Source organism: Pyxicephalus adspersus, chromosome 9, assembly GCF_032062135.1.
Source record: "Pyxicephalus adspersus chromosome 9, UCB_Pads_2.0, whole genome shotgun sequence".
In the NCBI taxonomy this organism is placed as follows: domain Eukaryota; kingdom Metazoa; phylum Chordata; class Amphibia; order Anura; family Pyxicephalidae; genus Pyxicephalus; species Pyxicephalus adspersus.
The window spans coordinates 17580922-17653010 of record NC_092866.1 but is presented as its reverse complement, the minus strand read 5'-3'; the positions used below and the strand labels follow the sequence as shown (position 1 = coordinate 17653010).

General features: G+C 37.2%; 1 protein-coding gene across 1 annotated transcript; it reads left to right on the top strand.

Moving 5' to 3' along the window:
* Nucleotides 1-40898: 40898 nt before the first annotated feature.
* Nucleotides 40899-46972, top strand: MAF (MAF bZIP transcription factor). The gene is made up of 2 exons (XM_072422788.1): nt 40899-42273; nt 45208-46972. The coding sequence occupies exons 1-2, from the start codon at nt 41237-41239 to the stop codon at nt 45212-45214; spliced, it is 1044 nt and encodes a 347-aa protein (XP_072278889.1). The 5' UTR covers nt 40899-41236; the 3' UTR covers nt 45215-46972.
* Nucleotides 46973-72089: the final 25117 nt, after the last annotated feature.

The window sequence follows — 72089 nt, the reverse complement described above, 5'->3', positions numbered from 1 at the left end:
GCAGGGCTCACCCGTTCCATCTCCAGAAATACCTGGGGTAGCAATATAAAAAAAATATATATATATATTACAAGTTACCAGTCCTTGGATGAAGTCGCATCATTTATTTCCCTTTATTTTCACCTAGTGATTCTACCAATAACTTCCTATCCTAGGGTGGCAACATTCCATAACTTTCAATAATAGGAGTCAAAAGGGAGTCAATCGCCCTGATTTATTAAAGCTCCCCCAGACTGGAGAAAATAAAGTATCATGGAAGAACCTGAGTGATCCAGCAAATCTGGAATGGATCTGGTCCGGGATTGAAAACATTTTCCAGCTATTAGCAAATGATTTAAGAATTCCATTCCAGGTTTGCTGGATCACCAAGATTCATTGGTAACAGTCTATCCTCCCCAGTCTGGGAGCGCTATAATAAATTAGGAGAAGCTCATCTTTAGGGTTTACATACGTTTTAAATGGTAAGTAATTACAGCGATCGAAGTGTAAAGATCAGATCAATTAGGAGTTGCATAGAAGGATATAAATAACAGTGGAGTCGGTTCAGATATAACTAAAGCTCACATTATGACAGTAAGTATGTGTTTCACTCATCGGTGACATTGCTTACATAGCTCTCCACCCCGTCACTTACTGGTCTCCTTCTGTAGGCTATGATGTATTGTAAACCAAACACAGAGGTCACAAAGAGGGAAAGCTAGTATTAGAGTCTATTAAAAGAAGTGCAGAAGGTAACCCACATAAAGGGGCTCAAATCTAAGGTCAGAGAAGCTTGGGTTACATATAAAATCCCTAGTTCCAAGATAATAAACTCCATTTTATCAAAACTCAATCGCCAATGGAATCAGTTTTCTATATATACCCGCTCCTTTTGTGTGCTACTTCCCCCTCCTCTTAGATTGTAAGCTCTTCCTCCTGTGTCATTATTTGTAACTCTCTGTCACTTGGAACCCCTATTTAATGTACAGCACTGCGTAATATGTTGGCACTATAAAAACACAATTTATAATAAAATATAACATAAATAATATAATTATAATAAAATAAAATAAAATATAACATAAATTCTCTGTATTGCGTATTTAGAAATTCATAAAGACAGATTAGAAAAAAGAATCCATGCAGTGCAAGAAAATAAAGTACACCCATCTGTTTTTGAGATTAGGATCCTTGTGGGTGATTCTTAGAATCCAAAACCTCCAAAATGTTCCTAATTATTTAAATATTTATATAATTTTGGCAAATTATATAATTAAAAAAATCACTGTGCTTTTGCACTCCAGCTAAACCCACTTATTCTTCAGTAATGGCATTTGGACCATATTGATCTGCACTTGGATCTGCACCATACTACCAGCAACATAAGATCAGATTGAATGGTACTGATTTTGGTACGCAAAAGCTATTCATAGACATTTAAAGATGATTGGATAGTTATCTAGATCCAATTGTACTCTCAAGGTGCAGAACTTACCAAGAGTTAAAGAGGACTTCATGAAAGTTCAAGGTTGACTTTGGCAATCTACCAAGGTAAAAGTAGAAGGGTGAGGGGATTAGATGAGTGATATATTATTGCCAGTCATATAAATTTTCATTTTCAATTTTCCAATGCCTCTTCAAGGCTTTTTTTTGAAGAATCCTAAGAAATCGCATGGTATTTTTTATTTTCATGGAACTTATTGCTCATTATAGTTGCCTAAAAAGACCAAGGAATCACCCAACTTTTACCCAATCATGGGTAAAAAGGTGATCCAACCAATTGACTCCAAGGTGATAAATGTGAACATTTTGGGTAGAAGTTGAGTAAATATTGGATTAAAATGAGAAAACAGACAAATATGTTATTTTATATGGTCAGTTGTCCCAATTCCATTAATAGGCATGTAATCATTAGGCTTGATTCAGTAGGTGACTTGGTACAAGGAATGCTTAGAACGTGGAGGTCCACAGCTTGAGTACCAACCAAAGCCTATAAAGTTTTAATTCACCTCTCAGGCAAGCAGAACATATCACTTCCATCCTGACATTTCTTTATGTTTTGGCACAGGGCATATCACAATAATCCTTTAATATATTCAGAATATTAGAACTTCTTGCTCTGTATTAAGACTTTATACCTAGAAACAAAACCATATTATAAGATTAAACCTCTCTGACTATTTTGAAGTATTTAGGTTGGTTGTTTGATCCTTAGGCAGTGTTTAATCCTTGCTAAATTTGCCATGGCTTTCGCTAAGAAAGAGAGAAAATGATCAGGGAAAAAATATCATATACAATGTGAAACAACAGTATTTAGGATGTGTGATTTACTATTCAGCCTTTGCAGCTGCAGCGAAACAATTGGCGGCCGGCCAGTGGAGATGTACATATAGAGCGCAGTGCTACCTTCACTGTGTACCTATTCCTGACATAATATCTGTCATCAGCACCCAACCCTTTGTCCGTATCCCTGCGTGTCTGGATGGAGGAAGAAATAAATCACAGTTTGGGTGGATCTAGGCAGCTAAAGGGACATGGTTCTCAAAATGAGAACTCATACATGTATATATATATATAAATATATATATATATATAAATATATATATATATATATATATATATATACATTTTGTATTACTGTATGTGCATATCATTTTTTAAATATGTGTTTACTGATACATGTTTCATAAAGGGTTGTGTATTTTTAGTACTTACAAATATATTAGTTATATAGGATTTTTTATTTTACATATATATATATATATATATATATATATATATAATTTTGTAGGTGTAAAAAAGTTGTGTAAAATCCATATATGAAAATGCAACATTTTACCATGGTAAGAAGAATGGGCTTTTCAGGATATTTTTTTTTCAATTTTATTCAATTACATAAAAAACAACACTTCAGACTGTAGAATAACATAACCTCAAAGCTATGTCTAAACATATTTTTACATCATATCATAGATTTTCAAAAAGTGTACAAAGAAATCAAAATTTTAAAGAGGAACACGTGAATTTGTATGTTTATTAAGAAGGTCAGACAAAGGCTTCAAGGTTCAGACTACTGGAATCATCAATTCACAGATAGACCGATTGCTAAGGGTGGGTAGGTGTACAGGTAACTTCATAAATCAAACCAGGTATTTTATTATGTCTACCATGTTGTTTTTACAATGTATGATCTTTGAAGAGTTTTTAAATAACTGATGTCCATTTTTCTTACTTTAGTATAACCACTCATGGAATTGTATACATATGGAAGTGATGAATACCACCCAACGTTCTGACTTGGTAAAGATAGACAACTTTCATTAAAAAGTATTGATTTATTAGATTGGTCAATTTTATTGGTTCAATTGAGTAATAAAACCCACAAGTGTTTTTTTTCTCCCACTCATAGTCTTATGTTGGTTTGGCATGACAAATGTAATTATATAATTTTATATAAAGTGAGAAAGTTGGGCTGTTTTGTGACAGTAAGTGTATTGCCCCTTCCAAATATATGCATACTCTATGGTCAATGTGGTGATTCTTTGATTAGTATGCTTGGGGATCCTGGAGGATACCCATAAACACAATAAAAAGTGGGCGTCATTCAAACATAGGAACCAGACAAAATCTTCAGGACCTGCATTGAGTGCTTGGCTTTGACTTTTAGATTTAGATCCATCTTATCATCTTATAATTGACATCAGTTTGAGATGCCTTTGGGAACATTCATTGAAGGTTCACTTTACCTACTTCTAGCCTGCATTTGATCTGCTTCAAGTTGCTTTTGCATGCTCATATGCTTGTATGTGGATAAAAGCAGTTCTGAACAAAGGTCCATATGTAATATGATAGGCATAATATTAATATGATTATTATTATTATTATTATTATTATTATTATTAATATTGTTATTATTATTAATATTATTAATATTACAAAGTATTTATAAAGCGCCATCAAATTACGCAGCGCTGTACAAAGTCCATAATCATGTGACCAACACCATAGTATAGCACCAACAGTCAATATAAGCTTATAGGATAGGTGTACTTTTAGCAATGTTATTTTAGGTATTATACAGGAGGATGTCAAGGGTCAGCCCACAACCGAGAGTGACAGTGGAGGAGAGTGAGGGTTATGGTACGTTGTCACCAAAAGTTTAGAAACCCTGCAGTTTAGTTAAAAAAAAAATGTTAGAATTTTTGGCAAGCACTTTCATTGTGGTGCATTACAGCATACCATTATCTAACAAGTGTCAGCTTTGCTGCCAAGTAAAAGGAAGACTGGAAAGTTCTCAGCTGGGAACTTCACTGGCATAATGGCCTTGTATGATAATAAGAAATATCAATGGATCTTCTTTCTAAGATTTACCAGGCTTTACAGACCAATGTCTTTCTTTATGGGGAACAGGGACAGCTCCCATAGTTCAGTAGACTTTAACCTAGTAATATATTTTGCGTGTTTATTTTTATATACTCTTATTCTTGGAAAATTATAATCCTGATCAATGGAAGGTGAAAAATCAACCTAAAGGTTCTTTTGATAAATTAAATATTTCAAACAGTTGCAAAGGTAGAAGGAAAAGGTGTTAAATAGTGAAAAAAGCACATACTTACAAATCTCCATTTATATAAACTTGTTCAGTTCTACCATCAGAAGTTTTTGAAGATTTAAAAAAGGTTTATATGTAAATGCAGATGTTAAACCTAATTACCAAAAAATATTTTTACTTTGAAATAGAATCCTACTGTATGCATTTGAAATAGTTTTTTTTATTGTAAATGCATTCACATGTATTTTTTATTTTGGGTGGTCAGGGTTTAACTAGAAATCATATGATTTATTTATCCTATAAAAAAGAATTTGAGGGGTTTTCCAATCTTCCTCATTGGTGATCTCACTCTCTCTACCTGGTTCATTCTGCACATCTGATAATACCTCACTTTAATAGGAATGATAAGATGAGGTTTTGCTTGTTGCTAGCCTGTGTGCGCACATTTTCTGGACAAATTGTACCTGTTGTTATTTCCAAAATTCATTTATTTCTGCTCTGATGAGCCACTAACACCTTACAGAAAAATGCTTTGATACCAAGAAAGTTATGCATTCTGCTGGCCTCCATTCTAACTTCCTCTAATGGGCCCTTTGTGGGTCCAGCGATGTCCCAAAATGTTGGGTTATGATACCTCTTGCACTATAGAATATCACTATAACAAAGGGTGCTGATATGTTTGTAAGTTTAAGCACTTGGTTATTCCATAACCTTGTTTAAGTTGTAGCATGTTCCACCTTACGATATTCAAAATAAATCAACTTTTTCATTCTACCATTACTTACGTGTTTGCATATATGGTTATTTTTGCATTCGTGCAAGTGATTACCTCTATTCCAATTATATATATATATATATATTTTTTTTTTTTCCTGATGAGCGGTGTTGTGTTTTTTGCTCATCTAGGGTTAATCCATGATTATAAATATTATCTTTTCTGCGCAGTCTTTTCTTGCAGTCATAAGCGAGAGCTCGCACTCCTCCCCTTCTCATTCTCTGTCAGCCAAGTGATCTGATTCTGTGACACAGCTGCAGGAGGAGAACACTGCTCCGCTGATAGATAGAGCTTTAGATAAGATTACATGGTGTGTGTTGGATCTTGATGACACACTTGTCTAAGCAGCCTTTTAGAGGATAGCCTAATACACATTCTGGAAATACTGCTAATGAATCGTATTTAACTGTCTTTACTTTAAATTATTCACATTCAGGTTTTGTTTATATCCATGGCAGTCTATGTATATATTTATATATATATATACATACATTCGAGAGGGAGAGTAAGGCAGACTGTGGATCATTTTCACTGTCTATGTGAGAAGCTTCAATTGCATTGGGAGGTTAAAAGTGAGTTCCATTTCTGTTGTACATTTATTTTAGCTTACTGATGTGTCCTATAAAATAATGAAATGCATAACCATAACCTCTTAGATTGTAAGCTCCTCTGGGCAGGGTCCTCTCCTCCTGCTGTGTCACTGTCTGTATCTGTCTGTTATTTGCAACCCCTTTTTATTGTACAGCACTGCATAATATGTTGGCGCTATATAAATCCTGTTTTAATAAAAATTATTAATAATAACCATAGTATAGCTGTGAACCCTGTGGTGCTATGATGGTGTGCAAAGAGTTTGTAATGCATCATAAAGGAGTGAAGCCATCCTAACGTTTACACGATCTAACGGAATGGTCTTTTAAGGACAGCCTTGGTAGAGGCTTAAATTCATATATGAGGTACCTGATACTGCAGAGTGGTCCAGGGTTGAGCTTTGGGTTGTTTGCGTTCCATGTCCTGGAACAACATATATGCTTGACTGTGCAGGCCACGAGTTCTTTTACTCAGCAATCCCAGTAAACTGATAGAGGGAAGAGGAAGAGCAATGTAAGAACATGTGCTGGGGTAAGTCAGCTACTGAATACCAATCTTGGGCTACCACTAACATTGAGATTATTTTTTCCCACTTTGTAAAAAATGTATTTCCTATTTGCACCAATGATTGGGGCTCATTTTTCCCACTGACACAACTTACTGGGAGAGTTGAATCCTGGATCATATCCATTCCAGGTTTTCTGGATCACCTAGCTTTATTGATAAAAGTGTATTCTCTCCAGCCTTGGAGGCCTTTAAAAAATAACAACCCCAATGGATCTCTTCTTCCCTGATGGCATGGGCATATGATGGCAAGATGACAATGCCAGGATTCATTGGACTAATTGTGGAAATGTGTTCAGGAAACATGGGACATCATTTTCATACATGGATTGGCTATCACACAGTCTGGACCCCATTTGGAATTTAAGTATGTTCTAGAGAAAATTCTCTGTTGATGACACTGCATAAGCTTTGGGAAAGCATTCTATAATCAAAGCTAAAAGTGGGCCAATTAAATATTAGGATGTGCTATATATACATATATATATATATATATATATATATATATATACTAAATATAAATATATATATATTCATATATTTTATTCATTTTATATATTTTGTTTTCCCATCTATTTTCTCTTCATTACCTTCCATAGCCCAATTTTGGCCTCTTATGTAGCCTATCATGCAACCACTGCTTGCCCATTTTGCTAAAATAAAATCCACTGCACTGGAAGCACAGAAAAAGAGAGGATTTGAAATAATCTTCTGCAGGTAGATCATTATAAATGGTCTAACCTTTATAACTCATGAAGAATTATGTTGCCTGCCATTGCCAACTTCCCTTGTAAAAATACTCACCTGGCTGTCATGCTAATCCCCCAGTACTTGTGTTTAGAAATTTTACATTACATGTTGATCTTGTAACAGATTTACTTTAAAATTATACATATATATATATATATATATATATATATATATATATGTAATCTACTTTGGAATCTAATGTTTTTCTGCCCAGTTCCCAGCCTACACCTCATACAATAGTAATGACACACAGTACTTACATTTTGGCAAGTAAAATGAAAGTTCCAGCTCAAGAAAACAATATAATGACTTTACTAAGCAAATTGTTCCTGCATGCGGATACAATCGGTGTATCTTATGCCGCCAGTCTGCAGACACATTTTAATGATATTCACCTCCGATTCTGATCATTGAGACAGAGGTGTCAGAATGTTGACATGCAGTGCATCCACATTTCAGCTACATAAATAAAATAAAGATGTATCCATTCAGACTCATGTTTTAAAAGTGCATTTCATTAATAAACTGTCCTGGATGGAAGCAGCAGCTCATCTCCTGGAAGGCAGTAGTGGAAACCAATAAGTTTGTTGAAATATTAGATGAGAAGATGAAAGGAACAAATTATGTGCGGAGACACATTGTAGCTAAAAGTGCCCACATGATCAAAATACAATGGTGGATGATGCCTAAAGTGTAACACTACTATAAATTAAGATGGGGCCCAGCTATTACCCCCAGATGGCTCCATTCTCTCTACTGAGCCTACTATAGAAGCTGTCTACTTGCATGTTGCCAAATGCTTTTTTATTGTATTACAATACTTGTCTCACTATTGTTTATAAATTGTTAATGTACTACTTACTTTCTCCATTTTCTTAGTGCCAGCACAGCCTCCTTGGGGTTTTGGAACCCAACACCACTAAACTTCCCTCTCTTTCCAGCCTATCAGTGTAATGCATAGCACCGTTCCCATACATCATTGGTGTGAGCACCATTTTTTATGTCATTGACATTTTTCCTTCTGTTTCTTTTTACAATGGAAATGTATAATTTTAGAATTCCCCACTACATTTGCTCTATGCTCCAATGGTCATCAGGTCAATTAAAATAGGTAAATCTATCACTTAAGCCATTGTTGTGTCTATTTGGGAGCTGGGAGGTTTATGACAAACCCCTGAAAAAAGGGATAACGAAATCGGATATCATTGTGCCGATTGGCAACAGGAAGAACAATAATGCTACATTGGATCCATACAAACCGCCCGGATTGAATGCAGTGGTGGCTTCAATGCAAATGCTGTTTTTTTCAGAGATCTTTTACAGGCAAATGAAACTGATGATAATACTGTGACGAGATTTTTTGATAAGTGGTTTTCCTTTATGGAATTTACATTTGCCCCAACCGAACTACACCAAATATTACATTGTGCCACAATGAGTAGCGGTGACAATCTCCATTTCCCCTAATGTTTAATTTTCCCGACAATCACACAATACTCAAATGGTTGATTTGAGAGGCAAAGGTGGTTGTAATCCTAATATTTTATTTGGATTTCCAATAGTTCTCAGGATTGGGTAATCCTTCCCCCTTTCCAAACCCTTTTCCCCTTTCCCTATCCATTTCTTTGATTTACCTATTGTTTTAGTTACAAAAAAAATTTAAATAACTGCGACAGTCAGACATAAGATAATAAAGTTATTTATTTATATGGTTGAATTCAGTCATGACTAAAGAAATCAATGTTGACAATGTGATTAATATATTTGATAATATGTAATATTACTCTATACTCCCATTTTTGAAACTTCTTCTCTGTAAAATGCTCCACCATTTTTTTTGTTTATATTCTTTTTTGCCAAAATCTATCTCTTCCTATAAAAAAAGTAAAAAAAAATTGACCCAGTTAAGGAAGGGGGGGGGGGGGACTAAAAATTAATCTAATGGATAAACAAAATGATTTTAATGACTGCAGTCACTTTAAGACACCCTAAATCTTTTGCCTGCCCTACTGTAGAGTAAATTTGACATGCCTGAAATATATATATATATATATATATATATATATATATATAAATAAAATGAGACTAAAACTTAACAACAGAAATGTTGTCTATTGACACATTAAAAAACAAAAGAAAGAAAAAAACTTGGTAAGAAAAAATGGAAAAATGGTAGGGTGCACAATTTTTGTAGTAGAGGGCATATTGTCAGTGGTCATCAAGACAAAAATGTAGAAGAAGACGGATCACAGAAAAGGTGATGGTGGCAGAGTAGCAACAGATGCCATGGACCATCCAGTGCTAGGGGAAAGCACACTAGAAGGAAAGTCCACCACAATGTGCAATTATGTCTTGTATACATTCGCATTACAGAAAATGCCCCCCCAACCTCCCATTGGGGGTAATTTGGGGCCTAAAATTATTTGCAGTTCCTTTATACATTTAAAATGTTACTTTACAATGTTTATTCATGCTACATTCCCTTTAAAACTGCACACTTAGGCTAATATTTCAACCTAAATGCATTGTATGTCCCTTATAATGAATCCTGTGTTCTAACACTAATTGTGGTTTTTCGAAAAACACGCTTATTAAATAATATCTGTTTCTCTATAAGAGGAATGCATGTCATTTGTGAGATGAAAGCCTTTTTCACAGAACAGGTTGGTAAGGATGTCATGTTGAACCTCACTTTAATCATGTGTGCTGTCATTTTCCAGGATAACAAATACCACAATCCAATATTCTCCATTAACTATATTGCTGCTTAAGCTGAAACCTCCCTAATAAATGTTCAAACCAAATTCAGCCTTCAATGGAAATTGGATAAGTCGTGTTACACATTAGTTAATAGTTGAAGCTTAATGACACACCAAGAATACACATCTAAGTGGTGAACTTTTCCCTGATCTAATACAGGTACTCGTGTGGTCACTGGAAATGATTGACTCTGCACTTAATGACATTGATGAAGACGACGAAAAAATTAAGTTTGTCCTAAGAGAAAGCGCTGACTTGGGAATCCTGAATTCTCGGTGTGATGGTCCTGTATCCTTCCCAACAGAGTTTATTCGGTACAGTAGAGCAAAGGGCACTTATATTGGGTAACAACCAAAGGTCACCGTTCAGTTACAGAAGAAAATTAGGTGAGTACCACTCCAAGTCAACGATGGAGCCTTATAGAATGGCACGTAGATGTGTAATGGGCGAGATGGACTACACTCGATAGGAGCTCTTCATTAATTTAAGGGCAAATCATTTGAAATAATGGTTTTGTCTCTACTTATTTAACCAACACAGATCAAAAATATACATGATGGGCCTGATTTATTAACCTCCTGAGCGGTTGACTTCTGTCCGGATTTATATGTCTAAAAGCAGTACATTGTTTCTCATGAAAATTTATTTTACAGTATATTATAATAGTATGAGTATAATAAAGTTTGAAACACAAAATCATGTGATTTCCTGTTTTATAAATAGAGCCGATATAATATTTTATAGCAGTCCTTTATATCAGCTTTGTAATGGAAATCAAAAGTCTACGTATTTGGTACCACACCACTACCATGCACAAAACAGTCAATTTAAAAAAAAAGTAAAATGGAATACATCAAAAAAAGTTTGCCTATTTTGCACCCCGTTGTTTCCTAAGGGTGACTTCACTGAACCTTGTCCCAGCATTGTGGAAACCCTAAGAAACCAATTCTTGAAAGTCCAACACCACCCATTAACATCTCCTTGCTGGATTTAGATCCTCACCTTAGGTGAACTTATTGGAAGTCAAAGGTCAAGATAAAGATCTATTTTTTTTCTCCTTCCTATTTTTAATTGTATTTATTTTACATGGGGACTACTCATAGACATGAACATGTTACATTTGGTAGAGCTTGGCTTTCCAATGAAAAAGAATGCCTTGCAAATTAGGAATAATGAATGTACCATGTAAAATATGCAAATATAAAACTAAAGGTAAATGCAGTTAAATCTAAAAAAAGTTTATAAAGCTGTAAAAGTTTAATAAAAAAATTACCAAGAAAATATAAAAATTTACTTTATCCCTTTTTTTCTTTTCCTCAGCTTCTATAATAGCCAGTGTACAGTGTGTGCTGGTGAAAATAAGCCTCATATTACTCCTCTTTGACAGCGATAGAGTGAAAAAATCCAGATTATAGTTTTGGCTCATATATCCCTATTACATGCTGTGGGTTCAGAGCTTGGCTAAAAACAGATGGCCGGTACCCGCGGGACACATTGCACCGAAGAAGGGTCAAGAAGACAGCAATTACTTTCCATGCAGTTTATGGCTGTGCTGTGAGGATGTTAGTGTAAATAGTTAAATTAGAAAGCCAGAGCAATCTGAACTATTATATGTGTAGAAGATGATAAATAAGGAACACAAAGGTTGTATAGAATGAATCCTACCATGATGGTCTTCATTGGCTTCCTGATTATCGGCCTGATCTAAACGGAACCCAAGCCCAAGGATCTCTGATTATTTATTACATTTGAGGTAAATTTTAACTGAATTATATTTTTTTTCTTGACTGTGTATCAAAAAAAAACTACAATAAAAAAGTATTTATTTAACCAAAGATGGTGACAACAATAGACAACATCTAAGTAACGTGTTAAAATTACCACTTGTAGCCTCCATCAGAAACCTGCTATGTGACAACACAAGAGCACAAGATGAGGACTCCCTATACCAGGAAACGCTCAGGAAATTGACCCATAAAACAATAAATTTATCCCCAGTCAGGCAACTTTAGACTGTAATGATTGTATCAACAGGCATTGGTCCTTCAGTTAGATAAAAGAACATTCCCATGCAAAAATGAGTAGAAAAATTGGAAAAAGTGAAAAATACGAGGTCCACCAAGGGATGGTTGTAGATGAAATGTGGACCTGGGCAAATGTAGAGTGGGGCCCCCAATGCAAAGCATGCCTGCTCCCTGTACCCTGTCTGTTCTGTCAATTGGGACCCTGAAAAACGTGAGGTCCCTGGCGATTGCTCATTTTATCCTACGCTGTGTTTAGCTTAGATACAAGAGCACCTATACATTACCATTATTATTATTATTCACACAGAAATGTGTCTGATTTATACACAGATCACAAGTCATTGATTGAGCAAAAATTATTTATTGCAAAAAAATTTGTCCAATACGGTAATTAAAATTGTTTGTTGTTAAAATAACCCTTGTTGTAGCTTTGTTTATCAACAAAGCCATGTCAGCAAAATCTAACTCTGTATTGATTTGTGGGTACACACTATTTATAAATGCTTTCATCCAACATTCACCCAACTTTTACCAAAATGTACACTTTTTTTACATTTGATTCAATTGGTAAAATGTACACATCACGAGTAAAATTTAATTCAATTCATTTTCTAGTTGTAAAAAAAGTGAACATTTTGGGTGAATGTTAGGTGAGATATTAGATCTTACAGGTAATCTCCAAGTTAAGGACAACCGACATACGGACGACTCCTAGATATAAACGAGCTTCCCTGCTCCCTTATGTGCAGGACTGTGGCTTGATTGGGGGGAGGGGCCGGTTTGCATGTCTTGCAGAAATCTTTTGCTAAACACAGCTGGGGTTGTGGGTGATCTTATGAACTGAGCTGATCTGTATCATCCTGTAACTCTTTAATGACCAAGACAAACTCTGCAGTTGTTTCTTTTTGCATATCAAAGCACAGCTTGCTCCAGAAGTCTAGGCTCAATAAAGTTTTTTTTTTTGCTTTGTGATTGGCTCACGGTGAGGATTTTATACAGTAACCGACACCATGCTGCCTAATAATATGTTAAAACAAACATCTGTCCTAATTGCATTGATTAAAATAATTACAAATTCAACAAACCTACAGTCCCCAACTTGTATGTAACCCCGGGATTATATAGAAATAAAGCTAAACAATATAGAGAGATAATATAAAGGTAAACATAAAACAAAAAGAGCAATGCATTTTTTTTAAATTAAAAATAAAAAAGTGGACGTTTTTGGCTTTCCCATCGACCCCAATGATTTGCCAAAATTGGGAAATTTTGGTACAATTTCCTAAATTTTTGTAATAAAAAAATCTCAGTTTTGTACATCCCTATTTACCTACAAAACTGTGTTTTAGAGTATTCAAGGTGCAGCCAACCAGATCACAGCTGCCTGCAGTCAGATCAATTATGATTTCTGGTTCTTATGCTGCACAAATCCTGCAGCACTGTACTGAATGAGCCCATATGTTTTCCAATAATATAATAAATGTAGTTTTTATGAATATAAAAATCAAATGACACAGCTTTAATGTTTCATTTAATCATCATTAAACTTTTACTACAGTTTTCCCGTTAAGGCTGAGATGCCAGTTCCCAGCACTTGTAAAGGTTTTGTTTTAGGCAATTGATGAATTTATTTTTGAGCATGCTCGATAATCTGCTATTGTTCCTTGCTGGTAACTCTAACATGGCTCCATCTGCATATTAATAAATCAGAATGTACACAAAATACATGCTGATGACAAATTTGCATAAATAAATTGTAGCTGGGGAGCAATGAAAGAACTATTAAGTCTTTTTCACCATCAAGAAGACTGAAGAGCTCCCCTTCTTGCTTGGTTGACTCTTTTTCTGCCATGAAATAACTTATTCTGATTTAATTGCACACTGTGAGTCATTCACAGTGTGCATTAGAAGCTGAAACAATCCAGATAGAGCTTACCCCATTTCCTGGATGAACGATGTCCAGCATCTTTTCTCATCAGCCTAACTTTCCATGGATCAGTTCTTTCATTCTCTGGATTTCAATAAAAAATATGCAAGCTTCGCATCAACATCTCATCATTACTATAGCCTAAATATGGTTAATTAATCATTTTATTAGCATGTTAAGTAGTAATACTTTCATGATATGCAGCCATAGCTACATTTTGACATTGACGTTAAGGGTTTTTGTCAATAGGTGCTCTTGCCAAACGCTGCATTCGGAAAATCGCTGTGTTTGACCTGCTTTGCCGAAAGTTCCTCGAAATGCACCTCAAATGGATGTGCCGTGTTCAAAAGTACAAAGCGGGTTAAGGTAAAGCAGCAAGGGATAAATCACTTAGCTTAGTGTATGTGATGAGAAATAATTTGCAAAGAATTCCCAATCAGGGGCGTGGAAGTCTAAAAAAAAGTTTTTTCCTTGGTTGGATATTTGAAGTTGGTAGGACATCATCTCATTTACAAAGCTAAGTAAATTATCCCTTGCAATAAGAAATAGAAATAATTCATTTTATTATGTGAACAATCTTTATTGCTTTAGTAAATCAACCCCAGTGTCCCTGCTGCACTGAAATCGGCCCTGTCTGCTGGAATACATAACCCAGTCCCCGCGGATCTTCCAATGCCACCGCCTTGATTTCCAAGAGCCTACCCACAGTCGAGGCTGGTTCTCTAAAGGGATTTCCTGTTCCTTTAAATAACCAACCATTAAATAAATAAAGAGCAACTTGACTTTCAAATGATTGAAAAATTATAGAATATGTTCACACAATTTGTAATTGGAAATCAGTCCAACGGTTTATAGTTAATAGAACTGAGAGATATAGTTCTGGGGGCAGGCCTACAATGTTAAAAAATGAGCTCCTAGCAGTCACCCCTGCAAACCTGATAGTGATATCACAAAGAGTAACAAAAGCTGCAGGATAAAGGTAAAATAAACGCTGGGACTAACCCAGGCCTTGAAAATGATTCACATTTTCAGCTTTGCTCTTTAACTGTCATATCATGCAGACTTCCTTACAGCAAGGATGGGGTTATGTTTTAAGAACAGTGTTGTGCAACAAATTTTACACCTCCTAGCCTTGGATTATCAATATATTCCATGCCACATCCTTTAGTGGTTGGATTAAAGTGTTCATGCTCTGTGGATATAAATGCTGGGCTATTTTCCCACACTGGTAGAACTGATATAGCAGCTTGGATAAATTGAAATGTCTTCAACATTACAAAAACAAGTAAAAAAAACAGAGACTAACTACTAGATACACAATTACTTGGATAAAGGAGAGCCACAATGCTGGGTAAAAGGAGCTTTTAGATTTCATTTAGAAAATGCCTGGACATACCCTTTACATTTTTCATGGCCATGTAATTTGTAGGTGTACCACCTATACAGACTTCCTGACACCAAGGATGGGGTTATGTTAAAAGAACATAATGGTTTGACAAATTTTACAACTCCGCATCTTGGAAAATCAACATCAGCCATCTCACATGCCATCACGATTGGATGAAGATATTTGTTCTTTGCGGTAATAAACGCCGGGGTATTGCCTGCACCGGTAGAACTGATGGAGCAACTTGGAAAAAGTCCGGCGGACTGTAACTAACTACTACTAGATATACAATGACCTGGGTGAATAAAAAACCTCATAGACAAATGCTGGGACATGTTCTGCAGAGAATAAAGGAGCTTTGAGATTCAGTTTAGGAAAAGCCTAGACTTTTTAACCCCTTCGTGACCAGGCGCACTTTTTCCACTTTTCTGTCTAAATCGTGCAACTTACAGCCCATATTTAATATAGTAACACAAAGATTTCACAGAAAGGTGTTATGGAGTTAAACTGAATGGAGCGCTGTTTAATCTTAGCACAATACGAGAGTAACAAACACTACATGGTGTCTACACACAGACAAGCTGTAACGTGATAATGATCTTGTTGTGAATAATATTAGCGACATGATTCAGCATGTAAATGATGGCTTACACTAGACGTTTGACATTCATGTTAAGTCTTATTTGAGAACGTCATACGTACTGTGTAAATTAACGAGGGATTATTTCTATGTACAATGTTGCAAGTTTATTTAAAAAGTAGCTGCCTATCACTCAGTGAACGGATTATGCTATGATACGGGAAGGTGTGATTAAACAGTAATCACACAGTAATAAGTAAAAATCAATTAGGTCTTTATTTTCCTTTTCCTCACTATATAAAGGACATCTATAGTTTTATTCATGTGGTATTGTCGTTTTATTAACGTGTATTGTGGTAAGTATTTATTGATGTATGTACACAGTGATATGTATTCATTATAAATACTTGCTGGGCATGTTATTGGTGGGGCAGTACAACAAATGTGTATGAGCAGCTTATCTTATTTAAAACTGAACTCCAGCAGAAGAAAATATTGTTCAAAAGGTGTGAGTGTTCCTAATGGAATATTAGGGAGCTTTGTGTATTTTTTCTAGATCTGTGCAGTATTCCAAAATATATTTAGTCCCTGTGCAGGGTTATCTGTAATAAGTAATGGTCACTGCTGCTAGCTCCATGTGCAAGGTGATTGGTCACTGCTGCTATTTCCTTGTGCAAGGTGACCAGTGACTGCTGCTAGCTCCTAGTGAAAAGTGACAGGTCACTGCTGCAATCTCCATGTGCAACGGGACTGGTCACTGCTGCTATCTCCTTGTGCAAAGTGACTGGTCACTGCTGCAATCTCCATGTGCAAGGTGACCAGTGACTGCTGCTAGTTCCTAGTGAAAAGTGACAGGTCACTGCTGCAATCTCCATGTGCAAGGGGACCGGTCACTGCTGCTATCTCCTTGTGCAAGGGGACTGGTCACTGCTGCAATCTCCATGTGCAAGGTGACTGGTCACTGCTGCTATCTCAATGTGCAAGGTGACAGGTCACTGCTGCTATCTGCTTGTGCAAGGTGACCAGTCACTGCTGCTATCTCCTTGTGCAAGGTGACCGGTCACTGCTACTATCTCCTTGTGCAAGGTGACTGGTCACTACTACTACCTCTTTGTGCAAGGTGATTGGTCACTGCTGTTATCTCCTTGTGCAAGGTGACTGGTCACTGAAGCAATCTCCTTGTGCAAGGTGACCGGTCACTGCTACTATCTCCTTGTGCAAGGTGACTGGTCACTGCTACTACCTCTTTGTGCAAGGTAACTGGTCACTGCTACTACCTCTTTGTGCAAGGTGACTGGTCACTGCTGTTATCTCCTTATGCAAGGTGACAGGGTGATTTTGCACGCACATTTTGGTGCACACATAGTGAATTTGTATTCTTTGTGGTTATTGAGGAGTATATTTGATTACCATGAGCCTGACTTATTAAAGCTCTCCAAGACTGGTAAAGATAGACTATCATGGGAGAACCTGGGTGATCCAGCAAACCTGAAACTTTTGCTGAACAATAGCAATTTTTTTAATACATCTATTTCCGATTTGCTGGATCACCCCCAGTCTTTCTTCACCAGTCTTGGAGAGCTTTAATAAACCAGGCCCTGTGTTTCTCCACAAATCTATAGAAATACATTTTCTATTGACTTTTACTGAAAGCTTTACTTGAAGTTTTGTTCCAGCAAACATGCTGATTGTACTATCTGACAGAGAGTGACTATAATAGACATCTGAACGGGTGTTTATGATATGTGATTATGGGTGCATGAGGGCTTCCCTTTAATGGAATATTACTATAGTGTGTAAATGTTATATGAGTATATTTAGTTGTGTTGGACTCCTTGGATTTGAGGTAATAAGGGAATATAAGCCATTAACATACCAAAATAAATTTTCCTCTTGCACAGAAAATTTACTTTGCTTAGGTAATGATATGAAGCTTTACCGTCTTCAACCATCCAATCATGTGCAAAACAAAAATGCCTCACATGATTGGCTATTCTTTGCTAAGTTAGTTTTCCCCACATTCACTAGTCTACATGAATTATCTCTTTGCAAACTGATAATTCATCTTGGTGAATGGACATCCTAAATTAGCCTCTTCTTGGGCAGTGGGGTGATCGGGGCCATTTACAATGCTACATTTCAATGGATAAACCAGTTAGGAGTGAACAAACAGGGCTCATCAGGGTTCAGAACCAAAGTCTCTGCTGCTTAATACTTTACAAGCTAGTGAGTAATCAAATCTTTCGTAATAAATCTAGAACTCATTAAATCAAATACATAGTGAATATATTGGCTGTAGTATTTCCTTTGTCTATTATGTTAAAGGCTCGTCCTCTATCCCATACTTAGGACTTCCTGCCAATGGCACTCCAGACTTCTGATCATAAATTTACCAGAGTAACTGCTTTTATATCATTGCCTCCAATCCACCCACCTATCTCCCATCTTTAGGGAGAACACAATCTTACATGAAATAGTCCCCACTCTTCTTCATAAGAAGATATAATAACGAGGCATCCTCACATATAATCCAGGACCACAACGAAGAGGAGCACCTTTAATAGGAGTGTAAGCCTGGACTACAAAAGGACCTAATGGTGGTGATGGTGGAAGAACGAGGCAATAACAAAGGTTGAATAGAAGAATAACCCATTGAACAGACTAAAAGTAAGATAAAAGTAATAAATCTGCCTTGGACAGGTCTGTGGAACCCCAAGCTTTCTCCAGAGCTCTAGAGCTTGAACTCCTATTTAATGATACAGGCATAGTTCTGGGGCCAACACCACTCAGTAGAGGCAGCATGACCCAAATCACATTTTTAGGTGTCTATAAAAGTTATTCTTACCACCACTGTATGGGAGGAATTCTTCCCACTGTCTACCAGTTTAAGAGGCTTTTTTTTTACCACTGATCCACAAAAAGTTGGTTTTAGTAGGGGTTTCCTGTGACCGGAAAGTTATGGAGGTGCTTGCTTGTAGGTGATCATTGACGGTGGCTTAGGAGTTCATACTCAACAAGGCAACAAGTTACCTTGTTGGCATTCAAGAATCCTTTAGCCAGAAAACAAGTAAATTATCTACTAGAGTGTAAGCTCTTCAGGGCAGGGTTCTCTCCTCCTGTATCACTGTCTGTATTAGTTTGTCATTTGCAATCCCTATTTATTGTACAGCGCAATATGTTGGAGCTATAGAAATCCTGTTTAATAATAATAATAATCTTTCTGTGAAGAAAAATCTAAAAAAATGAATAATAATAATTGCTGCAAATATAAACTCAGATAAAGTGAATCATTCTTTGTAATCCATGTCCTTAGGTTTGGGTGCACTTTAAGGTTTCATCATGCAATATGACACGCAGTACATTTTTGTTATTTCTCTCTGTATTCTCTTCCCGTATTCTGTACCTGCAGCTGATAGGAAAGCAAATAGTTGGATTATTATTCTGTCTTCAAGGCAAATTATTCATTTGTAAACCGGTTCTTTTCATGGAAGCCTCTAAAATCCTTGTCAGTGGATTGTCAGGTTTGGAATCCACCTTTAAGGCATGATCAAAGGCGCACACATTTCTACTTGAGGTAGATATTCAGACAGCAATTTATACCTTCCACACTCAGTAGTATTAATAAAGATGCACTTGAAGGCTTTAGGATCTTTTGGTTAAGCTCATTGTGTGGGGATTCAAAATCCTTGTCAGTTTTCATATTCCCACATTTGTCTTGCTATTTCATTTTGTATAAGAAGTCCCTATCAGCCTCACATAAGTAAAACAAAACTGTCATCCACTCAATTCACTGTAATGAATCCTCTCTGAATTGTTACTATAAATAATGTCCTATTATCAATGATATATGTGCATTAAAGGAGAACTCCAAGATGGGATACTAAGTGAATAGGCAGCAGCAGAACCTTGGCGATACAAATATTGATGTAAGGTATGGGTTTAACTAAGAGTGACCATGGAATGTCCAACATTAAAGGAAATGATCACGAATTCCAGCATTACTGGTATAATAGAATATTTCGGATCTAAAATATGGGATATTGGTGCTTCAGAACCTCATAACCCCATATGTTTTAATGTATTTTCTAACTAAGTAATAGAGTAAAATAAACTTTTTTCAATTTGTTCCCATTTGGGGCAGATGAGATACATACACACTCAATTTACCTACATTCTCTCATTGGCACATTTTTAAATAAACCAGTTTTATGAGGGCTTCCACATAAATAATCACATAGGAAATAAGAAAGCTGACATTGTAGACTTCTGAAAATGTTAGATTCCTGGCTGTGATCCCAAACAAGAAAGCAGCAAAGTCATGAAGAACTCAAAATTCCCAAAGATTTGGTGAGTTAATGAAGCAAAAAATAATCATGGCAGCCAGGCAATAAAGCCAACAATGATATACATCCATTGCTTCTTAAAGCATGACGAATGGAGGGTCTAACTATCTCCAATTCAAATCACCCCTTACCTTTTCTTTTGGTGAAAGCTCAAAATTTTGGATTGGCACTCACTTTTAGTCTGGGTGACAACAGTCATCAGAACACACTATGAGTGAGTCTCCCCTATAGTGGTGGGGAAGGGAAGTGTGACAGCAATAAGAAACCTGAAGGAGTTTATAACTCTTCCCTTCTCTGTTCAGAAGTTTAAAAAGTTTTACATTTAGATATAATTTAATTGGGTATTTGCACTGCATATAGGACCATCCAGACTGATAATAAGGGTGCTGTTATATTAGCCAGGATTGGCTTCTATCCCAGATTTCATTTGCTTAATTGCAAACATTGAAATCTGATATTTTTACCTGACCCCCAATCATTGCAATCATTGCAATGGCATGTACAGGCTTCAAAGCAGAATCAAAAGTCCATAGGAAAGAATTATGGTAATTATAAGCACTGAGATGCCCTATATAAGCTGTATATACGTACTTGAATTCACTCCACAAATGTTTACAAGAATGGCTAAAATGAAGAAGATGGATGGTATGTAAGTAAGAAGGAGAGACTTAAATATTTGTTCTCTTCTTGACAGCTTTTTATAACGATCCTGGACCTACAACGGTATGATGACCCAAGGCCTAATGGATAAAAATGAATGAAAGCTTAATTGCCAAGTGTTCCTGATTTCCGGGGACAATCCCTGAGTCATCCGTTGGAAAAATTGTCTTTGGAAATGTTCCTGGTTTTAATACTAACCAAATGTAGTTTGAAGCCCATGATTTCTTGTGTTAGCCTCAGATCTCATTATCTATTCATATTTTACTGAAGACACATTTTGAATGCAATGCAAAAGACGTGGCAGGCAATATTATATTCAGCTATGCTTAATAGAGAGTTCTTACACATAAATGCTCCTTTTTAACTGCAGTAACCCGGAGCAGCCAATCAGAATCTGTATTTTACTAGTTAGGTGAATTGTGATTGGTTTATGCAGGTGTGACACTGAAAAGTTATAGACTATAAGTACCCTCAATGCAGATTTCATTATCCCTTATAAATAAGAGATCTTTTTTGAAAACCAATAGTGTCCTCTAGTCATTTGACTCTGAAGATGATGTAAGATAATGACTTCTGCATCTTTATTTTAGTTATCTTTTCTATCATCAGAAATGGATATATTGGCACAGCAGCCTTGTACTCAATGGTGGCCAAGGCAATGGGGCAACATTTCCCCGTAGTTATCAGCCACAAATTTCTATAACCAGCAGAAACATAGCCATCTCACAAATTCTTTTTTAAAAATTGTTGAGATAAATTATTATAGTTTATTAGCAGTAAATCAAGAAAATATTTTTTATTAAATTGGCCACATGCAATACAAATTGACATTACCATCTCTTTTAGGTCTACTAGTAGTGTCTACTTGACTAGATTGTAAATTAGATCAGTCTTTTCCTATGTAGTTGTTGGTAATTCTAAATCTCTACACAAAAACTCAATTATAATAGCTGAAAATGATTGTCAGAGATCATTTCCCGCATCAGTAGAATGAACAAATGCTGTAGAGATAACCTGATCTGTTTTATAGAGTGGAGAGAGTGGGAGGCTCCCTGCTGTGTTCTCCCCAATAGGTTGGTGTTTTACCAATCCATCATGGCACTCATTAAACATTGTCAAGGTACAGCTATACTTTAGCTACGTAGACACGTCAAATTGTTCTCGCCTGATAATCGGCTCAGGGTGAATATCGGGCGAGAATCTGGCGTGTGTACAGCCGTCGTCGTTCATCGTCCGTGGATCCGCCAGGACGATGAACAACGAGCAGTCCTAATGCAAGGAAAGGAGGATAGCGTGCAGCAGGGTGCCGCTCCATCGCTCTCCCCCTCCCCTCTCCATAGAGCAGAATGGTGCTGTATGTATGCATTGTGCGGTTCTTATCATTGGAAAGGATCTTTTATGAATTGCTAGTATTCGGCTTAATGCTATATTTATACCCCAATGGGGGCGCATATATAACATCTGTTCCAGGCGTTAAGTGCAAGTCATCTATAGATCTTCCAACAAATCTGTAGTGCACGAATTTGGTTTAAAAAATAATTGGATTGGTCACATTCTGGTAGTGTACTCTAAAATTTTAATATGTAAAATAAACTTAGCCATCTTATCCTTTTATTGTATAATGACAGTATCTTTGTAAAGCCCCCCGGACCCCAGCCAGTGACACTACCCAGTAATTCTAGGTGTATGTGGTGTTCTTTTCTGTGGCAGCAATTGGACGTATCCATAAATCATTGTATGTGATGTCATTTCTTCTATAAATGCCCAGCACAAGCCATTACTGGTAGTTTTAGTGGTACCTGCAACGAGGCAGGAGTGGCAATGTAGCATTGGCAAGGTAAGTATTGGGGATTCAAGGCGGGGAGGGCTTTATAAGTACATTATCATTTTTCCCTGTTGGCCAAAATGGCCAAATTGGTGGTGTCTCTTCAAATGAGATCATAAATTGTCTGATCAAGGTAAAATATGTGACATTGTTTCCTATGGCATTCAATGATGAAATTCCAGAAGGGTCTTGCTTTCCCCGTATTGCCTTGTAGTACTCGGTAGTAAAAGGGTTAAGGAAGTCGGCATGAAAATGGTAGCAGGATAAAAGTTACACAGCCTCTGGGCTTGTATCCTATCCAAAACTATTATCTTGTCGGTACATGTTTCTGACAGGGATTTTTTTTCTTTCTTCATTGTGGTTATGAAATTAAACAAAGATCTGAAATAATAAAAAAGTGTTTAACAGCTTTATGGCTGTTTACAACTGTTTGGGTGAGTCAGAGCTGTGTGTATGAGGCACTAAGGTGCTGGCAAAAGATCTTTTGCACCTCGTGTTAGTTTACCGACTGTGATAAGGAATTTTCCATGCTGAGAGATGACCTTCTGCTAGGGATAATTTTGTTGAGCTGTCCACTTCCATGTCGTATATCTTGTATCGGCCTGGGCCCACGGTTACCAGGGTCCTCTTTTATTAAATCGGGTGCCTCTCCGCAAGGAGTTGAAGTTAATTATCAGCATTCACCAGATGCAAAATGCGGCCTGATGAATAATGTAGGAACGTCTTGAGACGCGTGTTCTGTGGGCGCAGGAGCGCTGTGTGGGAAACGTTTTCTAAGACTTTTAACCTCGTCAGTTCCAGAAATGCTTTCTTTAGGTTGGGCCCTAGTAAAATGTATTACTATTGCAAAATTTAAAAAAATACCTATGTTATTCTCCAGGCAGAAGTGAAAAAACTTCAGTTGATGCAGTTTTGTTTTGCTTAATATTCAATGCTTTTAAATATATGCAATAATATAAATTTATGTCTATAAATGCACAAATTCTATTACCCCCACTGACACCCCAGATCATAACACTGCCCCTACATGCTTGGAGACTTTGTATTTTGTTGGGCCACCTTTAACTTTGATAATGACATGCATTTGAGATGGTATCATTTCCAAAAGCTCACAACAATTATTTTCATCCAAGTGTTCATGTATTGATGATGGGCGGGTCGGACCGCTGTGTAAGTCTTTTCCAGCACATCTCAAAGCACTTCTCAATAGGGTTTAGGTCTGCGGTGGTCAATTCATGTGTGAAATGATATCTCAAGCTCCCTGTACCACTCTTTCACAGTTTGATCCCAATAAATTCTGGCACTATCAACTTGAACTATGCCCGTACCATCAGGGAAGAAAAAAATCAATTGATGGCATCACCTGGATTTTCAGTACATTCAAGTAGTCAGCTGACCTTATTTTTTGGGCACAAACCATTGTTGAACCTAGACCTGACCAACTGAAGCAACCACAGATCATAACACTGCCCCCACTGGCACCCCAGATTATAACACTGCCTCTACTGGCACCCCAGACTATAACATTGCCCCCGCTGGCACCTCAGACTATACCATTGCCCCCGCTGGCACCCCGGGTTATAACATTGCCCCTGCTGGCACCCTAGATCATAACATTGCCCCCACTGGCACTCCAAATCATAAGACTGCCCCCACTGGCACCCTAGATCATAACACTCTCCCTACTGGCACCCCAGATTGCCCCTATATGCTTGGGGACTTTGTATTGAAATCCTGTTGGCACTCAGATTTGGATGAATGTGGGGGGCATGGTCGATGTCCGTGGGCTCTGCCCATGGGGTGCTGCCCATGGAGAATGTGATGAAAAGAAGAGAAAGCAGGATTGATGACCCAGTGTGATACAGTTCTTTCATTGTCCAGTCAGCAAGCTACGAACAGTGGTATCACTGTATGCGGGGCCCCAGTGGTACCACACATCTGAAAGTATCCTAAGTAGCTGGAAGATGGTTACTCCATCATTTTTACCATGTGCGAGGGTGCAAACAACACTGGGAAATCTCACCAATGGAGTCTACAACAAGCTGACTCATTGGTTGGATGGTGATTCCAATTTGCCAAGTTTTAAAGTGTATATCCCGTCTTTTTTTTGTTTACTATTTTTGTATAGAGTAGGCAATTTCTTAAATGTGAACCTTAAGGGGAATAAACTTTTTAGTGCAATCTCCTTATTGCAACCATAAATAAAAGGTACGGGTTAAAAACCTTACCTTGCCTGTATCAAATAGCCAAATTAAATGAGCTCTGCTTGGCACAAAATGGTCAGTTCTGGCAAGGTAAATAATTAATGAGCTCTAAGGGATTGATTCAGCCTGCCAATGTCTGCTACAGAGTAAACAGCATTTTGTACGATCCAATCTTTTCTGTATTGAGCTTTGGCAGCAGTTGAGTCCTCCATTTCTGCCCGGTGTTGCCATAGTTGTTTTCTGGATAGGTTACCCTTTTGCTTTGACAAACAATGTGCAACCAATGGCAAAGATAACAAAATCAAACACTATTGTCTGCTTTGTTTTAAAGAAAGAAATCTGCTAAGACCTTGGCGCGGCTAGGTCTCCAAAGGTTCACCGGCCTCATCAAGGAACAATCATTTAAAATGCGAGGGCCAGCAAGGTTCTCTCACATAAAAAGCTCTTTGCCAGTTCCATCCATTCAACCTAAGACAGAGATCTGGGATATGTTCAGTTGCCTGGGATTAGCGAGCAGACAGGATAGCCTGATTTACGGTTCTCTTCTAAAGCCGCTCCACAACCAGCTCCATTTTGATTTTCCTCAGCAGATTCTGAGAAGGATTTCAGCATTGTGCACATGTTTATGCTAAGCTTTAAAAAGCCAACTAGGTTTAAGTAATTCATGATGTAAGTGAGTATTTATGCAAATGTGGCAGATATATATTCTACAGCATAATACATTACATAAATATGAATACAAAATGCTCATTTATGAGGTAAATACAGGTAATGAAAGCCATAAATTATGCCTAATAATACGGAGCATGGATCTTCAAAGACGCCAAAGCATTAACTTTTCTCATCGAGACATTTAAAACAGGCAATCAATTAATTTCTGTTCAATTATCATACAGGTTATTTTGTGTAATTTAAAGACGCCTAATAATCAGTCTGGTCTTGCCTGTTCTGTGGCAAAACACTGGCTTAATTCTTCGGCCGTTACCCATAACCCTTTGCAGACTATTTATCTTCTCCCCGTAATTCACTAGTGGGAAAACCAAAGCATTATGGCAGTTGTGGATTTAACAGTAAAATGATCCTAATCTATTTTTTTTATTAGAGTTGACTTATTTGCAGCTTTTTTTTAATTCTTTTTCATCTGTAGAGAAAACATTTTCTAGAGTGAGGTATAGGTACTTGTCCATGGCATGTGTCATTGCATGACCATTATGATATAGGATAGGGTTAACGATGACCAATAACATATATATAGTTCAGTGTTCTGCAGATAAAAAGTCAAATATAGATTTGCTAAACTTCTAAACAAAAATATAATCGAACACAAGTTTCCAAGAAGAAAAAAGCAGGGTTTTTTTGTTAATTATTACATTTTTACTTTATTTATCAGGTCATGAAGAAAGTATGCTAGAAAGAGTGCACCTGTCACATTAGTAAACCACTGCAAAACCCGCTCTGTGTTGGGAAACCAATAAAGCAGGTAGTTTATAGGAAGACAACAAAAATAGGACTTGATTCCTGACACGTTTCGCAGAAAATGCTTTCCTCAGGGGATAGGAAAAGCTCTTGTATCCATGGGTGGGTAGAAGGCTTTAAAAATATGAAAGATTCTGGAAAGGCAAGTGGAGGGAGGGCAGACAGGAGTTAAAATATCATGCAATGCTTTGAGGCAAGTAGGAGTTACATTCCCGAGTTGCATGCTCTACTATATATATATGATTTCTCCACTGGGGTGGTACAGCCCACCTAAAGGCACCAGCAGATGGGTAGGCTTAATACAAAAAACCTCTGGGTTTTATAGCCTAACCTCCATGTTTCTGTTTCTGCAGTTGCAAAAGGTGTCCAATAGGGATGAGCGAGAATGCCTCTGGCATTCTTGTGGAAATTTCCTTGAACTTCTGATGGTTCTGAGAAATTTCGGCAAACCGATTGCGCTATACCATCGGAAGATCTAGGAAATTATAACAGGAGGATTCTAAGGATTCCCTGGGAATCCTCCTGTTTGTGATCCCCAGGGCACTAGCGGTTAATTAACCTCTGGTGCCGGGGATCTCACACTGTTCTCAACTAATGCGGCCATGGCATTCATTAATCAGCACAGCCCGCAATCTTTTTTTTTTTTCGAGCTCGATTGGCAAATTTACACTGACCATTCTTGCTTCGAGTTTTAAAAACTCGCTCGCTCATCCCTAGTGTCCAAATATAATTGTGCACGTTAAGAGATACAAGAGGTAGACCCATTGCTCTTAATAATTAAAAGACCTGGTCAGACAACCCACTACCCACCTTCTTTGCCAGACAGTACTCTGAAAAAGGCACTTGGGCTAATGATGAGTAAGGAAAGAAAGAAATAAAAAAAAAAAAAACCTAAAACAAAAGTCACAAATCATAGCGTTCTGGAGTAAAGAACCAAAAAGATAGGTCTGGGGTTTTACGTGGCTTTCAAAATCAGTTAAAAAATATTATGGTATTGTTTTGAATTATTCACATTGGGTGGGTCACGGGCCGTTTAAGAGCTGCAGCATTCAGCCACAGGCTCACCCGAAGTCCCTGCAGCTCCCATTCAAATGACTCAGAGAGGACAGGAACTAATTTTTGCACAAAGATGGTGCAGATCCCAGAGTCGTTCAGGAATGCAACAAGTCACTTCTGACCGTGTGGTTGCTGTTTAAGATTTCCACCATGGCCGGTCTAGATGGTCCCTTACCCTCCAAGATCAAATACTCAGAAAATAGAAAAACACAGATCCTAAAAGGGTTTAGTAATTGGGCCTGATTTATTAAAGCTCTCCAAGGCTGGAGAGGATACGCTTTCATCAGTGAAACTGGGTGATCCAGCAAACCTGGAAATAATCTGGTCTAGGATTGAAAACATTTGCTAACAAATGACTGGAAATCTATTCCAGGTTCACTGATGAAAGTGTATGCTCTCTAGCTTTTAAGAGCTTTAATAAATCAGGCCCATTGTCTCAGAATCCTAAACATACCCCTACTGATTGTAACCAGGGATTGCCATGATCAGAATCATTGTCCACTTTTATCACAAGCAACAATGTGAATCCCATAAAAAGGGAATCTCTCAAAGTAGCAATGTGCTATAATGTGACACTGGAGAAAAGCAGGGAATTCACTAAAGGAAGAGGAGGATTCAGTGCTGTATGAACATCTGTGCCCTGGCCCCGTGGGAGGCTGTGTGCTTTTTACAGCAATGAGCTGAAGATTTCTCAATCATAAGTGTTTGCAGTGCAAATGGTATTGCTGTAGGCTGGTCCATTTCATAGTGCAATTAAGGGCATTTACAACGACACTTCCAAACAGTAGAAACACACAACACTAAAGCAGGTCTCTAGGCTGATATCCTTCACAGTGAGAGGGCAGCAGAGATTGTAAGCGGATATGTTTTGTACTTTGTGAAAATACAGATCACTATTTCATACTGCTGGGTATCCTGGGATAAGAGGGAAAGAAAGAAATGTTTATATTTTTGCAGCACATTAAGTAAAAAAATAACCAAGGACTGATCAGCACAATAATGACCAAAACAGATGAAATATTCAGAAAGAACAACACACAAATTGTATAAAATGCAAAAAAAAAAAATCACAATTTTATTTTTCTTCTCCATCAGTGATAGAAACCAAGGATTTAAAAGAAAAGGTTTGCATGACCCCACCAACTATGCTAAAGTTAGGAATGAGCTTGTCATGGGAATCTTGGATTGAAATATAACATGCAGAATATATTTAGGAAGGCTTTACTTCACTATGTTTTTGTGTAGGATGAATAAAAGGTGCATGAACTCCAGGATAAGTAAATAATGTTTTTATATATTAAAGGCATGTTTGTTTTTGCTTGAATCTTGGCATGCTGCGGGTATTTCTTCCAGTTCTGTGCAGTAATTCTGCATACACTTCAGTACACAAAGGCCAATCCCTGCTGGTCTCTCAATGTGCAGGGTGACTGGTCCTGTATCTGCCCACCTGCACTTTTCTGCAGGCCACGTGTAGGGGTGTATTTGCTGGACCCAATTTATAGCTCTCATGTTTTATACTTCTAATTCATAGTTCTCTGCACACATTGGGCCCGATTTATTAAAGTTCTCCAAAACTGGAGAAGATAGACTCCCATGGGAGAACCTGGGTAATTTAGCAAACTTGGAATGGATTTCTTAAAAAGCATTTGCTGTTATCTGGCAAATGCTTTAAATCCTGGACCAAATGCATTCAAGGGTTGCTAGATCACCCAGGCTCTCCCATGATAGTCTATCATCTCCAGTCTTGGAGAGCTTTAATAAATCAGGCCCATTACAAGCACCACACTCTATATTTTAATATTCGGATTCTGCATTGGTGTCATGTGTGCACAAAGAGGATTTATAATTCATATGGGTATTATATTCATAAAAATGTTTTTGTTCAGTTTTTAAATTCATCTACACAATAAAAAAAAACCCTCCTTATTCTATGTCTACCACTCACCCTCTCTAACAGATAAATGGGGACGAAAATCTATTTTACTCACCATGGCCACACATTGTGCCAGTGTTGGTTCCTTTTTTTTTGCCTATATTTACATTCAAATGGATGGCTCTTTGGGTGTCTATCTCACTGTTTGCTTGATGTGAACACTTCCTATTCGCTGCTCTGTGGTGGGATCCTACAGGAGTCCCAAAAGGCAGTAACATGATGCAGGGGGACAGCAAGGGACCTGTAAGCAGAGTTGGATAAGTGGCACTGGATCAGTGCGTGCCAACAGAGAAAATGGTGCAGGGTGTAGTGGGGTAGGCACGAGTGGGAACGTCGTGCCCTCACTTTTTTCGGGAATGGGCACGCGAGCCCACACTTATTTTGAAAATAATTGTTTGGTGGTCCGCAGAGCTGGCTGGTTCGCCACCCCGCTGGGTCAGGAGAAGGACCCTGCTGAGGGTGTGCACCGTCCGGAGCCATATCTCCTGTATAGAATTGCAGGCTCAGGGCGGTGGGCGAGTTGTGTCAATGAACACAACCCGACCACTCTCCCATCGCAGGCTCAGACTTGCAACAGGAGAGTTGGCGGGTTCTGGAATCATGACATCACTCTGGGGAAAGTTTCCTCCCCCCTGAGTGACACATAGGCAGGGGTGTAATGGGGCGGGCACATTTACATAACAATGACACACATGCGCGCACACCATGGATAGTACGTGCCCCACTCATCTTTTTATACGACTACACCCCTGGTGAGTATTTCTTGATTTACAAGTAAGAAACATGCAGGATACATTACAAGGGGTGGGTGGGAGATAGATTTTACCTGGAGGTAAGTTTTACACAAGATTGGATAATTAAAGTAAGATGAACATTTGCTAGGTTGAACAGCTAGGTGAACATTTGCTTTCTAATAACAAATCTCTGTTCTGCTTTAGTAAATCAGCCTATATCACCAAACATACTTTAGCTGTCAAATATAAAAGGTTTAAAGATTCAGAACACATAATACTTTTCTATTTCCAAAACTCTAAAATTCTCCTTTTTGTAATGCAAACATTTGGCAATGAGCAGCCCTGATCCTAAAATATACAGCAGCAAGGATGCTGGCAAAGGAGATCCTATTCATTTGAGTGGGTATTCAATAATTCATTTACTGGTTAGGATAACCCAAAACATCAATACATCCTCTTCCCACTCCAGTTCCGCTCTCATTCCCCTGGAGGAATGAATATTCACAGTTTAAAAACAGTGCTACCTTTAAACATCCCCCATTATAGATCTCCCTATAAGATTCTTATTTGTTCTCTGCTTCTTTTGTAGAATAGCAATCCATTTAGGTCGCAGTTGCAAGTAAACCATTAGTCCCTTCCCCTATCCCTGCCTAAATGGCTTGGGGAAATTTGACATCAGAAGCCACGCTAGTAATACTGACAAGGCTTGTTAGGGCAGAGAATGTGGTGAAAGAAACCTCGAGATTAGGAGCAGGCTTGAAATGAGCCTTCCTCATAAGAAAAAAAAAATGCAAATTGATATATTGAAGATGTTGCAAGTGCATTTCTAAGGGTGCTTTTAAGGTGCTTTTAGCTGCATCTGGTTTTTGTTAGGATACAATTAGGATTAGTGTTTTACTCCGGTAAATACATCTTCAGAGTCAAGTGCAATTTAGAATGTTTTACATGAAACGGGTAATTTAAATGTATGTTGTACAAGTGTAGGATTTTCATCCAATCATCGGTAGATATTTCGCTCTTGACTGCACACAAATTGAAGGCTAAATGTGGTTTTGAAAAAAAAAAAGGTAACAGTGTTGTGAAACCAGAAAGCATAAATTGTCTCATTCTGCAATGGCTGCAAATTATGATACTGAGAAGTTCCGATGGGGTTAAATATATTTTCTGATAAGCATAGTAAATTAGACTTTTCTGAGAAATCTGGATCATTACACATCAATACCTCGATTTTCATTAATGCAATAAAATTTTAGTGCTGCTCATGGAAAAATACATCCGTGCTTCAGAATGGTATGAAAAATATTTAGAAACTCAACAGAAGAGGTGGTTAGTGGTGGCAACCTGAGAATGGTCTCATTTGCGTCATATAACATAGATCTGAATTTTTCTCACATAGGAATGATGTTCTAACTTCAAGCGGACGTCTTTGACACCTCTGGTTGTTCAGGGTCACCTTGGTCTTTGTGATGCAAAGAAATGGATTTGTGGTTTAAGTATCGAGCCATGTGTTTTTAAAAGTTCAACAAAAGTTTTATTCCCAAAAATGTGTTCATCTACTTTCATTATTTTTTTCATTAAAACTTACACTGGACTTTAAACTGCCTACTGTCTGGTTTAATCTAAAATCCACGTCTTTGCAAAAACATATTTAGAACAAGATTACCATAGTGGGGGTAAAATTTATTAAGAAAGAAATTACTTCACTCCATATCTATTCTAAGAGAATTCAGTTTTCAGCTTAACCCATCTGTCTTGCAGAGTTTGAGCATGATTTATTAAAGCTCTGCAAAACTAAAGATAGATTGTCATGGGAGAACCTGGGTGATCCAACATGCCTGAAATTTATCTGATCCAGGACTAAAAACATTTGCCAGCTACTAGCAAATGTTTTTTGAAAAATCCATTCCTGGAATAGATTTCCTAAAAATCATTTGCTATTAGTTGGCAAAAAATTTCAATCCTGGACCTGACCCCTTCAAGATTTGCTAGATCACACAAGGGCACCCATAATATTACTGTTGATGTTACTTGGAAAATAATATATTGCTGCTTTATTACAATCCAATGCCTTTGTGATGATAATGCATGCGTTTCAGTAATGCCAACATCATGAAGACACAAAACTAAATGATTTGGGAGATGCAAAGTTTTTTGGAAGATTGTTTTCTATGGCACCGGATTAGAGAGATGGACGGGGCCGAATTTGAGAAGAAACCATGATGACATCAGTCTCCCAAAATGCATCTGAGAGCCAGTGAGCTTCCTAAGCGTATGACCATGAACCAAGATAAGTATCATGACTAGTATTGGTGGAATATCTCACTATTCAATTTGATGGCTATTCGATCGAATAGGGGGATATTGTTCGGGTGATTGAACGTCGAATTTGAACACCATTAAAGTCAATAGGGGGAAATTTGGGTTATTTTCTTGACTGTGTAGAACTGTAGGAGCAATCAGGGAGCAGAGCTGACAGGTCGAATATAAGGACAACCCGAATTCCAACACCAACACTAATCATGATTATGACAATGAGCACATGACCTTCTCCCCCTCCACCCATGCAGAGGTAGAAGACCTAAGCAGCCAATGACAAGGCCTAAGCACTGTCAGGGTGTTGGCTATTATCCCTTTATAAGCACTAGAATTCAGAGCAAACACCTGGCAGGGGTAGCAGAATATCAATAATAATTGTCTATCAAGAGAACCTGTTATGTTACCCTAAATAGACAATGTATTGGGTTCACCTTAAATGGCATCTCCCAGTATAAAGGAATTTATCATTTATTATCCATAGCTTATGACAATAAATGAGATTGGGGACAACGGTTTTTCATCATTGAGCTTTAACCCTCTTTCCATTACCAAACGATTCAATTCCATTGTAAAAATCTGGAAATTCTTTTATGGGATCTGCATACCAGTTCTGAATCCTACAGTTCCAAGGCACCTGAGCGCCTTCACACAAGGTGATAGGACTGATCTATGAAAAGAAAACTGAACATCATTCACTTTGGAACATGTTAAGTTATAAAGCGATCATGCAGTTCCTAGGCCAAAACCCCCCCCCCCATTTTTTTCAGATTTGCTTTTAGAGTTTTTAATGAAGTATACATATTTTTGTAAATTACAGCATAGTAAATACAGAGCTTCAAATCTGATCCCAGACCTGTATGAGCCAGAGCCGGCTGTACTGGAGGGGGAAGGGTTACTGGGATATAAATAGTAAACCTAGTTCAGAGACAGGGAGCAATGTACAAGAAGTAAGTGTAATATATGACTAAGTGACAGAAGTTAGGTTTCTGAGAATTACTTCTGAGATAAACAACTTTATAGCAGGGCACTTAATCTTACTTACCAGCGACATCTCATTTATTACAGAATTACAAGTAACTTTAATGCAATTGATACTGCCATTAATTCACCTCCGAATCATGGGGTGGCAGTTGTACGGCGGGCTTTGCCCGATATTTTCATAACACCAATGGCGCAGATCCGGCTAGTGTTTAGGTAACATTAATATTTTATGGTTTTACGACGTCAATTGATGCTCAGGTTTTCATAATTATATTCCATGGGCAAAAACCATTCCAAGAAATAATATAAATTGGGTAATTCTTGGTCTTACTTGCTGCACTGTGTGTGTTACATAGAAAGGTGACGCCTTGTACTCAAGTTAGAGGTTAGAAAAAAAAAGTGATCCAAAGAACAGGTTTATTTTTTTTCCCAGCAGCATTACTTTGCTAAACCAAGAATGAATGAAGGGAAGGAGATTAAAGCAAACCTGTTGCTTCTCTATGAATAGGATAAACACTGAGATTCTTTAAAGTACACCTAGTATTGGGGAAAATGGCGGCCCCTTCTTAGGCCCATGCCAAACAGGGAGTCCATTCACAGTAATTTCTCCCCCTTTACTCCTAATCCATTTCTATTGGTTTAGCTATGAAATACGGATATCAAATTGCTCGCTGGCATGGTAGATTCATAGCAGCGACTGCCCAATTGGCATATTAATTGACACAGTATTAATTGGCATATTAGTTAATTGGCACAGCATTAAATTAAAAATTTGCCAGGCTGTGCCTGTATTTATGGCTTCTAAATCACATCCTCAGATCAAGCAGACAGCAAGGGCCTTCTATACTTTAGCTATGATGGGCTGAATATATAAGTGGTTTCAGACTTTGTATCAGTACTCATGGTGTGGTGAGGGTGCCCCTGGTAGTACTGGCTGTTGAGCACTTGTTTAATGGTATTTATTGGCTGATGAAGGCATGGCTTGTAGTACTTAGTGTCATACCTGGTAGAACTTATTGGCTGGCAAGGGCTTTTTTTAGTAATTATGGCTGGTGAGGGCATTCCTAGAAGTACTCATGGTTTGGTGTGGACATGCTTTTAGTACTTATAGGCTGTTAAAGACATGTCTTGTTGTACTTATTGTCAGGTAGGGCATGCTAAGTGGTGTGTGTAGGCTGGTAGAGGTTTGCCTGGTAGTACCTACTGTCCACTAGGGAATCCCTGGTAGAATTTATTGGCTGATAAGGGTATGCTTGGTGATATTTTTCTTGTAAAGCATGCCTGGTTGAACTTGTTGGCTGGTGAGGGAACTGTGCTGTTTAGCAGTTCAAAACATAGCTGGTAGTACTCATGGTCTGGTAAGGGCATGCCTGGTAGAACTTATTGGCTGGTCATGACTTGCTTGGTAGTACTTAATGGCTATTGAGAAACTACCTGGTAGTACTCATTGTCTGGTAAGAGCATACTTTTAGCCCCTAAGACTCTATTGTCTGGTAGGACATGCCTAGTAGTACTTATTAGTGGATGAGTGTATGACTGGTAGTACTTACTGTATAGTAAAGAAAGCCTGGTAGAAGTTTATGCCTGGCAGGGATTTGTAGTACTCATAGTCTGGTGAGGATATACCTAGTAGTACTCAAAGTCTGGATAGGAAAAACCTAGTAGTACTCATAGTATGGTGAGGGTAGACCTATTAGTACTCATAGTCTGGTGAGGATATACCTAGTAGTACTCATACAATGGTGAGGATAGACCAAGTAGTACTCATAGTATGGTGAGGACATGACTTTAGTACTTTTTGCCTAATAAAGACATGCTTAGTAGTACCTATTGCCTGGTGAGGGCATGAATGTTAGTACTTATTGCCTAATAAACGGCATGCCTGGTAGAACTTATTGTGCAGTGAGAGATTCTACACATCCTCAATGACGACTTATTTAATAGGACAGGTCAAAGAGTAATGAAGGGAGCAGTGAGCCATATAAACCAATCACAATAACTGACTCCAGGTTAATGTCATCCAATTGACGGCACTCTGCAATACCTTTGTAAATTGGCCCATTCATTGTGTAACACTGAAATACAAAAGTAACTAGTTTATATCACCAATTTACATCACTTTTCAGGACTTCTTCCACATTATTCTATTCCATGGTCTGTGCTCCCATCCGATGCACTCGGACCACAGAAGATTCTTTACAAGTGGCAATCGGGGATTCCTGGATGATGTTAAAGACAATCTAATCTCTAAAAATGACATTTAATTTTCTACAAGACATTGTATGCTCAACAACTAAATCATTTATTTTCTTTCACCTTATATTTCATCCTGTATTGCATCTCAGTGCTGCCTGTCCTTTGCAGCCTCTTTACAGCCACGTTCTATCTAGATGCATGGACTCCAGCAATCAGACATCGCATTTCCTGATGGTAATAATAGTTTACCATACTTGAGTCTGCAGAAACAACCAATTGTAGTTTATATCAGATGCAAAGTAAAAGGGTGACAATGCAGGAAGACATTTGGGAGACAGGAGAGCATGTTGTCACATTGCAACAAGTTGTGGATTTTAAGTGGCTTTACTGGCTATAATAATGCGTATTTTTAGACAATCAACCATCTTTTAATTATAAAAATAAACAGAGATTAGGGCAATTTACACCAACTCTTGGCTGCAACTTACGTTGTTACATTTACCCCTCTTTCTTAAAGGAAACCCAAAAATATAAATGTGAGATATTGCAGCTTAGCAATAATGTTTTTTCCTTTAATTTCACTTGGTGAATCTGCCAGTGACAACGTTCAGTCACTGTATTGTGTACAGGATCAGTGTTGTCACCATAGAACATAACTATAGAATACTTCATAACATAGCTGTCCCGTGTTGCACACAGGTGCATTGATCAGAGAAAACAATACAGGGGGCCTGTTGGACCACTGGTGATCTGGAAAGCAGCAGATTTCTCCTTAATTTTCTTTTCTCCTCTTTTACTTTAATGCCTAACATTAACAGAAACCCAATTATCAGCAATGCAAAGAAAAGTCTTGATCAACCCCCAAAAACATTGTATCACTTTGCAACTGTATGTGCAGTAATACCAAAGTTTTATCATCAGACCCTCTTATAAATTGTAACAATTTATCTGGTCCATTGGCAGGAAAGGATCACCAGTCCTGGGGCAGAAGATAAACATGGCGGCATAATGCACATTTCTGATTGGCTGGACCCAAAGTAATAAAAGTAACAGAAGTAGTCATAGGTCACATGTATAATTTCCCCTGCCCACTTCCCACAGTTCCTCCATATTCCTTCTAAGTATTTTTCTCTTTAATTTGATTTACTTACATGTCATTTATTTAAAATTAATGTAAAAGTTTTCTGTTGATGTTGAAGTCAACTAATAATAAAATTCCAAGTCCTCTGTGTTCCTTGTCTGATCATTATTAATTACTGCATATTTACTGCCATGCTTTAATTGCTGGGTGGTCCTGATGAGCGTTGCGCTACACTTCCATGGCACCGCGGGCTGTTTGCAGTGCACATCACATGACACACAAACGGCTGAGTGTGTGCCAAAATGTTGAAAAATAAAACTGCAAAAACTTTCTTATTGTTTGCAAACTTTTGTTGCTTTTTAAATATTTATGGAAGGCTTTAAAAAGTGTAAAAACACTTGACAAAACGCCACAGTGCCTTCCCTAAATTTGATTTTGGTTTTTCACATTGATTTGCTTATTGACAATTATCTAAAGCTCTGCATGGTAACGTGAGATATTTTGTGAGCTTTTTGGGAAAGCAGCCCAATTATTTTAAGCTGCCAGGCAAAGTACTAATTTACAGCAACACAACTCACCACAATGCACAGATGGCTCATATCTATGTCTAATAGTGCACTAAAATGCACATGTATTGTCATGCTCTTGATAGCTACATTGGAGCACCGTTCTGCATATACCTGTGTGCTTTATTATAAAAAGAAAATGGTTTGCTTTATATTACTACAATGATCTCTAAACATTTTCCCCACCATAGTATGACAATATGCCTTCTGCATTAGAATGCCAAAGTCTTATGATAAAACTGCATGCAAACTTTAAACTCTCTCTCTCTCTCTCTCTCTCTCTCTCTCTCTCTCTCTCTCTCTCTCTCTATATATATATATAAAATTATAAATATATATATAATCTTAGTTGTGCTGCAGGTTTATTATCTATAAAAATGTTCATAATTAGCAGCCCAATGTTATTCTCACCTAAGACCTAGTACAAACAGAAGTAAAAATAAGAATGGACAATGATTTTGAAAGTACAACTTGGAATCAGATCAAATAGCACCAATCTCCGCCAATAGGTGGCACTGTGGAGTTTCCTATAAAAAGCCATATAATGTATTTTCCCCATTGCTGTGTATTAGCCTTGTAAGTCAGAACATCAGCAGCAAAATGTAGGAACTGCAAGACAGTTTAAAAGGATAAATAAAAGGGCCAAAGGCGTAAGCACTGTCAATGCACTTCTTATAAGTGTAACATTTCAATTTCACATCCTGCCACACTGTTTTAAACAAAAATCCCACAAAGGTCTTTTTTTGGGGGGAAGATTACAGCAAGAATAAAAGACTACAAGTATTACTAAATATATAATAAGCATTTACACATTGTATTTTTGGGTTCATAATAAAACAGCTTTGATCTTGTGTTGGATAATAAAATTATGAATTGGTAATAAAGTGCAGATTACCATTACCATTAAAAAAATAGTCATAATGATATTTAAAAGTTCAGTGCAAGTGTATGCACTGTGGTGTGAATATTACAAACAGAAATTATAGCATTTTAGATGCTAAAAATAAAGCAATTTTAGGCAACCTATAACTCTCAAACTGTGGTGGAACTACAAGTCCCAGCATGGCCTTAGCTAGGATGATGCTTGCAGTTTCATTACATCTAGGGAGGGTCGCATGCACCCTTTCATGTCAGTCAATATATTAAAAAACCTTTGTTTTTGCTTACAATGCAAATCTGACACCCATAAATGTTTTTATAGTTTTGATAAATTATTATAAATAGATTTCATTGGTTGTGGGGTATTTTAAACAGCCACGTTTGCAGAACATTTTTTAATCTTTCAAATATAAATGGGTTTATTGGACTAGGGTAATGCTTACATCTGATATAGTGGCATTAGCATGGAGTTTAGAAAAAGACAACGTGCAAGGTCTTCTGAAATCTAAAAATCCAATGCATTTGTGGAATACCCCAATCCCTTTTGTTTATGAAGTTATATATATGTATCATGAACCATATCAGATCATCATAACTATGGGCATTCTGGGACTTGTAGTGACACATCTCTTTCTTTCTCTTTCTATATATACATATAAATGTACACAAACACACACACACACACACATATATATATATATATATATATATATAAATTCTTTATAATTTGTCCAATGCATAAATTCACAAACTTTGCATCCAATCACCATCCATATCCTATTATTCAGCACCCCTCCCATTGCCCACATTGTATTTTATTCTACACTTTGTATCCCCTTACACATAATACTAACACATAATAAATGTGTCCACTTTCACACACAGGCCTCTTCATGTCACTGAGTCACAGTACATGTTTTTTTTTCCTTGTCACCATAAACCATTAAATGGTTAAATGTGAAAGTGCAAAGGGCAGAGTGAATTGTGATCAGATTACACTCAGGGGACAGACAGGCTGACAAACCCCAATGTAGGATGAGCAGAACACACAAAGCCCTGTACAGACACCTAGCTGTCATAGTGCACACACTGCACGCACATCATGGCTCACTTGTGTGCTACTGACACAGGGAAAGTTATATGAAATGTTATCACATGGACCAAACACATGTCAGGATTTACTAAAGGAGTTCTGAGTGTTCATATAATAAAGGTTTACTGCAACTGTCCAATCATGTGCAGGTGAAACACATATACAGGGTCTGCTTTTATCATGATTTGATAAATAATCATTTTTAATTTATTGAGTAAGGATTATCAACTTCTTTAGTAAATTAGCTTTATTATGTGTTTGAAAGAACTCTCTCCTGTGCAATCTCTATCTATTAGATTGTAAGCTCCTCGAGACAGTGTACTCTTCTTCTCCTGTGTCATTGTCTGTCATTTGCTACCCCTATTTAATGTACAGCGCTGCAAAATATGTTGGTGCTATATAAATCATGTTTATTATTAATTTCACTGTATCAACTTCTTCCTCCTATTATTATTATTAAACTCTTAATTTCTCTCTCTTCTCTTCCCCTTGTCTCCTACTTTCCCATTGTTTCATCTCTCCCTCTGTGCTCTTTTCTTTTTCTCCTCTTTTCTTTTCCTTTTGTCTCTCTCATCTCTCACACTTCTTCCTCTTATTATTATTATTATTATTAAACGGGGTATATATAGCACCAACATATTACTTATCACTCTTCTCTCATGTCTCTCTCTCCTCTCTCTTATTTCTTTCCTCTTCTCTCTTTCTCTCCTATTCTCAGTTCTTCTCCCTCATTTATCCTTTATCCCTTGCTCTCTCTTATTGCTAATATCTCCTTTCATTCCTCTCTCTTATCTTCCCCTTGTCTCTCTCTTTCGCTCCTCTCTTTTCTCTGTCCCATCTTTTCCTCTTCCCCTTCTCTCTCTAATATTTCTCACTCTTCTCTCTCTAATATTTCTCACTCTCCTCTCTCCCATCTTCTTATCTTTCCCCTGCACTCTTTTCTCTCTTATTGCTCTCTTGTTTCTCTTGTCTCTCCCATCTTCTTATCTTCCCCATTGCATTATTCTCTCTCTCATATTTCCTGCTTTCTCTCAAAAATAAATGAATATTATTTATTATCTCAGAAAATGGTTAGAATTATTATTATATATTCTCATCCTACCCTTGCACTCTTCTCTCATTCCTTTCTCACTCTTCTCTCTCCTATCTCTTGTTCTCTTTTATCTCCTCTCTCTTATATGTCTTGCTTTCTCTCTCCTATAATCTCATCTTCCCCCTGCACTCTTTTCTCTCTTCTTCCTTTCTCCTGCATACATTGGAACACACAGACCCCCCTATACAGTCTGCCCAGCACCCCCCATGCCAGTAAAGTTGCCCCCTTTGCCCCTGCTGGCTGTCCTCTCCTATGGATGGGGATCGGGTCTAGCTGCCTCCCTCTGTGCCTGCACTCCAACCTGCACACAGCGGGTTAACTGTAATACAGCATTAACCCTGTGATCCCCGAATTCCAAAAAGCCTTCCCCGGGTACCACCGGGCCAGCGAGGGTTAAGCCAGGTTGGGTCCCAGCTGACAGTCAGCTGATCTGCGCTGATTGACAGCTCCCCTCCTGGAAGTTTATATAGACTATTATGCTAATGAGGCCAGGGGATCCGTCCTCCCATTGGCCCGCCGTCCCCAGTCCATTTGCCAGTCGGTCTGTGACGTCACAGCGCCTATAAAACGCAGCAATGCTTTTAAAGTGCTCCGCGGAATGATCGCTGAAAAAATCGGGCAGAGTTTGTCGGTGGTGCCCCTCGTCCCGGCCGGTGCCGCCGCTTCTTTCGGGGACTTTTCTCACGATGATGAAGTGTTAAAAGACATTATAAAAAAACCAGGCGAGCCAATAAAAACACGAGATCGCTGCTGGGATGTATGAGAGCGCCCGGATCGGCGCCTGGGTGCTGTGATCGCTTCGTCGTTGTGTGATTTTGGGGGGGAGACGATTGCCCAAGCTGGCTCACCCTGTGCCCGTACCCAGCAGCCTGGTGTCCCCCCTGCCACCCCAGTGGAGGACTGTGAGAAGGATGGCATCAGAACTGGCAATGAGCAGCTCCGACCTGCCCACCAGTCCCCTGGCCATGGAATATGTTAATGACTTCGATCTGATGAAGTTCGAAGTGAAAAAGGAGCCGGTGGAGACCGACCGCATCATCAGCCAGTGCGGCCGCCTGATCGCCGGGGGATCGCTATCTTCCACCCCGATGAGCACGCCCTGCAGTTCGGTGCCCCCTTCCCCGAGCTTCTCGGCGCCCAGTCCGAGCTCCGGGAGCGACCAGAAGAGCCACCTGGAAGATTACTACTGGATGACCGGCTACCCCCAGCAGATCAACCCGGAGGCGTTGGGCTTCAGCCCGGAGGACGCGGTGGAAGCGCTGATCAGCAGCAACACCCAGCAGCAGCAGCAGCAACAACAGCAGGCGCAGCTCCAGGGCTACGATGGCTTCCCCCGCGGCCAGCAGTACGGCTCCTCGGGGGCCATGCCCGGGGAAGAGCTGGGTTCCGCCGCCGCGGTAGTCTCTGCGGTCATCGCAGCCGCGGCCGCTCAGAACGGAGCTCCCCATCATCACCACCATCACCACCACCACCCCGGGGGGCACAGCGGCGGAGGAGGGGTCCCGGCTTCCTCCGGGGGTGGCGGAGTGTCCCCATCCTCCTCCGGGATGCACCCGGCGCCCCACCACCATCACCACCACCATCACCACCTGCACTTCGATGACCGCTTCTCCGACGAGCAGCTGGTCACCATGTCGGTGCGGGAGCTGAACCGGCAGCTGCGGGGGGTGAGCAAGGAGGAGGTGATCCGGCTGAAGCAGAAGAGGAGGACCCTGAAGAACCGGGGCTATGCCCAGTCGTGCCGCTTCAAGAGGGTGCAGCAGAGACACGTCCTGGAGTCCGAGAAGAACCAACTGCTGCAGCAAGTAGAGCACCTCAAGCAGGAGATCTCCAGGCTGCTCCGGGAGAGGGATGCCTACAAGGAAAAGTATGAGAAGCTCCTGGGAAGCGGATTCCGAGAAAACGGCTCCAGCAACAGCGACAACCCCTCCTCTCCGGAGTATTTCATGTAAGTCAACTTCTCTGACAGGGAGCCAAACTTTTCATGCCCATTCTATGTTGGGGTGACCTGTTTCTTCCTAACTTTGTCTACAGACTCATCCTGCACTCTTACCATAGCCATAGGGGTGTGGGACCTTAGGAAACACTTTCTTACCCACATGGTAGTCACTTTGCATGGTTTACTTATTATTTCCTTCACTTTGGCATCATTAACTCTTCTACAGTGCCCATGGGGGTGTGGGACCTTAATAAACTCTGCATGCCATCCATGAGACTCATGCCATAACTTTCCTGTGACTTATGGCTTGAGGGACTTTACTTATGGTTACCATCCATGAGTCTTGTTCTAATGCCCTGCTAAAACTTTCCTATCGCCCATCGGTTGAGGCACCTTAATGAACTCTTCCTACCATCTATGAGTCCTTACATTGAGTCTTATGGCCATGTCCTAACTTTCCTATGACCCATGGATTGAGGGACCTTAATAAACCCTTCCTACCATCTATAGGTCCTTACCTTGAGTCCTATGGCCATGTGCTAACATCCCTTTGACCCATGGATTGAGGGACCTTAATAAACCCTTCCTACCATCTATAGGTCCTTACCTTGAGTCCTTTGGCCATGTCCTAACATCCCTTTGACCCATGGATTGAGGGACCTTAATAAACCCTTCCTTACCTTGTGTCCTTTGGCCATGTCCTAACATCCCTTTGACCCATGGATTGAAGCACCTTATTAAACCCTTCCTATCATCCATAGTCCTTACCTTGTGTCCTACTGCCATGCCATAACTTTTCAATCCCTCACCATGGGGTGAGTGACTTTACTAAGCCATTCCACCCATTCATTAGTCCTTGAATACCGTGCCACAACTTGTGCCCCTAGGGGTGAAGGTCCCTGAACTCCTGACCCACATGGTGTCCATTCTGTAACTCTTTACCTCCAGATAACATCTGATTTAAACTCTTTTCTAATCTACCCATTGAGATGTGGAGCCCTTGCTTGTCCATGGGTGCCCCCGTTGTAATAACTCTGCATGCCCAAAACTGTTTAATTCACATCTCATATTCATCTAGAAACTTACCCTGCTGTCTTCTACTATTGCCAGAGTGGAATTCTCACTAAACTTTTCATTGTCTGTATATTAAACTTGCATGCTTATTTCCCTTTTTATAACTAGAAACTTTATATTACACTCATTCCATGTGCACATGGTGCCCCTATTCTAATACCTGTCCTTGTCCATAGACATCACAGGACAGAAAATTCACATCTCATTTAGATATTTAATAACTTATTTCCCAGTAGGACTTGGTGTGAGACATTTTCAAACCCTTCCTGGTTCACATGCCATGCTTTAAAAAAATCCTGCATGCTTTATGTCTCTGGAGATGACCACATTTTACTAGATACCAATCCTTCCCTCTTCTACTCAACTAGCTGGCCATAACCTAACCTTGTGTCCCCTAAAGGGTCCCACAACCCTCTTATAATGGCAACAGATAAAAATATTCTCCTCTGAATTGCTTTACTTGCCTCCTTCTGTTATTTCATTGTCTTGCATGCCCATAACACAGCACTTTGAAAAGTTGGAAGGACTTTCAGCATAGCAATCAGGTTTAGGCAGTCACCAATTTACTTAAATTTCCAGGGACAATCCTAAAACTTTTATTTCCATGGATGATCTTTCAGGCTGTTCTCTATAGTTTTAAAGGGAAGGAAGCTGCACAATCTAATTCTTCTTATTATCAATGAGATGTTGAACTTATTACTGTCAGTAAGTGTTTAGAATGTATTAATGTCCGTATAGTTTAACTTTATTTGGTGCAATAAATAGTTTATAGGTGGATTATTTAGTTCTTCTCCTTTGACTTACACTAGATTAACCCCAGGGTGCCTCTATAATTCATTTTAAAGGGTTGGCAGCTATGCTTTAGTTTTCAGGAAGGTGGCAGAGGCAGTTGACAAACTGATCATTTCTTAATATAAAGAAGCAAGTAAAGTCAATGAATTAATCATTTCCCTTTTTTAAATCTCATGCCTAATTTAAACTAGCCATATCTCCACATTCACACACTACTTTTTATATAACTCACACATTGGCTATTCTAGTCTAAACTTAAGACGGCAGACTGAATACTTTTGTGATTATTAATTCACTCATATTAAATCCCAATTATTATTAAGCGATATTCTCAACAGACCAAAATGGCCAAAATAAAATATTTCTCAACTGTTTGCCGCCCAGCAGACAATCTTTTCCTTGCCCCATAACACACATGTGTTTCCTGTACCTGGAAGCACCTTCTCTGTATTAACATGTGTGTATTCTGCAAGCGTGCAAATTTCTCCATTAGTGTCAATAGAAAAAAAAATGTTTGAAACTCACGAAAGAAACAGCCACAAGTCTGGCAGTTGCTTTCTATTGTCAATGAGTTGCTTTAGTTTTCGAGGACTTTTACCCAAGCAACCAACCCATATAAGATAGATATCAATCTTAACTGCTTCAGTGAGCTGTAATGAAATCTTTAATTGCTCATATTAAACCTGCATCACAGGCTAGACACTTGGCAATGAACAAATGTAAGCAATGCTATTACATTGGCATGTTTTATATCCCAGATATAATGGCGATATATTGTATCAATTGTGCAAAAGAAAAAAAAAAAGGAAGGAAATGATGTGCCACTTTGATTTAGGGTATTGTTTGAACTGGCATAGAAATCACTGTACAAGAAACTTTGAAGTGTTTACAGATAAGTTTCTTTTTATTTAATATCATTTTGCAGAGATAAGGGGATTTTTTTTAGGTATTTCTATACTGCATTCCTTCCATGCTTTTCTGAGCTTGCCTTACACCTATTCAATTCATTTGCACTCATATGAAGATTACTCTATAATACCATCCGCTTTACGTTTCCTATTTTGTTTTGTTTTTAAGGTCATGAGTTTATGAGCTTGCTGTGTCAAAGACAGAAAGAAAGAGAAAAAGCAGAATTGTTGCCATCCCGAGTCCTTCATATGAGCTTGCAATAAAAAAAAATAAAAAAAATGTGAATTTTTAGACTGTCGCTGAATTCATCATTTTGAGAGTTGCTGACTTTAAAAAAAAAAATATACACGAAAAAAAAAAAAAACAATAAGAGGAGATGACGTGTAAAGCAACCTGCCAAAATGAAGCCTTCATCCAAACTTCAGTTTTTCATGTGACTGTATGGCCCAGAATGACTGAAACTGGCCTGCCATTAAAAATCCATGCTCATCTCATGCATTGTGCTTGCTGTTATGTCTTGGCAACAAAGAACTGTAAATGTCATAAGACTTTATGGAAAAAAATAGACAATATATTATTAAGAAGGCCCTGCATGCTGGACATGTATGGTATAATTATTTTTTTTGTTTTGTTTTTTCTTTTTGCTTGGAAAATGGACTTCTGGACAAAATATGGCATGACATCCATTATTATTTTTTGTTACTCATCACTTCAAAGACAAAAAAGTGCAATCTAGATCTTCCCTTAACATTTGCATCCGCTAGAGAAATAAACAATGCTTTTTTTTCTTTTTTTCCTTATATGCAAAATGTCATTATTGTTGTTTTAAAATGCACTGATTGCTTTTCCTCCAAAAAATGGCAAAATGGATTTTTTTTCCTATGGCAAAATTTAGCAATATACAACTTTCAGTAACTTGGGACTAAATGTTGTGAGCTAATGACGATCTTAAATTTTATTAAAAGAAAGAAAGAAAGATAATACCCTTTTTTTGCATTTGGTTGCTGTCAAATGTGTAATGCTATGGGGTTGTAGTTCCTTTCATCATTTTAATTTCCATAGAATTTGTAAGCACTTCTTAAATGTAACAGAAAAAGGAATGTCTTAGTCTTAATGGAACAAGTTAGACCCATTTTAGATGTTGTATAATTTACTGATGATGCACTAAGTTGTTCACTGTCGTGACGTTGAAAGGGGGTTAGGAATGGTAGGTAGCTTCCAACGCGCGTGCTTGCAACTTAAATATAAGTTGAGTATGTGTTACAAAATAAAAAAAAAAACCCAAGCTTTACCACTGACTGTATTTTAAAACCAAAGTATTAAAAAGGGTAGGTAGCCTTATGTATATCAGAGGGGTAGATGCATGCAAAAGTGTCTGTTTTTATTTTATTTTTTTTTTTGTATTTTTTATTAAATTGAAGTATTTGGGACTGAATTGCACTAAGATATAACCTGCAAGCATATAATAAAATGCAAATTTGTTTTAGAACGCTAATACAAAATTGATGCAGTTATAAAGAAAAAAAAACCTTGGCATTACTGCACACTTTTTAAAACAATGCAGATCGTTCTTTTTTTTATTATTTACAGTTTAATATTGTGATGCAGAACTGGATCTTCTGTAGCTTCACAAATCTCACAAGTCTTAAAAATGCAATAACCAGGAAATTGTATTATCAGGGACTGATAACATGTCTTTTTACAAAAAAATGAACGTAAACTTATCCATAATACATAGAAATCATTGTCAGCTATATAATGTTATTTTTTTGTTTGTTTGTTTTCCTATTCATATTTTGCTGTGCAAAATTTTTTTTATATTTTGAGTTACTAACGAAACGTGTTGTATTTTGTGCTCTGTCATTTCACGTCCTATGGTCATATCAAAAGAAAAAAAAATAATTACAATAATAAACTGCAGTTTTTGATTCTGTGTTTGCATTGAGGTATGATTTTAAAAAAGGGGGGCTGTTCATTTTTTTAAATAGAATTTGCAGGGGGCACATGGTGTGCAGGAGATGGCTAATTATGGTGTCAAAATAACCAGAATTTTGGGGTATGCTTGACAGCAACAAACAAATTTTGACCTGTAGGATATAGTGATTCTTTTATTAATTTGATGAATGTTCCCCTATTTTAGTCCCATAACTCTTTTGTCCTTTAAATATGATCTCCCCACTCAGACTTCATCATGTCTAATAACTCTTTCCACCTCTCTGCAATGTCATTGTCAGTTCTTTGCCTTGCTTGACTGCTTCAGGACAATCCTTCCTAAATCAGCCTACACATGCATTGAATTTAGTTTTTATTCCTTAGGAAGTGCACTTTGCATTATTATTTTTTTAAAAGCTAAAAGACAATGTGCTTTGCAGAGAACGGTGTCAATAACTATAGACAGAGCGTGCTGGTAAGGACCGACTAAGCAGCGACAAACTTTGAAAGGAAAGCTAATTGCAGCAGTAATTAATGTCATGATCACATATCAATCTTTTGACATAAGGAATAGGATACCTAGTTCGGGGCTTCATTTTCATTTCATGCACTATAGATACGTGGTTTAATATTTCCCAGCCAGCATGACCTTATTAACACAGACATATATATGTATGTATATTTATATATATGAGTGTGTGTTTATATATATATATATATATATATATATATATATATATATATATATATATAGCTTTTTCTTACCATGATCATATTTACCCTCCTGCCAAAACTAAAAAGTCCATTGGTTTTCTAATCCTCACCGAACTATCACCCTTTGACTTCTGACCTTTTGTGTTACTCTGCTTTTTGGATAATGATTACAGACCTGTATTCCAGTTAATTTAAGTTCCTATTCTAGTTAATCTATACTCAACAGAAAATGATTTGGAATATTTAAATATGCAAAAATACCTTGCCATCCTAGATACCATAAAAAGTAATCTTTTGGTAAATTAGGTAATGGTTTGTTTGAATGTTGCTGTCTCATCCTGGACGCATATAGCTTGGCCTATGTGCTGCACGTTTGATGCTGCAGCCTTTGGATCTGCAGCTGTTAGTGCTTTGCACCAGCTGTGAAAGGGTTAAATGTCCTCCTGTAGCTTCTGCACAAGTGTAGAGGACACAGTCAGTGAAGTTGGTAGAACTGGGCATCTATCAGGATAAGCTGTGAAATTGTATAAACTGAACCGGTTAACCCCTAGTTTGCTGAAACCAAAAAGATCACTCCATAACGCTCAACGCTGGTGCTTTGAAGTTATACAAATGAAGCCAATCTAAACCATGCGGCGTTTAAAGATGGGGGGAGGTGGGGTAATAATTTCAGCAAACATCTGTCCCCTCAGACATAAGCTGTGATTATTTTCCTTTACTGGCTAGCTCTTATCTTAAGTACATAAAGTTGCAAAATATGTTCCTGCGACCTTCATGTTTTTCTTTTGCTTAACCCTTGAAGGTTATTTGTATTAAGCCCGTAAATACTCTAAAAATGCAAAGTTAAAGTTGCAGAGCTTTAAGAATTAGGGTATCTGTTGGGTATTGCATTGCAAAAACAGCATCACCAAGTATGTATGTGCACAGCTTAGTTTAGAGATGTCTATGGTGATCTATGGACTGTGTGATGACTGATATCAGAGGATATGTAGCCCTATAGGGAATCCATATGCAGCATTTGGCAATGTGCATGCTTTGTTTCTATTAGAAGAGGTGAAGGAATAGGCTGCACACTTGCCTTGCTCACCTAATATGAACCTGCCATAATTCCCCATACCCATTGCTCTTAGACCATACAGTGCCTGCTGTGATACATGATCTGCGAGCTTATATATGCACATATGTCTTATGAATTATTTATGATTTTTGCCATAGTTCCCAATCATACAGCGCTACTCAGTGACAGAAGCTTGTTTATGAAGGACAATGACAAATAAAATAAACATGTTTAGTGTCACGCACGCCCACGCGATCAACTGCAGGATTTATGATTTTCAGCAATCAAATTTGGATTTACACGTTTGACTCCGTCTGCTTTGGTAGGAAGAATGAGATTAATCGTGGAGTTGGTTAGTTTTATATATATATTTTTATCAGTATAATAAATTGACTCGTTTTAAAGTGGACTGCTGAATCTAAGCTCTGCACAAAGCCAAACTTTATTAAGAAGTATATAATAATTATTTAGTCTGAAGTTAACAACAAAAAAAGATGTTAGGCGCTGATGGTTGAAAAACTATATACATATAAAATGATTGATAGCCTAATACATTTATCAGCGTAAAAAATACATTTCGCTGGCGTATGTTGGTGCCATTTTAAACCAGACATTTGTTACGATGTCTGCAGCAACTCTAAATTTTGAATAGTAATATTTGCAATATTTGGGAATCATCCTTGAACACAAATGCCATATGAAATATTCTTGACGTCCTGCGCTGCGTTCGTAAATTATGTATAAGTACATTACAATGATCTTTTCAAATGCATGGATTGCTCTCTGCGTAATTTAAAAAAAAAGAAATCCGTTTTTGTAAATAAAATAACTAACACGGTTAATTTAAAGTCCTGTTAAGCAACACCTGCTTAGGAGTCCTGGAGATCAGCCAAACTTATGGCAGCAAAATAACCTTTTTGTATTTATTTTCCGCAAATAACTTACCATTTGCAACAGACATATTTTAAGACTGTGCAGCTGTTGTAAAACAGTTTAACAGATTAGAAAAAAAATGTACTTTTTCTCCCCCCTTGCTTTTTTCTTTTAGACAAAATTCCATCTTAACATCTGACAGCTTGGCATGCCAGCCCAAATGTGCAAGCACCCAAACCAAATGTATTTTTCCGATTTCATTTCAGTATGATTTTTAAGAGGTGGAAAGATGAAGAGTTTGTACACTCAGAGATGGTATTTTGTTTGGCTTGTTGTTCCTAAAATGTGGGTTTGTTTAAAAACACATTTATTTATTTACTAACTTTTTAATAACTTTATTATTATTTTATTTCCAACAACAGTAAATAATACTATTAAAAATATATAATAATATAATTCAAGAAAAATCAACAATCCTATATGCTGTCAGTTTATGCATCGATTTGTGTTTATTATTCTTCTTCCTCTTTTACTCCCCCTTAGAAATGTTTATTTTAACCCTTTTTAATTATTACAGGCTTTCTTCTATGTATATTTTACTCTGAAAAACATAAAAGAGAATGCAACTGTAATTATTTTTTTCGACGCTTGGAACAGGGAAAGGCATACAGAGGGATATCTGTGAATAGTAAGGAACTGTAAAATTTGTCGGCAATAAATACATTCATAGAATAAATAAAACAGGTGAAAAATTAGCTAGAGCCGGGCTGCTATTGACATTGCTACTTAAGTAGTTTCAAATATAAACCTGTTAATATGTACTGTAAATTAAATCAATATTTATTTTATGCAGGAACGTGTCTGGCTGGCTCGTGTCAGCCTAGAGATTAATATTAGGCGGATGACAGGGAGCGGGGTGCAGGGTTATGAAGATTACAATTCAAGCAAGTCAAGTGTTTAATGCTTAATTCATGTCTACATTTACCCTTGTGTCTTCCTTGTACACACAGAGGTGGAAATAAGCCCTCTTGTGTGTGATTACTTTTATGAACCCATTAAAAGAATTTGATAAGCAAATGGCTAAAGCCACCTATAGTTGGCCTCCCTCAAGGTTTCTTCATTTCCATAACTAATTCTGAACAGTGAACAGATTGTAATTTACGGCTGTTCATTTACTTGTAGATTTATATATGAGTATATATATATATATATATATATATATATATATATATATATATTTATTTATATTTATTCACATTTATATTGTGTGTGTCTTTTTAGGAAGAATCTTTGTTCTTTGCAATTATTTTTGGATTTGGGACCGTCTTTATTCCTTCTTTAAAAACTGCATTGGTGTTGACTTTTGGTTGATCCTCCTTTTGGAATATATTTTATTTAAATGTAGATTAACAATTTTGTACTTTGATTCCCGCATAAAGTCCATGTCTATTGGATTTTCTCATCTGGAATTTTGCCAATAGAGAAAAATGGTGGTAGGATCCAGGTTGAATTTTAATAATATAATATTATTAATATTATAACACCTACCTGCCAGTAAGGTGACATTTCTAATAGGGGTAATCAGAGGGAATCTTTTTTATGCAGTAAGCCGCATCGGAGAGTGCAATGTGTTAACTTTTTCCTTGTACACAATTACTCGCTTTACCATACTACATTTTTACATAGTTTTGGAGAATTTTCATTTGCAAGCTCTTCTTAAAGCATATAAAATATTCATTTTAGGTGGCAGTATTTGCAAGTTTGTATTATATTACAGCAATATGTATTTAAAACTGCAGCAGCTAAGGGTTTTAGGTATTACCATGTTTTGTTTTTCCCTAAACAACGAAGAAATGTGAAAAGTGTTCTCGCGTTCTAATGTAATCGGTGGTCATAATCATTGCATCAAATACCATTTCAAGGCACTTTTTATGTCCTTTTTGTATCTGATCAACATATTCTGCAATGGTTTGAGATTGACAAAGTCACAAAATGAACCAAGAAAGGATACACTGGTATCACACAGAGAAAGGTGAATAGGCCTTACAGGAAACAAGTAAGGCCAGCTTTGCACAACTGAATCGGTTTGAGCATCACTTGAGACGCCAAGGCAGTGTAGAGTTTAACTCTTGAGCAATAATGAGCACTTGTAAGCTTTAGAAGCACTCATTACTGCAAGCTGAGCAGTTCCAACACACCGGAAGGTCTTTGAGACTGATCGGTGATTGTTCCCTTTCTTCTTCACACCCGTACCTTAACTTAACATCTGAACCAGGTCAACCAAGAGCACCTGGTCTTATCATTTCCCAATGGGGAGCACATTGGTGCAGCTCTCACCACCCATGTTTCTTGGTTAGCGGTCTGCACGTTTTTCAGTACCCTAGTCCTGTGCCGCATTCAATTTTTAATAGTTCTCAATATGTAACATAGCAGAAAGCTATGAAGTATGAAAACATATAAATTCTGTCTTTCGGCTGAGGATCCTGATAATAAATGATCTAATATGGAATCAAGCCGATGAATCTTCTACGTCTAAAGAAAGTAAAAAAATATATAGGCCTTTACTTTACGGAGTAAAAACCAACCAGTGGTTAAAGTATTTTTAACCAAATGGTCAGTGACATAAAGTCTTTAAAACAGATGTAAACCTTAATGGGTCTATTTATCAAGAGTCGACTTTTAGCTAAGATTCACCCATTTGTTTTAATTAGATCTTATGTGAATTTTGGGAAACTAGAGCCTTTTGAATAGTAATAGTTTATAATAATAATATAATAATAATAGTTATTTGTGCAATGTACATCATAATCTGATATATTTTTAAAACGTAAAAACTTGCTTTCTCCTATTTGGAAAAATAGGAAAAACCGTATGGTGTTGTTGATCATTTGCAGTCTTTTTTGTCTATTTTGTATATAATTACTATTGCATGGAATTTCTCAAGCCGAGTTTACCGATGTTAGACCTTGTCTGTGCCATGTGTTCTCAAGCAGCCACTTATAATCCTCATCAGTAACCCGTGTCACTAGTCTGGAGCACGAATAGGAGGCAGTGGCAGAGCAGTGTCACCTCTAGGAGGAATTTTATTATATAGTTATTAATATAAGCTTCAGATTTTAAAATATTGAATACCCACCGTTAATATAGGATACAGTGCAGAAATATATTTTGCTTTTTTCTAAGAGGACCAATGACACAACACTGGTATAGTCCACTGTCAAGAACAGATAATTGGAACCAAATCTGATTATTGGTTTGCCTAATTGTTATTGGCTAAAAGGCTAGCACTCCTTACAGCAGTAGGTTAATATTCCTGGACACTCCCTGCATGGAGTTTATGTGTTTGCATTGGTTTCCACCCACATCCCAATGTGGTAGGGTAATTGGCTTTACCAAAATTGGTCTTAGACTATAGACAGGACTCTAGACTATAATAGGGACAATAGACTATGGTAGGAAAGTTGGACTGTGGCAAGGACATTGGAATGTGTTAGGTACATTGGATTTTGTTAGGGACATTAGGACTCAGTAAGAACATTGGACTATGTTAGGGACATTAGGTTATGGAAGGGACATTGGACTATGTTAAGGGCAATAGACTATGATGAGGACATAAGACTGTGGAAGGAATGTTGGACTGCATTAGGTACATTGGATTTTGTTAGGGACATTAGGGTTTGGTAGAAACATTGGACTATGTTAAAGACATTAATGTATCGTAAGAACTCTGGACGGAACTATAATAGGGACATTAGACTGTAGCTCCATGGACTATGTTAGGGACATAAGACTACGATAAGGACATTGAAATATATTTGGAGCATTGGAGTATGATAGGAACATTTGACTATGATAGGGACATTGAAGTATGTTTGGAACATTGGAGTATATTAGGGACATTAGATTACGATAAGGACATTGAAATATATTTGGAGCATTGGAGTATGATAGGAACATTTGACTATGATAGGGACATTGAAGTATGTTTGGAACATTGGAGTATATTAGGGACATTAGATTACGATAAGGACATTGAAATATATTTGGAGCATTGGAGTATGGTAGGAACATTGGACTATGATAATGACATTGGAGTATAATAGGGACATTAAACCGTAGCTCCTTGGACTATGTTAGGGACATTGGAATATGTTTGGAACATTGGAGTATAATAGGGACATTAGACTACGATAAGGACATTGAAATATATTTGGAGCATTGGAGTATGGTAGGAACATTGGACTATGATAAGGACATTGGAGTATAATAGGAACATTAAACCGTAGCTCCTTGGACTATGTTAGAGACATTGGAATATGTTTGGAAATTTGGTAGGGACATTAGATTGTAAGCTCCTCCAAGGGCACAATTAGTTACCTGTCTATGGACTTTATAAAATGTTGTGTAATATATCAGTCCTATATAAATACACAATAATGATCTACAAATTGTTTTGTGACTTATTATGTAAGCCTGACAGTTCTACTTTTCTAGACGTGCAGTTTTAGATAAAGCGACTGTGTTCTCCTCGTGTGATATCAATCTGCAGAGGAAATGGTGTTAACCAGTGCCATCGCTTGCATACTGATGTAACAGGCACTAGGTATAGAACAGACGTATCAGAAGGAGCCCCGAGCCTCTAATCACTAGCTCATACTTCCTGCGTGCCTGTGCTTGTAGGTGTATGTATGAACATATAGGTGGATTATAAAATACATAGATTTTATATTTTATCCATAATAGTGTGCTAAACATTCAGCACAGAGTGGCAATTCTAACATTAAATAAATAAATGGCAGTGACTTTCAATAAGCTCTGCATAGCATGAACAATCATTTTGGGCTGTGTTAATAAAATACTTGTTTTCACCTTTTTTATCTTTTGGTATATAAGTGCAGCTGATCTCCTATTTTCTCTGCAGCCTCTTCCTGTCTACACGCACTCTAGCAATGGCTGCATGGCAATTCATAGGTTTGGCTTCCTGATGATTGCACTGGTGGACCATGGCTGCATAATAAGGCTGATTTACTAAGACGTTTAGGCAGTTAACTTAGCAAAGAGATTTGCAAAAGGTAATTCTATATTCATGAATAACGAAAACAGAATTACCAAAAAATACTTTCTCTTACATTTCCTTGCAAGTGATTGGATATCCTTTGCAACATGAATTCCCCGAGCATTTTTTGCAGCTTTATAATTTCCTAAGTTTGCAGTCTTTGATAAATCAGCCACAATTTGCTTTAAAATGGGCACTTCTGGATAGGAATCCCATGTGGCAACACAGGCACACAATTTAGAGACAGGGCCAGAGCGTTGTCACTCTATAACCTCCATTGCAGGATCAGCAGGTATTATTTTAAAAAGAGCTGTATATTTTAAAAATAAGTAATATTTATTTTTTATACCTTTTTAATTCCTATATAAGATTTCAGCACATTTATTTCATTTACAAATAATATGAGGCCCAATGGTGAGAACTGAATGTAATGTTCTAAAAAATGAATGGTATTGTGCAATGGATGCGTGTTTAAACTCCAGGATATTTCCAGCGACACAAATTTCCAGGAACAAGACCTGAAAACTTTGCTCTGTGTCTGCAGCTGGAATAGTTGCCAGTTACGTGGAGCTCTTCTTATACTAGTCTGTGTTTTTTTTTTTGGCAAGTTATAGTACTGAATGTGTATTATTTCTGCACAATTCGATATCATTTAAAATATAAGAAATTTTGTTAAGTTTTTTTTAATTATTTTTACATTTACAAAATAAGATTTAAAGCAGAATTCACTGTTCTGAATACTGTGAACCTGAAGAATTGGAGGGAATTTACTATAGGAGCAGGAGCTGTTCACTTGTCAATGTGTATGTTGGTAATGGCAAAACAATATAATACAATATAATAATATATAATACAATATACACTATAGAATTCGGAGATAATATACAAATCAAACAATGCTATATCCCCAATGTAAATCCCCTTTATTCTATAATGCTATCTAATAATATGTAATACAATATGATAAATATATTATATAAACATATAAATAATATTTTGCACATGATTGTCTATATAAAGGAGTTCTTCTTATATACAAACAATTATGTTACATAATAAACCCACATTTGCTATGTGAATATTCTCTACTCCCTTTAATACATCAAACTAATTCTCTCCACCCAGCCACTTAAAATTGCACCAAATGACAGTAAGCATTGGTAACCAATTAGTAATAATGTTTATTGCTATGATGATTTTAACATGTTTAAATATTACATTAGAGATGTTAGGGACACTAGAGGAGGCGTGGGTTCACCTTCAAGAGTGAAGAGACGCCATTCATTTTAATGCCCCCCCATTGCATTGAATTGGGATTATTTGTGCTGTATATTACTATATTGCTATATGGTTCCCTCTTAAAATAGTGTAGGTTTGATTGTTGTTGTGGCACATTAGACATCTTATTCAAATGTATGTGTAACCCTACCCTAAATGCTCATCTATACACATGCACTGCATATGTGTGAATGGACCCTAAGAGGTTACTCCTACCAGACATTTATAATGAAAAGCACAGTATAGTATTTAAAATGCTATTTAAAAAAATACAATGCCGTTTGTATCTTTTTTTTTATTGCATATGGACAACACTGATCTCCTGCACTTGCATTGCATTGTCTACATGCTGCCATTTGTGTTTCCTGTTTGGTGACAACAGACGATCATGTCTTTGCAATGTGTGTTACTTGTTGTCTCTATTGGGAGATCGTGTGACAGGGTGACAATGCAGAAGCACAATAGGGTGTTGTCACCCAAAAATTAGGAGTTTCAGAACAAGGATTTTTATGGAGGAGACACAGAACTTTTCCAGAATTTATTAAAGTAATTTAAAACTTGCATATATGATGATAAGGATTGCAGAATATCTGCAGATATAGGAAGAATAAATCCTGGACTGTTCATAAAAATGACAGTCGACAGACAAACACAAGTTGTTTTAATGTTCTGTTTGCATTAATAATCAGGGTCTGCTGTGTTGACACCCCCCCCCCCCCTCAAATAAAACCTACTTACAGCTGTAGCCCCAGTGTCACAGAGTATGGGGTAGTTTGAGGTCGGGTCCGAACATTGGTTTGAAGAAAGTCATTGTTTGCATGTAAATTAGATTGTAAGCTTTTCTTGGCAGGATCCTCTCCTCCTGTGTTATTGTTTGTATCCGTTGGCCAACCACCATTTAATGTACAGCGCTGCATAATATGTTGGTGCTATATAAATACAGTTTATTCATAATAATAATAATTGTGCCCTGGGTCTGTGGGCTTCCATTGTGCAGTTCTCTTTATTCATCTGCTTCTTTATGGAAGCAATGGTTTGTGTAGTATTTCTAGGGGACAGGTCCACTTTATTGCTATCTGTGCCTGTCTGGGTGTATTTGGTGCAAACTTAGACAGGTAGTGATGTTTTTTTGAGTAGCATAAAATTTGGTATCTTATAGGTTAAATATAAGTTTACAAATCAGGCAATTTTGTGTTCATTTGAAATGCTTAAGCATAGGGGGAAAAAAAGAAGCGCACAATTAGTGAAATACAGCCCCACCTTATTTACTAAGCTCAGCTTCTACTCTGCTTAACAAATCAACCACAACATAGACTACATAATAACAGAAATGAATTTTCTATGCCAACCCCATTGTAATATTAGTACTAGTAATAATAATAATTTTACTAGTAGTTAAATAAAAGAAATAAAAATAAATAATGAAATAATAATAAAACACTATATTATAAAACATAAAGTATTAATGGCAAATAAATTAAAACAAAAATCACAATTTTAATAGAACAAATTTTAAACATTAAGTAAATGTAATTAAAAACTCCTCCTCCTAAAAATGATTTTATTAACATATATTGTCAGCTCTGGAACAAAACCTGATATTTCTCTGCTACTTCCAATACCCAAGATATAAAATTCTGCTTTATTGTAATTATTATAATTGGGAAGTTCTTTACATTGACTTCTGTAAATGCATGGAGTGTGTCTTGTTGTAAATCAGTAAGGGCTGGTTCAGACAAGCGGTGAGGTTGTGGTGTGCTTCCCGCTTCCTCACACCTGTGGACCACACCCACGGTCATTACATGTAGTCTCTCAACTGCAATTACCCATAAGAAAGAATGAGGGCAGCAGTGAGCAGTTCATTACTTCTCCAGGCACCCACTGTAAAATGTTGAAATGCTGGTTCTTTACCTACCGCAGTGGCTAGGGGGGCAAGTGGTTGCCAAGGTGCCAACCCCTGGGAATCGCTTTTCCCACCACCCATCTGAACCAACACTTAAGTAGAAAGGAGCTTGCAAACACCAAGTCTGGAAGTTGAAGAATAAATATGACATATAGGAGCTGCACGTAAGGGGCCCAGCTATAAGCTGCATGGAGTGTATGTGTGTACGTTGGTAAACTAAGCAGACAGCTGCATGGAGTTTGTGACAAAGCTGAATTAGGCAGAAAATCTGCATGAAGTGTGTCTAGATGTTAAATATTTAGACTGCCAGAAGCTGCATGGATTGTTCCTGGATATTGAATTGAACAGGTAAAAAAAAGCTGCATTAGGTGTTTCTGAAAACATAAAGATGTAAGCAGACCGCTAGAACTGCACGGAGTGTGTCTGAAAAATAAATCTTGAAGCTTTATATTTGCACAATATTTTTAGTATGTCATTGTACTTGTGTATTACACAGGTGTGTTAGCTGCAGCCCCTATTTATTGTACAATGCTGCATAATATAAATATAAACGGTCCATATAGAAAACTGTCTCTTCCCTATTATTCACTTTGAGATCATTACAAAGAACAAGAGGGCACTCTGTGTCTGGAGGAAAAGAAGTTTAAGCTCCGGATAATGAATGGATTCTTCACTGTAAGGTCTGTGAAAATGTGGAATCGGCTCCTTCAGAAAGTATTTTTAGCAACTTCTATAGATTGATTTAAGAAATAGCTGGATGATTTTCTAGAAGCACAGAATATAACTCGGTATTAAGGCTTTAAAGTAAAGATAACAGTGACTGTTGACCCAGAAAACATCCAAATGCCTCATGGAATCAGAAAGGAATTTTTACCCCTGTTGGAGCAAATTGTAGCAGGGTTTTTTTTTCTTCCTCTGGACCAACTGTGTCTTACAGGGTTTTATATCTGGGAAATGTTTATTTTCTTAGTGGTTGAACTTGATGGACTTATGTCTTTTTTCAACCTAATCTACTATGTAACTATGTCAGTGCTTTATAAATTAAAGTTATTAATATTATTGTTTTACATCAACATTTCTGTTAGGAAAATCCTACAAGAAAATCTATTCATTTAGGCTGGGCATAAGCAAAGGAGCGACTTTCGAAAGTGCATTGCCAATGACAAATCGGGAATCATTCCTTGATAGGTCCAACAGCGTTAAAAAGGAATCTGATTGGTTGGTGCATGATTTTGTCCTACACCCTTACCAACCCTAAAGGAACGAGCCGGCTTAAGTTGTATTGCAAAGAAAGCAAAGCAGAGGCTTTATGGAGGGGAAAAATTCTGTGCGGCGGATACGGAGAAAGTCTAATTTACAGTAAACTCGGAGTAAGCAGAATTTAACACATAATGAGATTTTCGGCAGGCAGGTTTAAAAGGTGTTTTCCTGTTTAAAAATTCAATACACTTGCTGTGGATTATATCCTCACTGTCAGCCTGGCAGTTTTAGTAGGTTTGGCAAGGTCATCCTGTCACACACTAAGGAGCACATATGTTTCTTGATAATCATTCATCTCCAGACAACTTTCTTTTAGAATTTGGAAGTGGAGGCGTCTCCTGCTCCATTTGATTCTGCTTGCTGCATTGTCCGTAATCTCTTCCTGCATTGGAGCCGATTTTAATACCCACTAAACCGGAACTACCAAATACTTCATGTAATAGACATACATGAGGTATTACTTCTATTATTACATGAAGTGTTATTTATATCGCCAACATATTATGCAGCGCTGTACAAAGTCTGTAGTTATGTCACTAACTATCCCTCTCACAATGCTCTTATAATAGTCATATGTATAGAGAAGCCAATTACCTACCAGTATTTTTTTTTAAATGTAGGAGGAAGCCCACTAAACACATAAAAAACATAAACTTCATAGAAGTAGTGTCGTAACTGGGATTTGAACCTGGAGTTCAGTGCTGAAAGGGCAAGAGTGCTAGCCATAGGTCAGATTTACATTCATGGTGATGTAGTGAGGGGTAATTAATATAAAAACATAGCAGATTTTATGCGGTTGACTTAAGTTTTGGCCTTTTCTGGATTTCATGTTGCATATAATTGGATGTTGAAAGTTGGTTAGCTTTAAATATGTTGTAACTCAACCCCATATCTAGCCACACAAAGTTTTCTATTGGCTCCCTTTTGGCCAGTTCCATATACTATTGAATGTGATTTCTTATATCTGTCTGAGAAGTGCAAAAACAGCACTTCTGGCAACCAGCTGACAAGATCATCGCTTTGATAAATGGCCACCACTTGGTTAAAGAAGGTTTGATTTTTACTATGCATCAGCACTTTTATAATTACCCGATCAGACCTGATCAACACCTAATAAGGGTCCAAGCGTCCCTTGGATAGCAGTGATCCCCAAAGTGAACAGTGGAGGTAGGGCGTGTTTCTTTCAACACTTTGATCATTACTTTTGGCATGAGTAAAACTTGAAGTAGCAGTACATGGTTGCAATAAAATTGGCCATTTATACCACTTCCCAATGGTGATCAACTACAACAATCAAGGAAATAGAGCTTTGGAAGAAATTATATATGGAGAGTTGCTAACCTAAGCAACAGGGAACAAAGAGAAGAAAAGTCTCAAAATAATCCACTTTGTTGAAAAGTTGTGTCTGGTTTTTACTTTTGTCCATGACCCTACTGGGAAAAAGTTTCTTTACTCTCTGGCCCATACCAAAAAAAAAGAAATTAACTTTTCTTCTGATTAAGAAGTTTTGACTTTTAACCACTTCACTAATAATGTGTTTTATCTATGTCCATATTAGACAGATTTTCAGTTACACACCAAAACGATAGGATATAAATTATCCCCAACAAGAACAAACAAAATTAAATTAATGCAATACAGAGGAGGTGACCGAGGTCCATATTTGTTGGTGACACACAGAACTAGCTGATTGAATATATTGACCACATTGAAAATAAAATGATTTTCGGATTGCCTGGGCACATGTTGGTTTCAACAAGCACATTATTTTGAGTTTAAAATTACCTATTTTTGTTTTTAATATAAAAATTGCAGCTGATTGGCTACAATTGGTAGTAGTGTGACCCATCCTTTAAGCTTATAATAAGGTCCTAGTGATACATGCCAGAAAAAGGTTTTTGCATTGTATCTCTCTTGTTGCTGGTAGAATACATTTCTCATAATACCAGGGGTCCGAGGTGTGCTTTTGGATGCCAACAGTGTGGGTGGGCGACTAAAGGCATATGTTGTTAGTATACATTGCCAGAGAGGGAGAGGCAGGGATGTGGTATCAGAGGCATGGGATACAAGTGCAATACCATAGGCATGGGGCCTTAGTGTAATGACAGAGACATGGAGCCCCAGTGCAATACCAGAGGCATGGGGCCCTAGTGAAATACCAGAGGCATTGGGCTCTAGTGCAATACCAAAGGCATGGGGCCATAGTGTAATAACTGAGACATGACGCCCTAGTGAAATACCAGAGACGTGGGGCCCTAGTACAATACCAGAGGCATGGGGCCCTAGTGTAATAACGAGGCATAGGGCCCTAGTGAAATACCAGAGACGTGGGACCCTAGTGCAATACCAGGGACATGGGGCCCTAGTGCAATACCGGAGACATGGGACCCTAATGTAATAACAGAGGCATAGGGCCCGATCGAAATACCATAGGTATGGGAGCCTTACCAGGGGCACAGGACTCTAGTGCCATACCAATGGCATGGGGCCCCAGTGCAGTACTAAGGATACATGAATAACAAGGATACATGGAAGCTCCCGCCCAATACAAACCAGAAAAAAAAAAATACTGGGGATCATTATGAAGAAGCCTGCAGAAAGAAAGCAAACTATATAATTGCAAACTATATGTAGAAATATTTTTGTAATACAAATTGATAAAAATCATTCACGTTAGACTTTTCTACAATTACTGCACTTTTCTACACTACTCATTGTTTTCCAGAATATTTTTCTTCGCTCCCTATCATGTGATTTGGCATAGCTTGAAATGCTAATCTGTACCAGCAAAAGAACATTGCAGTCCTTACGTCTCCCCTTGTCTATATAAGCAGGACACGTGCATGTGGCTGTGCAGGAGCAATGTATTTGTATTCTGATTAATTGCAGGACATCTAAAGCAGCTACTAACCTCAGCAGAGGTCAATTTTATTTAAAATAAAATACATGTATACCTAATTTACAAATAACATTAATTTTTATATATATTTTTTCATGATAGGAGCATAGGTCTTTGGATGTAGAATGACCTTGGTATAATATAGCTGTTTTCTAGGGGGAGAGATAATTAATTTATATGCATATATATTAGCTATAGGTTTTTTAGCATTTGCAGAAGAAAGAGAGGTGGCCTTAATATTATTAACATACGAGTAGTTACCTGAAAATTGGTGGTCTCTAAATGGTACTCAAATAATATTAAGAACTGACTTTATAAATATGCAAAGTTATTTATGAAGTTGTATTAAGTTGTATTTTTATTCATTTTCATTTTTTATTTATTCCTTTTTATTTAGTTATTTTTTTCTGATCTTCACTTGATGCAGTTGTAATCTATATATATATATATATATATATATATATATATATATATATATATGTATATATTATATATATTAACTATTTAAGGTACTGTATCTAATTACATATTAATGTAAATAATTTAAACTTTTTTAATAATTAAAGGAAAAATATAATATATATTAAAAAATAAAAAAAAAGATACATTTGCATGAAAATATTTTATGTTTGCAGTAAGAAACAAAAAATACCCATCATAATACAGGGAAATGTTTAAAAAAATGCAATAGCAAATATGTGAACTGCTGCACTTTTTTTTACATTCATTGCTATAAATGCAACCATTAGCTCTTTCAATAATGTAATTTTCACAATTTAAGTTTAGTATACCTTAAAACTAATCTAAAAACTTTAATACACCTGGTAAAACCCTTTGCTTTATATAGCCTTGTAAAATTTAATTGCACTGATGTTTAATGCATGGGTGGTTTGTTATAGCACATTATTCATTGAGCTTACATGCTTCATGTTAATAAAATATTCAGGGTTACCAATTTCAAAGAAAGCTTTAATTTCATTGCATGGGATTTCTATAGAGTATTTGATCCTTTAAATGTTCTATTTTTTGTGTTAGACATCTGAAAGTTAACTAATTAGGGTAACTTAAAAAGACACTGATGAATTTTTAATACATTTTTAATTTATTTTACAGTTTTTACAGTTTAATATATATATAATTTCAGATTACTCCCTGATATCACTCCACAAAATATGGGCATATAAGCATGTATATATATATATATATATATATATATATAAATAGATATACATATATAGATATGAGTGTGTGTTAAATTTAACAAATAATAGCGATCCAAACAAAGAATAATAAAAATATATTGAAGAGTTAGGAATCATCACTTAATAAAGTGCATGTGTGTTCAGTTTGAATACCCAATCATGTGCAGATGAAATAAACAGAAATTTGCTTTTTACCTAATTGGATAATTTAAGTAAATTATTGAAATGTTTTGGACTTGGATCACACATCTTTAATATTTTTATTTATTTATTGTTTGTTCTGTTTATTATGTATGACAATTAGCTTTGGATTTTGTGTATATTTAATGCTGAATCCTGTTTTTTTTTTTTTTTGAGAAGTGCAAACACAGGGCCTGATGTAGAAAAGTTGAGCCTTTGCCCACTGAGCCATCACTGCTTGTAGGTGCAGGAAGCAGGCCATACCTGGATTGAGAGCCAAAGCTCTGACATTAAATAAAAGCCATGTTCCTGATTCAGGAAGAACATGCTCCCTGTTTTTTTTTAAAGTGATGCATCCATCCCCATGATCAGAAAATCACACATCCTTTCATTTTTAAGTAGCGGGCAAGAAGAAATTTTTGAAATAATGACATTTAATTTTACAGTACAACATATTTATGTTGGCTTTTTTTCTAATAAATGTAAAAATGGTAATGCTCATAAAATGATTTACAGACTCATGGATATTTATCCTTTTTATTTATTGATGTATATGATTTTATTGATGGCATTATCTGGAGAAGGTTCTGAGATCCTTGTAAACCTATTGACAGATGCAGCTGACCTGTGTTTGCTCTCCTTCTAAACTGCATAAACGTCTTTAGGCTGTTTTAGATTCCCTTAAATGGAGAAAAAATAGTTTTGATCTGGCTAAAAACCCACACAGGCCAATTTGTATAGCAAATATGCATACATTCACCCTGACTCAATGGGTAAACTTTTTAAATAAATTCAAAACTGTAAAAGAACACTTACTTATCTATCCTTTCAATGCCAGTTGACATTGTAGTCACTTTGAGAAAGTTAGTACAAAGTGATGATGTCAAGATGATGCTAGAGTAGATGCATATAGAGAAGAATAGACTGAAAAAATACTAAAGAAGATCAGCAGTTAAGATGCAATAATCTATGGATAAAATCGAGAAGTCAGTTTATAATACATAGCGGTATAGAGATATACATATCCAAAAGATTGTGGTATTCTATTTTTTTTTATAAAACTACAAATTAAAGCATATTTTGAAATGGTACCTGATGGATGAATTATTGCAATCCAAATAGTAATTAATTAACTAGAGGGGTCCTTTACTAATTTACAAGAGGAACATTCAACTTGTCACTCCAACCCTTTCTTTTCCTGTCTTCTTTATAGGTTTTTTAAATCACATTTCTGCACCATAAGTTTCAATTTTCTCTGCAACATAAAACACAATCTCCTATGGACCCCACTTAATTGCTGAAGTTCCCATGTATAGAAACCACATGTGAATTGGTACGGGAAGCAGGGACCCCTTTACTAATTTTCTGGCATACCAGTAATCTCAGCCACATAGCAAATAGTAATTAAGAAACACTGATCCACTGCTATCTACAAATAATTTTGGCTGCAGGAATTATAATATAGTTAGTCACAGCAAGTTTCCTTATGGTGGTGGACCAAAGTTTCTGTTTTTCAACAACAGCTTCAAAAAGTGATTATTTTTGCTTTGGAATTTGTCACCTAAAAAAACCCCAAGAATCTAAATACAGACACATCCCTCCCATCTATGTTAAAGATGAAAATAGACATAAGTGAATTGCTAACCTTACTCACAAACTGTACTGACCCTTGTATTCAAAATCATTAAAATATATATTTATGTATGTGTAGCAGACAATAGAAAAATAGGCAGGAACCTTCAAATATTGAAGTCTATCCCAATAATAGACTGAAATAACAAAAATGGAGTTTAACTTTAAATAATAAATATTAGGAAAATGAAATACAAGTAACATATAATTAGAGTTTTTATTAGGTCTGTTGTAGAGCAGGAAACATATTATAAAGATATATAATACAGAATAAACTGGATACTTGTATATTATGGCTTGGAGATGTAGTAAGAGAAAATTTCACCTTTGATCCTAAGTAATATTTTGGCAGATGACCTAGCTTCTTATATTGGGACAGTAATGGTTAAAATAATAATAATGATGATAAAATAATAATAAGAATTTTTTGTTATTATAATAAATTTGTACATTACCAAGCAGCTTAGAACTTGTTTGAGTATCACTGTATGTTATTATTATTATTATTATTATTATTATTATTATTATAAGTAAAACATTTGCATCTTTTGCATCTTGTGTATTTGTTTTATTCTGTTGAAATCCGGTTCTAAGACACTTTACAATATTATCATATTTATTTTTTATATACAGTTTTAGGTTTGATATCTAATGTCCAATGAGTTACATTTTGGACGCGCAGTGTTAATGCCGATAGAGTCTGCAGCCTGTGGATATAATAGCACGACTACTCTCAGCACCGTTGTATATTGAGCTCAGTTTAATATACGTATCCAGTTCCGCAATCTTGGAGCGTTGTGCTAGCAGTGTAATATTGGGTAAACAGAGCCCTGAGTTTGCAAATCAAATGTTAAAATTGATAAAGCAATTTAAAGTTATATATATGTATATATATATATATATATATATATATATATATACAGCCTTTTCCAAAAGATCACCATTCATCATATCTATACTGCAGATTTTCTTCAGTGACAATTTGGTAAATGCTTTTCATGGAGGCATTTTTTTAGAGAATTGTCAAAGGATTCCATGGATTGTTATCATTCGGAAATATTTATATCAGCATGTTCTTCGTTCTTGCAAAGATTTTGATTCAGATACTCCATGGGGACCCCTTATATAGTGGCAACCCTCTTGTCCATTCTGATAAAAAATAGACATCATCCCAAGTTTGTTTCAATACCTTGGAACACTGCAAATCTTTCACATTTTTTGCCTGAACATCTGAAATATCTGGCTCCAGATAAGAAAGTTTTTTCATTTTTCATTTTTTTTTGCTCACTGCAGGTAATTTTACATTTTTATTTTACCATTAAAAAGATTCTGGAACCTGGCAGGACAAGAACCAGTTTATTTAGGACAAAGCACCAGTCTTTGCAAAGCTTGGACCTCACGTATTCTCTTTGCCAGCACTCAATTGCTCCTTCTTTCTTTTCAGCCACAGCTAACATTCACTGTTGACATTCACTGGTGTCACTGGACAACATTGGGGAGCAACAAGCCTACTTGCACCCAAACATTGGGCCCAGATCTAACAATCAGCTACTGGATCCAATCACAGACATGTTTCTCCATACCTAGAGGTTCAAGTTATTCGGCCTGATTTATTAAAGCTCTCCAAGGCTGGAGAAGATACACTTTCATCAGTAAACCTGATTTTTGCTATTTATACAGTAATGAAGAAATGGTAGGAATCTATAAAGGTCTCATCTGTAAATGATAAAAATACAAAAAAAAACTCATATAACCTATTATGGAAAATATGGAGTAAATATATCATCAATATTCCATTGTTCCTTCTGTGCCTAATATCTAGGTTGGACTATAGTGTGCAGGAAGAACCCAGATGTGGATGCCACACAACCAGCTCGCAATTTTTTTGGCAAGGAACTAGTTCATATACATTTACATTTGCACTGGTTTTAGATATTTAGCCGGAGTTAAGCTTAAAAGCAAGTCAAGCACAGGCAACAAATTATTCTCCAGTAATGATTGCAGAGATATACCAGTTTTTGTCTGCTGTAAGTTGACGAGGGGAGAATTCAACTTGAGATACCCGCTGCAGCAAAATGTATGGCCCCTTGATCTACTGGCAGCTGGGCCCTTTGTGTTTCCTATTACAACACAAGACAGACCATTGGCCATGCTTTGTAGCGTATGAAATCAGTGCCTGTGATCACAGCAAAGAGCGACTTATGGAAAGAGGCTGCGGGGGAATTATGATTTTTACATCCCCAAGACCTAAATGAATATTTAACTCCGAGAGTTGCAGGGGCAGTAGAGGAGGTATATACAGTAAAATATACATAAACCTTAACAATTAATATTTCCATTGCTTTCAGTACAGTGAAGTTGTGACCCTAGGACAAGAAGTGAGTTACTAGCAGGATCAACAGATATAAAAAAAAAAAAATAAGAAATGAAAACCTCCCAAGCTGCCACATCTCAGGGCTGGTAAGCAGCAATATATTTCATTCTTGTTCTTGGGTTTAGATGGCCTTTAAGGTGTACAGTTGTGTCTTCTTTCACTATCAGTTTGCTGACTGGACATTGGGAGAGCACTAGGAGACTTTTATCCTGCCAACTTGTTTCTTTATTATCTTTTTGGTGAAAGTTTTTTAAGGTGAAAAGACCAGAAAATACAATTTTATTTTTATTCAATTTGTTATTTGTTTTCTGATACAGAATATCTGCAAAAAAAGTTCAGCTTATATATCACAGCAAAAGGCTGGAGTCCCTGTTAAATATGAACAGTATAAGGCTGCGTGGACACGTGCAGTAATTGTGGTTGGAAACAAACGATCCATGAAAGATCGTTCAATAATTGTTAACACAAAAAGTGCACAATGACACCGACAAACGAGGAATCTGTCTGGAAACAAACAACCGCTTTGGCGGATCTGATTGGGCGACGATCGCTAAACGTAATCTATTGTGTGTACGGTCGTTCAGTGATCGTGGATTGCTCTGTGATACACTTTCTCCTGTACACGTCACTTTCTGCATCGTTTGAATGATCATTTAAACTTTCCTAGTGTGTACATTATAGGTGGATTATATATGAACGATCGTATCATTACAGCATTTACAGAATTGTGCAGAATACGGTTGTTCAAAATAATCGGGAATATTCGTAGATCGTTCGTTTTCAAACGATAATTATTACACGTGTGTACCTAGCAAAAGAGTAAAAGCCAGCTCATCAGCAGCTCTGCAGTAATCCCGTGCACACTGGTCTAGTGTTATACAAGACAGCACTAGATACAGCTGGTCCACCGTGAAAAATTAAAAATCCATCTTTATTATACACTGAAAAATGAAAAGTCCATCTTCATGACATTTCTAATTGTTGAGGAATTCAGGTAGGGGTACAACGCTGAAAGCTGATTCCATTTCTACGTTTATTATTGTATCACCACAGCTTCCTTTTTTCCATTACAAAATCATCAGCAATAATTAAAAGAAAAATCAGATTCAAGATTTTGGCAAAGAGCTCCTGTCCTTTGTATCATTCCTCTTGAAGCTGTTCTTGAATTTTTGACTCTACAGTATAGTGATATACTAATCATGTACTAGTTCTCCTTGGCGTTCTAAATCAGAGATCGTAGCAATATAAAATAATTAGTTTAGCCAATATATACATGTACAGATATAAATATATGGAAAATCAAATTAGCAGATACATTACAGTTGTCTAGAGCGAATACTGGACTGACACTACAGGTCATGATGGTCCATAAGCCCCCCTACATGGAAGTCCCGGTTTCCATACACTGCATTGATAATGGCCAACTAGCTTGAAGCAGCTGTATGCAGTTTGGAATCAGTCTATAATACAAGGTTGTATGTGTATTATACCCCAGCTGTTGGGGACCTTCAGTTAGCCCCAGGGGCAAAAAATAATTTTCAAGCTTTGCCCTTCTCATCTATAGGGGATATTGGAGATCCAATCAACCTACTAGTATGTTGTTTTTGGAATAAGAGGGGAAACCCATTATAAAACAAGAAGTATCTGAGAAATTGTTGTGTCTAGTTAGATTTCTTGATGTCAGTTTTATATAAAAGACAGTTTTCTTTTGCAGAATCACAATTTACATATCAATTGTCTCATCTGTAGCAATAATTGAAATTTCAATGCAATTAGATATTCCTACAACATAAAATAATATGACTGCACCTTGACCTTGATCATATCATTGAATTAGCCGCACCTTGACCTTGATATTATAATTGTATTAGGTCGCACAAAGTTTCCTTACCGGGCCCTTAGGGTTACAGGCCTGCATTTGGTTTTATTGGGAAAGCAGATAAACATCTTGACAATGTTTCCTGCTTAGAAAACCTTTGCTACTGCACATAATGATACATGGGTTCATGCACTGGAATGCCAGCAAGTGTTTCCTTTCATATAATGTGCACTAGAAAAATAGCAGCTGGAATGTGTTATTTTTCCAGTGCACATTATATGAAAGGAAAAACCCAACTGGTTTGATTCCTAATGGCAATGCAGAGTCTTTACAGACACATCTGATATGTGTAAAATATTATATGCTGCTGTAACCACTCCAATATTACTTTGTATTCTCTTCTAAAAAGTGTAATGCCGTTATTCTAAACCATGGATCTGTGATACCCTAAGGCTCCCCTAAAGGTTGCTAGGGGTTCCTTGAGCTTGTTATGTGTGTTGTAACTGTGCGTATGCGTTATTGATGCCCATAAGATTTGGCCAGGTCCTTATTATTAGGCTACGTACACATGTGCAATAATTGACGCTGAAAAGGATGTTTCCAACAATAACTGACTGCACCATGCATGAACGAGCGCTGTACATCCAGTACTGTTCTGCTCTATAGAAAGGGGGGAGAATGATGGAGTGGCACCCTGCTGTGCTCTCTCCACTTCACTTTCATTACAACCGTTCCTCTTCCATCGCTCGTGGATGCCCGGATGACAGACAGACAACGAGCACCATACACATGCAAGATTCTCATCCAATATCAGCCCTGAAGCGATTATCGGATGAGAATCATCTGACGTGTGTACCTAGCTTTGGTGTCCTTGCAAAGTTTCTGTATATTTATTTGTAGATTATTTTATTAAAATATTGATTTTAATAATACCATTAAAGATAATGATTTATATGGTGCCATTATCTTCTGTGATTATGTACAATAAGCAATAGCAATACAAATAAAAATTGTAGGTGAAATAATGTAAATATAAAACATAACTAATGAAGGTGGTTCGTGAAGTATTTCACACATAGGGGTGGATTAGAGATTTATACACAGCAGGAATGGAAATATTAGGAAAAAGAATCTTTCTCTTTCAAGCCTATTATTCAAATGTAAAAGAGGTAGAAACACAAGGAAAGGGAAGTCATCAAGCTGTGTAGCAGGTAGAGGCCTATGCAGTATAAGTGTAGTGTGAGACCCCAACTGATTATGGAAAGGGGTTATAGAGGGAATGGGAAACATGAAAAATTCTTAAATGACTCTTAGAATGATACAGTGGCTACTAACTGGTTAGACCTCACCTAGGTCTGACTATATATTCGTGGCTAAAAAGGTGGGTTTACCAAACAGATTATGGAGAGGCGAAACACATGAAGTATCTTAGATGGGAGAATAAGAAATGACAAGTACAAGTCGTAGATCAGAGGTTGTGTGTAGGAAGGTATCTATAGTTAAGTGCCGTTATATAAGAAGGAGAACATAAGTCTGCCATGTGCCCCAATTGCACACTTTGCCCATCCATTTGTAGTGGGATTCTTCCTCAAGAGCTGGAAAACCAACCACATGGCTAGAAGCAACATATCCCTTTTAGGAACCAGGGCCAGAGCCCACGGCAACTGTAGTGCAAATATAATTATGGGCAAACACATGCACAAAGTGGTTCACAGCCATTCCTATACAGTTCAATGGGATCCGTTGGGAGCGCCGTTAAGAATGTGGTGCAACGCTGTGGTTTACCACAAGTCTGAAATGGCTCTTAGGGTATTAAAGCTTGCTGGGTACTTATTCATTTGGATTCATACAACTAGAACTTGCTATCAGAATAGTAAGACTGACGAAAGAGAAGTCAGCCTCTTAGCATTTTCATCCTTAGTCTTGGTGCGCCTTGTGTGGCTATGACAGAATTTTGTCAGGGTAATATTAAAGCTAGTTGGTCTAAGGGGGTCAGAAACTATAAATCCAACTTTGACTGTATGCCCAGCATAAGACTGCGCCCTGCAGCTTGCATTGAGATGTCTCATAGGTAGGCCTCAGTGGGGTTGGACCTTGTCCAATATAAATGATTACATGTGCACAGTAATGCGGCAGCAAGTGACGTCAATCTATGAACCATGGTGCACATGTTTCAGGATCTCCCTAATGCTGTGCTATATATTAGCATCTCTATCTCTTGTATAGTTCTTAGAGTATAACTTGAAATAATTCTATTTCCGTTGAGCTATAATTGTGTGACAAGGATATTATGGCTATGATTTAAAAAAGGCAGTTTAGGTGTCACCATATTCCGTATTCAGGTGTAGTCTGATATTGTAGCTGCTCTTTTTAACCATTCATTCCTCCGTGCCTGGTGGATCCCTCTGGCAGTAAACGCGCACCATGAAATGAGGAGAGAACCACATGATGACTTGTTAATTAACTGTCTGATGCTGACTAGTCTCAGCTGGGGAATTGTAAGTCTCAGGAGGAGCATTGCAGGAAAATAACATCTTCCATAGAGTGTAAGTGTGTTTGCATAGGAAGGTCTCTATGCAGTCTTTCACATCACCTATTTGCTTTACTCCCGCAATGTCTGTAATCTGATTCAGTATATAATGAACTGGCTGCATTGTACAACATCGCAGCTTCTGCCTCCCACTGAGCACTGGAAGACTGCAGAGAAACTCTATGTAAAGAAACTGTATGGGTCCTCTAAATGCCACAATCTAAGCCAGTTTCTCAACTCTCGTATGCGTTGAACCTCCTCCAAACGTGGCTAGGGGTTTCTCGAGTATTGTGCGCCTCTCAGTGATACCAATGGTCTTTTTGGCTATCCTTAGGGATGAC

Coding starts and splice junctions, on each gene's coding strand:
- MAF (XM_072422788.1), top strand. CDS start 41,237: ATGGCATCAGAACTGGCAATGAGCAGCTCCGACCTGCCCACCAGTCCC.